Here is a 72,089-nt window from a genome sequence, read left to right as displayed (position 1 = left end):
TCATTTAGAATTGGGAGATTATCCATCCTGTGGTATAAGTTATAGTGGATTCGCTTAATTAAGAATAGTGTGATTAGAGTTGTAATAGGCTCTATTCTTGTGGGATAAATTGATTAAGTCAAGTTTCTTCTTTGTTTTGTTTTAGATTGTTTAGACGGGACTGTTTGGATTGATCAATGTTTCTTTGTTTTATTTTCCTACGAGTGGGTCTAGTTATATTTTTTAGAGGAGTTGACTTGATTTTCTACTTTATTTATGTATGCCGGGTTCGTTTCTGTTAGTGAGGGGAGTTTGTTTCACTAATATGCTTTGTTAGGGGGTATTGATTTGATTGATGTTTGATTGGTTTGCCACAGCTTGGTTAGTTATGGATAATCTATTGTTGTTTCTGCCTAGGTTTGGTTAGACTCAGTTTCTCAGGGTTTGGAAGAATGGGTTTGATTAATCTCAGCTATATTCAATCTCTACCAGATGATTTTCCCTATGTTGAGTTTGATTCATTTGCATCGGGGTTGGTTGGTTAGAAAGGGAATAATCTCAAATTGTACTCATTTTGTTTAGTGTGGATTAACTCTTGTTTAGTTTTTGAATTGATAGATTAGGACAGTTTTGATAGTTTTGGATGGTTTGGATTGATTTTAGCGACGATCTTTTTTGATGGCATTGTTTTGGGAAGCTAATCTGTAGTTCTGGTTGGATTTTTTAAATAAAGTGGATAATTTCTTCCTATGCTTCTGTTTTATCGATTATGGAATGATGGTTTACATGAAATGGTTGTGTTGATTCCAATTTGGGTTGGCCATGTTGGCTTTCGTTAGTGCTCTGTTGTAACAGATTAAATTGGGTGGATTGTTGTAAGATGCTGAGAGTGATCGCTGTTTCTAGTTTGGCACTAATAGTTTAATGTGTTTTTCCTTAGGAGTTTTGATGACTTTTCTCATTATGAAATTGCCAGTACTTTAAAATATTTTGATAAGAAATATGGAAACTTCTTTTTTCATCATTAAAAGTTTAGGTTAGTTGGTTTGGCACATACACGTTTACATCGCCGGAAATGGATTAGTTGGAATCGGTTCCTATAGGTTCTGTTTGGCACTTACAAGTCTGAGTGAGTGGATTTATCTTATTTTGAGAGATTTAAAAGGTTCGTCTAAGTGAAAGTGGTGATTTTAGTGGGGTAATATACTCGGTATTTGTTGGTTGATGTGATTTATATCAAGTCATGTCTCAATTATTCTGTATATTGTTTAAATGGGATTGTTTGGATTGGTCATTTTTTATTTGCTTTGTTTTGATTTGAGTAGGAAAGTTTTCACTTTTTGATAGAGTTGAGTTCATTTCCCAAATTCTCAAAATATGTTGGTTTTGTTAAACTTAGATTTGGGAGAATATCCGGCCCGTGGTTTAAGTTATAGTGGGTTTGTTTAATTAACAATAGTGTGATTAGAATTTTAATAAGCTTTATTCTTGTGGGTTAAATTGATTTAGTCAAGTTTTTTCTTTTGTTTATTTTAGATTTTGTAGACGGGACGGTTTGGATCGATGAACGTTTATATGTTTTATTTTCCTACGAGTTGGTCTATTTTTTTTTGTTGAGGAGTTGATTTGATTTCCTACTTTATTTAGGTATGCCGGGTTCTTTTTTGTTAGTAAGGGGATTTTGTTTTGCTAATATGCTTTGTTATTGGGCATTCATTTGATTGATGTTTGAACGGTTTGCCACGGCTTGGTTAGTTTTGGAATATTTGTATTTGCTCCTACCTAGGTTTGGCCCAGGATTAGGAAAAATGGGTTTGATTAAGTTTAACTATATTCGATATCTACCAGATGGTTTTCTCTATGTTGAGTTTGATTCATTTGCATCAAGGTTGGTTGGTTAGTAAGGGAATAATCTAAAATTGTCCGCATCTTGTTTTGTGTGGGTTGACTCTAGTTTAGTATTTCAATTGATAGATTAGGACGGTTTGGATAGTCTTGGATTGTTTGGATTGATTTCAGCTACGGTTTTCTTTGATGACATCATTATGGGAATCTATCGATTAGCTTTGGTTCGACTTTTTAAATAAAGTGCATTATTCCTTCCTATGCTTTTGTTTTATCGGTTCAGGAATGATAGTTTCGGCCGACATGTAATGGTTGTTTTTGTTCCAATTTGGGATGGCCATGTTGGCTTTTGTTAGTGCTCTGTTGTAACAGAATATATTGGGTGGATTATTTAAAGATGTTGGGAGTGATCGTTATTTTTAGTTTGACACTAATAGCTTAACGTGTTATTCATTTGGGTGTTTGAAGACTTTTCTGATTATCAAATTGTTAGTGCTTTGAAATATTTCTCTATGAAATACAATAACATCTTTTTTGATCCTTAAAATTTTAGGTTAGTTAGTTTGGCACATGCACGTTTGCATCGCCATAGTGGATTAGCTTGAATCAGTTCCTATTGGTTCTGTTTGGCACCTATAAGTCTGAGTGAGTGGATTTAGCATATTTTGAGAGATTTAAATGGTTCATCTAAATGTAAATGGAGACTTTAGGGGGGTGATGTGATTTATGTCCAGTTTGGTCTCTATGATTTTCTACATTGTTTAAATGGGTTTGTTTGGATTGGTCGTTGTTTATTTGCAATGTTTGGATTTTAGTAGGAAATGTTTCACTTTTTCATGGAGTTGAGTTGATTTCCCAACTTCTCTAAATATGTTTGTTTTGTTTAAGTTAGAATTGGGAGATTATTCGTCCTGTGGTATAAGTTATAGTGGGTTTGTTTAACTAAGAATAGTGTGATTAGAGTTGTAATAGGCTCTATTCTTGTGGGATAAATTGATTAAGTCATGTTTCTTCTTTATTTTGTTTTACATTGTTTAGACGGGACTGTTGGGATTGATCAATGTTTATTTGTTTTATTTTCCTACGAGTGGGTCTAGTTATATTTTCTAAAGGAGTTGACTTGATTTTCTATTTTATTTACGTATGCCGGGTTCGTTTCTCTTAGTGAGGGGATTTTGTTTTGCTAATATGCATTGTTAATGGGTATTGATTTGATTGATGTTTGAATGGTTTGCCATAGCTTGGTTAGTTTTGGAAAATCTGTATTTGCTCCTACCTAGGTTTGGCCCAGGATTAGGAAGAATGGGTTTGATTATGTTTGGCTAGATTCGATATCTACTAGATGATTTTCTCTATGTTGAGTTTGATTCATTTGCATCAGGGTTTGTTGGTTAGTAAGGGAATAATCTAAAATTGTCCGCATCTTGTTACGTGTGGGTTGACTCTAGTTTAGTTTTTCAATTGATAGTTAGGACGGTTTGATAGTCTTGGATTGATTTCAGCTATGGTTTTTTTTAATAGCATCATTTTGGGAATCTATCGATTAGATTTGGTTGGACTTTTTAAATAAAGTGAATTATTCCTTCCTATGCTTCTGTTTTATCGGTTACGGAATGATAGTTTTGGCCGACATGAAAATGTTGCTTTTGTTCCAATTTTGGATGGCCATGTTGGCTTTTGTTACTGCTCTGTTCTAACAGAATATATTGGGTGGATTGTTTAAAGATGCTGGGAGTGATCGTTGTTTGTAGTTTGGCACTAATAATAGCTTAACATGTTATTCGTTTGGGTTTTTGAAGAGTTTTCGGATTATCAAATTGTTAGTGCTTTGAAATATTTCTCTATGAAGTACAAAAACATCTTTGTTGATCCTTAAAAGTTTAGGTTAGTTGGTTTGGCACATGCACGTTTGCATCGCCAGAGTGTATTATCTTGAATCGGTTGTTGATTCTACCTAGGTTTTGTTAGACTCAGTTTCTCAGGATTTGGAAGAATGGGTTTGATTAATCTCAGCTATATTCAATCTCTACCAGATCATTTTCTCTATGTTGAGTTTAATTCATTTGCATCAGGGTTGGTTGGTTAGAAATGGAATAATCTCAAATTGTACTCATCTTGTTTTGTGTGGATTGACTCTTTTTTAGTTTTTGAATAGATAGATTAGGACGGTTTGGATAGTTTTGGATTGTTTGGATTGATTTCAGCTAAGGTCTTCTTTGGTGGCATCGCTATGGGAAGCTAGTCTGTAGTTCTGGTTGGATTTTTAAATAAAGTGGATAATTTCTTCCTATGCTTCTGTTTTATCGGTTAGGGAATGATGGTTTGGGCCGACATGAAATGGTTGTGTTGATTCCAATTTGGTTTGGCCATGTTGGCTTTTGTTAGTGCTCTGTTGTCACTGACTATATTGGATGGATTGTTTTAAAATGTTGAGAGTGATCGCTGTTTGTAGTTTGGCACTAATAGTTTAATGTGTTTTTCATTAGGATTTTTGATGACTTTTCTCATTATGAATTTGCCAGTGCTTTGAAATATTTCGATATGAAATACGAAAACTTCTTTTTTGATCATTAAAAGTTTAGGTTAGTTGGTTTGGCACATGTACGTTTACATCGCCAGAAATGGATTAGTTGGAATCGATTCCTATAGGTTCTATTTGGCACTTACAAGTCTGAGTGAGTGCATTTAGCTTATTTAGAGTGATTTAAAAGGTTCGTCTAAGTGAAAGTTGTGATTTTAAGGGGTAATATGCTCAGTATTTGTTGGTTGATGTGATTTATATCAAGTCATATCTCAATTATTCTGTATGTTGTTTAAATGGGATTGTTTGGATTGGTCGTTTTTTATTTGCTTTGTTTTGATTTGAGTAGGAAAGATTTCTCTTTTTTATGGAGTTGAGTTGATTTCCTAAATTCTCTAAATATGTTGGTTTTGTTAAACTTAGATTTGGGAGAATATCCGGCCCGTGGTATAAGTTATAGTGGGTTTGTTTAATTAACAATAGTGTGATTAGAATTTTAATAAGCTCTATTCTTGTGGGTTAAATTGATTAAGTCAAGTTTATTCTTTTGTTTATTTTAAATTGTGTTGACGGGACGGTTTGGATCGATGAACGTTTATTTGTTTTATTTTCTTATGAGTTGGTCTTTTTTTTTTTGTTGAGGAGTTGATTTGATTTCCTACTTTATTTAGGTATGCCGGGTTCTTTTCTGTTAGTAAGGGGATTTTGTTTTGCTAATATGCTTTGTTATTGGGTACTGATTTGATTGATGTTTGAACGGTTCGCCACGGCTTGGTTAGTTTTGGAATATCTGTATTTGCTCCTACCTAGGTTTGGCCCAGGATTAGGAAAAATGGGTTTGATTAAGTTTAACTATATTCGATATCTACCAGATGGTTTTCTCTATGTTGAGTTTGATTCATTTGCATTAGGGTTGGTTGGTTAGTAAGGGAATAATCTAAAATTGTCCGCATCTTGTTTTGTGTGGGTTGACTCTAGTTTAGTATTTCAATTGATAGATTAGGACGGTTTGGATAGTCTTGGATTGTTTGGATTGATTTCAGCTACGGTTTTCTTTGATGACATCATTATGGGAATCTATCGATTAGCTTTGGTTCGACTTTTTAAATAAAGTGCATTATTCCTTCCTATGCTTTTGTTTTATCGGTTCAGGAATGATAGTTTCGGCCAACATCTAATGGTTGTTTTTGTTCCAATTTGGGATGGCCATGTTGGCTTTTGTTAGTGCTCTGTTGTAACAGAATATATTGGGTGGATTATTTAAAGATGCTGGGAGTGATCGTTGTTTTTAGTTTGACACTAATTGCTTAACTTGTTATTCATTTGGGTGTTTGAAGACTTTTCTGATTATCAAATTGTTAGTGCTTTGAAATATTTCTCTAGGAAATACAATAACATCTTTTTTGATCCTTAAAATTTTAGGTTAGTTAGTTTGGCACATGCGCGTTTGCATCGCCAGAGTGGATTAGCTTGAATCGGTTCCTGTTGGTTCTGTTTGGCACCTATAAGTCTGAGTGAGTGGATTTAGCATATTTTGAGAGATTTAAATGGTTCGTCTAAATGTAAATGGAGACTTTAGGGGGGTGATGTGATTTATGTCCAGTTTGGTCTCTATGATTTTCTACATTGTTTAAATGGGTTTGTTTGGATTGGTCGTTGTTTATTTGCAATGTTTGGATTTTAGTAGGAAATGTTTCACTTTTTCATGGAGTTGAGTTGATTTCCCAACTTCTCTAAATATGTTTGTTTTGTTTAAGTTAGAATTGGGAGATTATTCGTCCAAAGAAATCTACCACTCTCCCATTCACTAGCACTGAAAAATGACAATTCCGGACACAGCCCATGATCCACTTACACCATCTAGCCCCAAACCCAAATTTAGTTAAAACTTTCCTCAAGAAATCCCCGTCCACCAAGTCATAAGCCTTTTCCAAGTCCAGCTTACAGACCACTCCCTTCTTCTTATCCCTCTTAAAGTTTTCCACACTCTCATTAGCAATTAAAATCTGATCTGTAATTTGTCTTCCACTCACAAAAGCTCCTTGATAGTGTGCAATGATATCTGGTAGTACCTTCTTCAGCCTCAAAGATAACACTTTTGCAATGATCTTATACAAGCTATTAACCAAGCTAATTGGCCTAAAATCCTTCAGGTGGGATGCATCTTTCTTTTTTGGAATTAAGGCTATAAATTTAGAGTTCACACCTAGATTGACAATTCCTCTCCTGAAAAACTCCTCAAACACCCGAAGAGATCATCTTTCAAGATATCCCAACAATCCTGATAAAAAGTCATTGTGAACCCATCCGGCCCTGGAGCTTTTGTTCTATCCACAGAAAACACAGCCTCCTTGATCTCTTCTAGATTAAAGCTTTTTTCCAACCTTCTCTTGTTCTCCACCCCTACATCTGGCCAATCCAAACCTTCTACCCACACCCTTCTACTCACAGGCCTTCTTAGAATAGATTTGAAGTGCTCCATACAGGCCTTGGTAATCTCCTCTTGTTGTATTAACTCAACTCCATCTACTACTAATTTGGAAATAAAGTTCTTCCTTCTCCTACCATCTGCTAGAGAGTGGAAATACCTAGTGTTTTTGTCTCCCTCTTGCAACCATTTACACCGAGATTTTTGCCTCCAGCTAATTTCCTCCTTGTGTAGGCAGTCCTCTAACTATCTTCTCAAGTCTTTCCTGAGATCATTGTCTTCCTCTCCAAATTCTCCCATTTCCTCTTTAGAGTCAAGCTTTCAATCTTATCCATCAGGTCTCCCTTTCTTTCTTCTATCCTCCCGAACTCCATCAAATTCCACTCCTTGATTCTTGCTTTCAAGAATTATAGTTTCTTATGGAATCCCATCCCCTCCCACTCCACAAGCGGGTTACACTCATGCCACTACTCCCTCACTTTGTTAGGAAACCCTGGATGAGGTAACCACATATTTTCAAATCTAAAGGGGGTAGGACCTCCACACCTTCTTTCCTCCTTACATAACACTATGGGCCAGTGATCCAAGGTCACCCTTGGGAGAGCTCTAGAAGCCAAGGTTCCCCAATGTTCTTCCCAATCCAAAGAGAATAGGAATCTATCCAGCTTAGAGCAAATGGGTCTAGATTGGAGATTTGACCATGTAAATGCCTTATGTGCTAGGGGAATCTCTTTAAGCTCAAAGGCATCCACAAAACTGTTAAACGTCCTCATGCTTTTTGTCACCCTCTTGTTAACCTTATTGGAATCCTCCAAGAATCTGATCACATTGAAATCCCCACCCAGGCACCAAAGCCCATCCCACAACCCTCTAACATCAATCAGTTCCTCCCACAGCCCATTTCTCTCTCTGTAGTCATTCGGTCTGTAAACATTTGTGAGTACCCACATATAATCATCCTCTTGCTGCTTAAACTTCATGGAAACCGAGTACTTTCCGATCAACTCCTCCAGACCTTCAACCACATCCCTCTTCCACATTGTTACAATCCCCCCAAAAGCACCCCAAGATGGAGCCGCGACCCAGCTAATCCCCCCTGGCTTTCCATACACTCCTTGCCCACTTGTCATTAAACTCCATTATCTTAAACTCTTGCAATAGCACAATGTCTGGGTCATACTGTCTTATTACCTCTTTTATTGTTTCTCTCTTCTTTGCACTCTCAATTCCCCTCACATTCCATCTAAGAATTTTCATTCTGCTTCTTTTTTAAAATCCCTTGCCACCTACCCACTACTTTCCCCCTTTCCTTCTATCTCCTTTTACCCCGAGCTTCTTGTCTCCTTCTACATCTCTCTTTAATCTCTCTACTTCACTCAATCTCCTCTTCTTTGTTATGATCTACTTCTTCCTCTTCTGTAAACTTTCTTTCAACTCATTCAAATCTTCCAGCCTACAACCCAACTTCCCTACAAATTCTGCTATCGTGTCTTCTCTCACCGATTCCTCCACCCCTACCCTTCCTACAGAATCTCCTTCATCTCTGTCCACCTGCCCTTCCTTCCTCTCCTTTGGTCCCACCTCTGTTCTTTCCTCTCCATCCTTCCTCCCTTTCATGTTACCTCCCTCCTTACCTGCTCTCTCCCCGTAATCCTCTCCATCTCTACCCTCATTCCTTTCCCTCCTCTCCACTAACCCCTCATCTCTTCCTTCCTCCCCTTCCCTCCTCCAAATCAGCTTCCCTTCCACTTCCTTAAACACTCTTTCAATGTTTTCCCACACTTTTCCACTCCTATACCTTTCTTCCCACACCTTCCCACATTCCTTCCTTCCCCTCTCCCCCTCCTCAGAGAGCCCGCCTACTAGCTCGGCTGCATATTCATGGGCTACAAGACATGGAACAGAAATGGAATCTGGAACCAAAGATACAGGAGACACATTAGTAGCACAAACCGAAATCACATGGTTACCTGGGACTAATGGACAAGCTAGAAAAGGATTGCTCCCGGCCTCCCTCTCTTGTTCTGGAGGTTGGTAAACATTTATCTCCCTGAGTTGGTTAGGAAGTACTTCTGTCCTTTGGTCAACTTAGTGATCCCCTAGATGGCGTATTCCTGCTCTGCTTCCGGTTCTCCCGATTTTCCCCTTCTGATAAACCTTGCACACTCTGTGGTCTTGGGAATGAGATAAGCTGATTGTAATCTTCACCTTGAAAAAAGCTTACAATATTCCACCCATCCATGTCACCTCCAGCACAACTACCTTCATCGTTTACATTGCCCACGCTAGTGCCATCAACAAAAAGGTCCTCCGATTCATCATCGCCTTCACTGCACTGCACCCATCCTTTAAGCTCCTTCAGACTTCATCGGGAAACCCACTATAAAGCCTACTTCTTCTCTGGTTTCTGGCGCTGCGCTCATTCCCCCCTGTCACGCGACTGGGGACGATGATAGACCGTTAACATTGTCTATCTTAGTCGAAACCCCAGTCACATGTTTCATTAAAGGCTCACACGCCTTTTTAACAAATTGGGTCAAGCCTGCTGACCTATTTGGGTCTTTAATAACACCACTAACAACCACATGGGCTTTTTCTTTGGCCCATTCTTAAACACCCGCGAGCTCACGTGACTTTTAAGAAGGTCACGCACGTCCAACCCCGGGCTTGGTTTGGTTTTATCAAGTCTAGGTTCGGTTCTTCCTTGGACCAACCCCTTTTCCTTGTTCAAAAAAGTCAGATTGGCATCAGTTACAACCTGTGCAAAGGACCTGCCACCCTCCAGACAGTTCACTACTTCCACACGCGAAAATCCCACCCCCTGAATGCTACGCTTTTGTTTCTCCAGCATTTGTTTTTCCATTTTAGTGAAAGTGCTTTTCTTGTTTGAATCCTCCAACCCTTTCTTGCCACGCAGTTCTTCTTCAACCTTCTCATCTCCCTCCCTACGAGCCTCTTTCCAGAGCACCGATTCAATGGATGAAGCCAGCCACACTGAGTAGCATTGTCCTTCAACTAGCACCTCTATCTTCTGAGGAATCTCCTCAGGTTTTACTCCATTCAATAAAATGGAAGCTGAACGAAGGTCTCCCCAAAAGGCACCTCCTAGTGATCCTCCACACATCAAAGCAATGGCTTCAACAGTTTCTTGCTTCCACAAGTGAAGGGGAAGACCTAAGAAATGCACCAGCACTCCATCTTCAAAAAAGAAATCTTTGGAGTTTGATCCCAGACACCATCTTGATATTGTGAAGTTTCCAAGTTTAGCTTGGATATTTAAAGCCTCAACTTCTACTCTATTCTCAAGCAGACCCAGCAAAGCCTTGTCCTTCTCAAAAGGTGTTAAAATAAATGTGATCTTCAACTTTAAACTTGTTGTTAACAGATCTGCAACTTTCCTCCAGTCTAGAATGTGAGTTGAAGCTTTAACTATCAATTTACTTTCCCAATCACCTCTTTGTATGTTTACTCCCATTCTGTATTTACCTACCCCAGCTGTCACTAAAAGAGTCTCTTGCTTATTATTGCTCACCATACTATTAGAACTGCTTATCTTCCTTTTTACTATTACTTCTCTTTTAGCACCCTTGCGTTGCAGCAATTCACATAAGGTGCCATGAACTGCCCTTCCAGCCCTGACTCTTCCTTCCTTCTGGGAAGCAAACCATCTGCCTTCTACCCTTGCCAAAAAATTCCGTCAAAGAAATAAAATAACCTTTAAGGTTTCTCTTACACTCTACAACAAACCTTCTTCCAGTTTCTGAGAGAAGCTCTTTCCAACTATTTTGTTTGCCTTTGTTACTTGCACCTTCCACAAACTCCTTGAACCCTTCAATTACCCCCAAACCTTCTAACAGCACCATCCCTCTCTTTGCTTCCCTGATTTTCAAGCTCAGCTGACCATTTAATCTCAGCTCCTCAAATAAGAGCTCCTTAGATTCAATCTTCAAAGCTTTTTTCCAACGGCCTACCTCCACAAATTCTCCCATCTTCACAGACTTGCTAAGTTCATCAATTTATGATGAAACCTAAAATTTTCTCCATTTCTGCCCCGGTGGTGGAGTCCATCTTGTAAATGCCTTGGTCTTCCTAGATGAGCACCTTGCTATTGCTGACCAATTTCTCCAAAAATCTCCGTATAACACCTATAATCATGGTTTTTAAAAATGAACTGGTGACTGAACCGGTCAGGGGTCCGATTACCGGCTCGAACGGTCTGACCGTTTGACCCAAATGGCCGGCCCATTCTAACAAAAAATATAAAAAAAAATTTAAAAAATTGGAAAACGGTCAAAACCGTTTGAACGCTTATTCAGCGGTTTGCTGACCAAAATCAACGATTTTGGGGAAAAAAGCGGTTTTGGAGAAAAACGAAACTGGTCAGGTGACCGGTTCCCAATTTTTTCGGTCCGATCCGGTTTTGAAAACAGTGCCTATAATAGAATCCTAGTTGCTTGTTTACTCTTAACTGGAACACTTTCAAGGATAATGTCACACCCGTCAAGGATGTTGAGAAAGAAAATGCTTTGTTTCTGGATAAGAAAATCTGAAAACTGTAGTCAACCAGTGATGCGAAAGAGACGGGTGGGAAGTGTGTTTGCATCCATCTTGAAGTAGACATTTCTTTCCCATTGCCAACATTCTTTGGACCTCTATGCAAGGATTGCTTATTCCTGCCTCCACCTTGAGAATGAAGGGCTTATGATATATTTTTCCTTTAATACATTTTGACGATGGTTTTAAAAACCGTAACAGGCATGGAACTGTTTTGGCCACCAGTTCATTTCAGCTCAAACGAACAGCCCATTTTGATTTAAAAAATAAAATAAATAAGTCAAAAACTGTTGCCCGGGTTGACAGGTCAATAGTTCGGGATCACTGACCAAATCAACGGTTTGTGGCCCAGGAACATTTTTGAGTGAAACAGTTCCAGTTACCTGACCGGTTCCTAGGTCAAATAGTCCGGTCAGGCTTTCAATATTTTGACGGTTGAGAAATAAAAATTCCACAGCTTATGATATATTTATCCTCTAATCACAGATATAGCCTAAGCAGCCAAAAGGGAAAAGAGAGGGAGAACCAAAGAAGCTTTTAAAAATTCAACAGATTACCCCCCAAGTTCGTTATCCAATAGCAAATTATCTCATTAGAATTTTTTTTTTTTTTTTGTATTCGTTGCTATGCATCATTAATAACTTCCCCCGCCCACGTCAATGCTGGAATAAACCACCTAATACACCAACGAGCCAGCCCTCGGTTCATTAGTATATCTTCATGGCATGCATTTTCGTTCTTTTTTCTTTAGCTCAGTTTGGAAGGAGCACAAATACAAATATATAGAGTCCAAATACATTAAAAAAAATACAAAATACAAGGTTTTCACTCTACATATTTGTTTTCGTACTCCTTCCAAATTGAGCCTTATCTCAGGAACTTTTCATAATATTACTTTTTCACTCAATAGGAAGTTTGATTGCACCCTCCTAATACATTAGAAGTGCTTTTCACAATATCCCTCTGCCTCTATCAATTATCATGAACACTCTAGAACCTCATGACATTCTCTCACTACGATATCCATTTTCATCTTCATTTGTCAGAATGTTGTCAGACAGGAAAAAAATCAAGAATCCAACATTAATCAGATGGCATTGAATACAATAAAATTCATAAAAGACCTAAAACTTTTCAACCACATAAGCTGACATCTGGTTCTAATACAAATGCTCTGCAGGTGTATGACAAAAAAAATACTTCGATAGCACCATAGTTGCAAGAATCACCGTAACTTGAATATTCATCTCTCCCTAATAAACAAAGAATTTTTATTTAAAGAAAAAGGATAGCAACTGTAGGCTAAGATAACATCTTATCCATGTTTAGAAGTAATAATGTAATAGCCAAAGATAAGTTATTACATGGTCAATAAAACAAACTTCATTCTTCAATTAGGGGCTAATTTATGTCAGCAATAGGAAATGTTTGCTTGTGTTCGACTGCTCTCGGACTGATGCACTAACAGAAATTAGCATGGAAATTGATAGAACTTTCCCCAGAACTGTATAATGGATTGTATGGTGTTTCCTAAGACTTCTCTGCCAATTTTGGGATCTTTCATTGCCTAATAATTGACCTTTTTTTTTATATCGCTAGATTAAACCTCTGATAGAACATCAGGACATCTGCCTTTAAGAGTGAAGTTTCTTCATCATATGGGACATTCTTGTTTAGTCTCTCCTTGGCAAAACCAATGACCAACTTAGAGAGAATTATGGTTATTGGAAATTTGATGCTCACACTTGTAATGTCTGTAATCTTAAATGCTTATACTTTTGTTCCCTGTTAAAGCATCTAGCACTCTCCGTCAAACCTTTGGATATAAGGAGTTTCAGTGCTTCACTCCCTTCTTGTAAAGCAGAATCTATCTGACCAAAAAAAAAAACAGCACATCAAATAATGAAAGGAGAAATATATGACTTCCTTTGCCTACACAAAAATACACACCATGCTAAACTCAGTAAACAACTTTCTTCGAAGAGCCTGATTATTTTGGCTTGCTGGCCACCATTTTGTAGACGGTTCCTTTGTTTCCAATAAAACATATGTTATTGTTGCACACATCAACATGGTTCAAGTTTCAAGTGATTTATATTGTGGGCTCTGCTACACCATGCACATAGACCAATTTAACAAGTGACAAAATTCTGTATTATGATTTTCAAGTTTTGCAAGTAGTGCTATCAATTTTCAAAGTCTACCAACTTGAAAAATCAGCATCTTCATAAACATAAAAAATGAGAAAATGTCAATTAAAATAAACATAAAAATTAAAACATATATACTTTGATTTCATGTAGAAGTACAGAGTGAACACTTGATCTTTAATGGAGCCTCAAGAATAATAACAATCAGTGAAAGAGGCCATTGGATATAGGTCCAATGCAAAAAGAACCATTTGTTAACTTCGGAAATAGGGAGTTTTTGAATCTTCCCACAATCTTCTGCTTGGACCAACATAGGTATTCCAACATCTTCAACGATGCAACATTACACAGGTGCAAGGGTAACACAAACAAGTTGATCATCTCCTCCTTGCTCCTCCATTTTACCTTGTTCACTTCTGGATTCCACTTCCTCACTCAATGTTTGCCTTGTGTGGAAAAACCCCAGTTGTCCAAAAAATCTCTTGATTTTTCTTGTAGTTCTTTTGAAACCGGAACAGCTTCATGATCGTTAAATGACAAAACCAAGAGCCTCTGGACAGCCCAAAAATTGGCATTAGGTTTTGCTTGAAGATAACCCAATTCAATTTGCTTTCCACTTCACACACCAAGGTCTCCTTCCACTGTCAGTAGCATCCAAGATTGAAAGTTTTTGCTAGCAGAAGGTTTTGGAGCCACTTGGAGTTTGTCTTTACAAGAGACCGAGTCATTTGGAGTACAAGCTTCCCATTTTCAAGGGCTTCACAGGACATTTTAGGGATCATCAGTGTTCCATTCTCAAAGTCAAGATCCATTTCGATTCTAGAACCAAAAACCCTCCACTCTTCACCCTAGTTGCCCGCAGGAATGAGAACACATTTACTTTGGCCTCTGCCAAAGAATTCTAGCAACACCAAAAAGGCATGTTTGCCTTCCTTGTCTCTGCAAAGTATGATCTTCTATTCTCCCCATGTTTGCTCCATTTGTCTATTCTCGTCTTTAGCTACCGAATCCAGGAAAAGGATGAACCATTCAAGACTATCTTTTGCACCTTGCTCAGTTCCAATATCTTGAACTCAAGCCCAGATAGAATTACTTTCTGAAAGAAGAATCTCTTTGATTCAATCTGAATAGGCATAATCATCATCGTCCATGCCTTGTCTCAAATAAATGGGGTCGGCTACACAAATCCTGCTTCTCCAATTCATTCTACTATTAAAATATTAGTGCTAAAATCATTTCTTACTACTTCTACCCAAGTCCTTTTTGGTCTACCACTCTACCCTTAGGCCTTCTTACCCCTTCAACTTGTAATAAATTTCTTCTAACTGGAGCTTTTGATGGTCTTCTATGCATGTGATAAAACCATTTTAGTCTACTTCTCTCATTTCATCACCTATTGGGGCTACTCAGGTTCCTACAAATGACTTTATTCCTGATCCCATCCTTCCTAGTTCTGCCGCCCATCCATCTTAGCATTCACATTTTTTCCAGACTTATTTTCTGGACATGTTCCTTGACTGCCCAACATTCTGCCCCATAAAACATTACAATTGTTTTGTACAATTTTCCTTTTGGTCCAAGTAGAATCACCTATCACACAAAAGTCCAAATGCACCCCCAATATTTTGCACATCCTGTAGGGATAATGGGCCGAATGGGCCTTAGTTTATTTGTTTTTCTTCAAGTTATGTTTATGACTTGTGTTAGTAGGTAGTGGGCCTTAGTTATGGACCTGTTTTCTCCTTTTTATTATTGTTTATTATTGCTGTCTTTAATGATGGACACCCTACTAAGGGCACTTATGTAATTGTCCTTATTTTTTACAACAAAATAATAAAAAAGATCATTGGAGGCTGAAGAGAGGTTTAGAACTACTCTCTCTTCTTCCTTTTCTTCCATCTTCTTCCTCCATCATTTCTCTCTTCAATCTCCTTCTTTTCTCCTGTTTCTTTTCATTTAATTCAGATTATTGCAGGTGTGATTTACAACTTGGGATTAAAGCACGTTCTCACATTCTTTTCTTTCTTCTCTCTTTGCCCATACACAATGCGTACGGAGAATTGATTGGCTGATTAGGGAGAAGCTTCGGCAGCCCAGTTGGGAGGGTTATTGGAGAGGTTTTGTGAAGTTTTTCATCCCCAGTTGAAGCCCAGGGCAGGTTCTTGGAGTTTTTTTTCCCAAAAACCCTAGATGACTAGAGAGTACTAGTTATAGGTCCTAGAGACACTTTGAAGCTAGCGCTTGGGGATCAAAGTGTAGCCTTTTGATTTTCATTAAGGGCAACTTAAGTTGGATAGAGTTCTGGAACCTCTGATAGGATCAGTTGAACTTTCTCCTCTTCTCCCATTCAGGCAGGTCTTATGAAACTCTATATTTGGTAGTTTGAAGAGTAGCTTTTTGCTTGGGATAGCAATTCTAGCTTAATTGAGACTTATTTTGATCTCCGTTTCACTAAATAGAGCAAACTGGAGGAGAAACCAAATATCCCACAGATTCCAGGTTTTGACATGGAGGGTCAATGGAGAATCTTTTTGGGGCAGTGACACTATGAAGCTAGATGGGACCAATTATTTAACCTGGTCTAAGTCTATTAAGATACGTGTGTGTAGTAGAGGGAAATGGGGTTACATCACCGAGAGCAAGAAGAAGCCAAGGGAGGATAACCCTACTGATGAGAGGTGGAGAAGCCCTTAGCCATTTGCTTCTCCATGCTAAAATCGCTTTGGCAGGAGATTGATTTGATGGAAATTGTGGTTTGGGAGTGTACAAAGGATGCTAAAACACATAGGAAGCTGGTGGAAAGAAATTGATCTTTGAGTTCCTTATCGGACTTAACCTGAAGTATGATATTGTGAGACAAATTGTTTTGGTGAAAGATGAGGTGACTTTATCTAAAGCTTACGCTATAGTGAGTAGTGAGGAGAGAAAGAGAATGGGAAAGATGCTTGTGAATACTGCAAGAAGCCTAAATATACTAAAGACACTTGTTGGAAGCTGCATCTAGAGCTTATACCTACTAGACTCAAGAATGCAAACAATGAAAAAAGGAATGAGAATGCGAAAGATGCAAATGCAAATGTAGCCACCTCCTCACAGAGTGAACAGGGGCATGAGAGAAACTAGCACCTGCCAAGGTTGAGTATGAGAAGTATGATCGAATAATTAGTCACATAGAGTCTATTGCTACAGCACCTACTTCATCAAAGACAGTTCTCTCTTTATCTGCATATGCCCATTCAAGTATTTGTACTACTGCGAATCATTCTTTTATCTCAAGCAATCATAGGATCCCTTAGATAATTGATTCAAGTGCCTTTAACCATATATGACTAGTGTGTCCTACTTATTTTCTACTTACCAACTTTTATCTGGCCAAGATAAGGTCAAACTTGCTAATGGCTCTCTTGCTCCTATCTCTAACAAGGGAAACATTAGAGCTTCAGACACCCTCACCATCATGTTTCTAAATTAAACAATAATTTGCTTTTGGTTAGTAATTTGACAAAATCTTTGAATTGCAATGTGACATTTTTCCCTTCTTATGGTGTTTTCTAGGACATTGACTCTCATAGGTGATTGGGAGTGCCCATAAGGCAAATGGGATATACCTATCGGATGCCTAGACAAAGTCAAGTATTACCTTCGAGAGAAACTTTTGGTTCAAATGTGTCAAAGTCGGTCAATCCTATTATGTTATATCATTATTGTTTGGATCATATTTCTTTCTCTCTTTTTTTTTGACAAATGGATCATATTTCTTTTTCTTTGTTGAGACTTTTGCTTCCAACTTTGTTTAGAGAAACTAAGTTGTCAAGTCTACATTGTGAGTCATCCAAGTTGTCAATGCATTGTAGAAACTCTAATTTTGCAAGTAATAAAAGATCTACAATTCCTTTTCACATTGTTCACTCTGATGTGTGGAGGCCATACCATTTACCTTGCATGGATGGTTATAAATATTTTATTCAGATTATTGATGACTTTTCTTGATACACCTGGCTTTACCGTATGCGTTTTTGTGCTGAAGTACCCAAACTTGCAAAACAGTTTCATGAATTGTGCTTACCCAATTTGATACCCACATCAAGATATTCCGATCGGATAATGCTAAAGAATATTTTGAGAATGATCTTGTTTCAAACTTTGAGAAGTTTGGGGTTATACATCAAATCTCTTGTCCCCGTACTACAGAACAAAATGAGGTAGCAGAGAGAAAGAATTGGCATGTTGTTGAAGTAGCCAGGAGCATCCTTTTTGCCACCATTGTTCTAGTGAGATTTTTGGGTGATGTAGTGACAGCGACTACTTACCTTATTAAATGCATGCCTTCTCGAGTCTTGGGGTTCAAATCTCCCTTTGATGTCCTATTTCCTGAGAGTGAATTGTTTTTTTTACCAGTGAATAGTAAGATTTACTAAATCATAGCCAAAGAGAGTACAATTTAGGGAGAGGCACAAGATGCTACCTCCCGTTTAAGGAGGGGAGATGGAGGATACTATCAACCCTTTAGTTAATAAACAGAAGAAACCTAAGTAGCCCCTTGTTTAGTAAGATAATCAGCCAAGGCATTAGTCGGTCTAGCCACCCACTGAAACCTATTATCATATTCCTCGAAAGCCATTTCCTGAGAGTTAATTGTTTCCTATTACTTTCCGTGTCTTTGGGTGCACATGGTATTTTCATGTCCCTAGCTCTCAGAGACATAAGTTTGAACCCAAGGTCCAGAAGTGCATTTTCTTAGGGTATGCCTTGCCTCCACACAAAAGGACTTTTGTTGCTTTGGTCCATCTAGTGGAACTCGTTTTGTCTCCATGGATGTTACCTTTGCAGAATCACTTCCATTTTATGGCCATTCTTCTAAGGGGAGCATTCCGTTGAACTGCTTTCTTCACCACTTCCTCTGTCTTCTCCTAATGATCCTGAGGTTAAGTCTCCTTTAGTAAGATAATCAGCCAAGGCATTAGCCGGTCTAGCCACCCACTGAAACCTACTATCATATTCCTCGAAAGCCATTTCCTGAGAGTTAATTGTTTCCTATTACTTTCTGTGTCTTTGGGTGCACATGGTATTTTCATGTCCCTAGCTCTCAGAGACATAAGTTTGAACCCAAGGCCCAGAAGTGCATTTTCTTAGGGTATGCCTTGCCTCCACACAAAAGGGCTTTTGTTGCTTTGGTCCATCTAGTGGAACTCGTTTTGTCTCCATGGGTGTTACCTTTGCAGAATCACTTCCATTTTATGGTCATTCTTCTAAGGGGAACATTCCGTTGAACTGTTTTCTTCACCACTTCCTCTATCTTCTCCTAATGATCCTAAGGTTAAGTCTCCTGTGGTTCCTTCTGTTCCAATGGCAAAGCCCTGGTCTTCTAGCTCTACCTTTCCTGCTCCTCCTCCTACTAGTCCTCCAATTTTCATTATACATCCCATTATTCAAAGGTGGCACCAAAGACAAAGGCTACAGCATGATCAGGTTGCTCCCTCATCTACAGTTGAGCCTCAAACACTCTCAACCCCTAAAGAGAGGATAAGTCCTTCACTGCCTGCTCCAGAACCTTCCTTACCAGACTTGGACCTACCTATTGTTGTGAGAAAAGGTAAAAGGAAATGTATAGCACATTGTATTTCCAAAACCTACCTTATAGCTTGTTATCCCCATCTTATTATTCTTTCTTAGCCTCCATTTCTTCTCAGCCTATACCCAAGTCAGTTACAAAGGCCTTCTCTAAGCTAGAATGGAAGGAGGCTATGAGAACTGAAATAGAAGCACTTCGTAAAAATCATACCCGGGATATTGTGGATTGGCCTCATGGGAAGGAACCAGCAGGATGTAAATGGGTGCTCAGTATCAAGTATCATGCTAATGGCACCAATGAGAGGTATAAGGCTTGGCTAGTAGCCAAGGGTTCTACTCAGGTATATGGAGTTGATTATATGGAGACTTTCTCCCTAGTTGCAAAAATGACTACAGTGAGAGCTCTGCTATCCTTGGCAATGAGTTAGACTGGCCCTTATATCAATTTGATGCGAAGAATGCTTTCTTAAATGGAGACTTGACTGAAGAGGTTTATATGTCACTTCTACTAGGTATGTATAGTAAGGAAATGCAGAGCAAGGTATGCAAGTTGAAGAAATCTCTTTATGGCCTCAAGAAATCCCTACGAGATTGATTTAATAGATTCAAAACTGCACTGGTGAGTTTGGCTATACACAGACACAATCCAACCATACCTTGTTTGTGAATAGGAGAGGCACTCAAGATACCTTCCTCATTGTTTATGTTGATGATATTGTCATTACAACTTACAAGGAGTGATACAAAGGAAGTTCAGGCACTCAAGGTATTCCTTAACTCGGAATTTGAAATTAAGGATTTAGGGGAATTGGGATATTTCCTAAGAATTGGAGTTTGCTAGGTCTAAAGATAGCACCGTCATCTCCCAATGAAAGTATGTGTTAGATCTTCTCACAGAGACTAGGAAACTTGGTGCCAAACCTGTTTCTACACCAATTGATGCTAACCATAAACTCAACTAATGATGGTGAGTTTTTGGCAGACAGGGGAGTGTTCCAGAGACTTTTGAGGAAGTTGCTATACCTTTGCATGACACAACAAAATATCTCATATGTTGTTAGTGCGATCAGCCAATTTATGCATGCCCCTAGAGACACACATATGGCTGCTACAAAACAGGTTTTGTGTTACTTGAAGGGAACTCCAAGAAAGGGTATCATCTTCTCTAGGCATGGACACATGAAGCTAGAGACTTATACAAATGCAATTGGGATGGTACTATTGATGATAGGAGATCTATATCTGGTTATTGTGCCTTGGTTGCAGGGAACATTGTCTCCCGGAGGAGTAAGAAACAATCAGTAGTAGCCAGGTCTTCAACTAAGGCATAGTACAGGGCAACGACACATGGAGTTTCAGAGTTGTTATGGCTCAGGTCACTTCTAGAGAAGATGGATATTACACATGATAAGCCCTTAATGCTTTACTATAATAATCAGGCTACGACCAACATAGCTCACAACTTAGCTCAGCATGATAGGACAAAACATATTGAAGTTTACCAGCATTTTACAAGAGAAAAGGTAGCTTCTGGAGAAGTTTTCCTTCCTTTTATTGCCTCAGAGCAACAATTAGCAAATGTTCTGACGAAGGGTGTCTCCCAAGGCAAAGTTACAACATTGTGTAATGGGCCGAATGGGCCTTAGTTTCTTTGCTTTTCTTTAAGTAATGTTTATGACTTGTGCTAGTAGGTAGTGGGCCTTAGTTATGGGCCTGTTTTCTCTTTCTTTATTTGTTTTTTATTGTTGTCTTTAGTGATGGACGCCCTACTAAGGGCACTCACGTAATTATCCTTATTTTTTATAATAAAAGAATAAAAGAGACCATTGGGGGCTAAAGAGAGGTTTAGAACTACTCTCTCTTCTTCTTCCTTTTCTTCCATCTTCTTCTTCCTTCACTTCTCTCTCTTCAATATCCTTCGTTTCTACTATTTCTTTTCTTTAAATTCAGATTATTGCAGGTGTGATTTACAACTCATCCTACTCTAATTCTTTGGGTGGCATCCTCCTCAATCTCCCCCTTATTATGAATTATTGAACCAAGGTACTAGAAACGGTCACATTGAGTTATATCTTGGTTTCCAATCCCAAATGTATCCCGATTTACACTCCTATTAGTACACATGTCATATACTTTTTGTTTTAGTCCTACTTATTTAAAACCCATTGTTTCTAAGGAAACAACTACTTTTTGTTTTGCATTTAATCCTTCATTAAATAAGGGCTAAGTGCTGAGTGTTGGTAAAGACCCATCATATCTATAAAATCTAAAGTCTCAAGGAACTCTATAATATGCCTTCTCTAGGTCAATTAACACCATATGGAGATCTTTCTTTTTCTCTTTGAACTTTTCTTTAAATTGTCTCAAAAGAAATATAGCTTCCATGGTTTATCTCCCTTGCATAAAGCCAAATTGGTTCTTTGAACACTTGTTTCAAATCATAATCTTTGTTCAACTATTATCTCCCAATGTTTCATAGTGTGGCTCATGAGTTTAATCCCTTGATAGTTATTACAACTTTTTATATCACCTTTATTCTTAAATATAAGCACCATATAGTTGTTTCTCCAATCATCAGGCATCTTCTTCTTTCCTGAAGATAAAAGAAAAATTTTGTTGAAACAAAAAAAAGATACAAGGAAGGTGATCACCTGAGAGAAAAAAAAAAAGGAATTAGCCATAAAAAGGAAAATCTTTTCTTTCACAATCTTATTGAATAGCCTAGTTATCCATAAAAAGACTACCTCTCCCATACCTTTCCGCACTTCCATCGAAATCCCATCTAGTCTTAACATGGTAACACCTTTCCTTCATCTTATTTAGTGCAGATTTTATTTCAATAGGCCTAACTCTACAAAGGTACATGTTATTTGTAACACTACTAGTACTGCTAGATTTTCCTCCATTAGCATCCTCTCCATGTTGTTCATTTAATAAATTTTCAAATAGTCTTCTATCTCTGTTTGATTTCCTCAGCTTCTACTAAGACTACTTGATCTTCATCTTTAATGCACCTAACATGGTTTAAATCTCTTTCTTTTCCCTCAACTTTGCAAGTTTATACATTCCTTTTCCTCCCTCTTTAATTCCTAATTTGTGGTAAATCTCATCAAACATCAATCACTTTCTTTTTAACTTCCTTTCTTATGGTTTTATACTTTTCCAATTTCCTACATTTCTAGCTTTTTTCCATTCTTTCTAACATGCTAGTTTTAATCTAATTATATTTTGGACCTCTTCGTTTCACCACTGAGTTTCTTTAGTACTTTTCCATTTCTCTTTATCTTCTCTTAAGACATCCTTTGTTACTTTCTTTATGTTGTTTTCCATTTCAATCCAAATATCACTAATCTTTCCATCTAAATTTCAATTACCTTCTATTATAAACTTGTTTCTAAATTGAGCTATCTTTTCACCTTTTAGGTTTTCCCACTTAATTCTTGGACACTTATTTTCTTCCTTATTTCTCTTCCGTTTCCTAATGTTTATATCTACCAACACTAAGCTATGTTGTGTTGTTAAGTTTTCTCTTGCGATAACTTTGCAATCTTTACACATCATTCATTTTGTTCTCCTAGTAAGGAAACACTAAATTTGGCTTATATTTGATTCACTTTTAAATGTTATTAAGTGTCCATCCTTTCTTGGAAAATGTTGTTTAAAATTTCCATGTCATAAACTATTACAAAATCTAATATTGTATCTCTTGGTTCATTCCTTTCCCCAAACCCAAATCCCCTATGCACCATATTATATCCTACACTTGACCCGGTGATCCTTTTAGCTCACTGGACACCATTTTGTAGATAGTTTCTTTGTTTCCAATAAAGCATATGCTGTTGTTGCAGACATCAACAATGTTGAAATTTAACAGAATTTGTAGGCTATGCTACATCAAGCACCATAGACCAATTTATCAAGTGGCAAAATGTTGTTATATGATTTTCAGGTTTTGTAAGTTGTGCTATCAATTCTCAAAGGCTACCAACCAACTAGGCAAATTGGCATCTTCATAAGATTTTTTATACTAGATCTATAGAAAGGAACTTGAAAATGGCAAGGCCTGAGTGCATCAGAAACTAAAATCTTCACATGTCTGCTATAAGTAGAAGTGAGATGCACTTACTCGTTCACGGGCCCCTACATTGAACTTTTGAAGCAAGAAGGCTTTGGGATCCATTTGACCTGGAGGCTTTCCAATCCCTGAATACAATAATCTCAAATAAATTTTGGCAACCAACAATAAATTACTATGCAGCTAAAGTGAAACACAGTAAGAACAAACCAATTCTTAGTCGAGCAAATTCCCTATTGCCTCGAAAATGATAGATTACACTCTTCATCCTGTCAAGATGAAAGAACAGTTAAATACTGCAGCATCAAGTAATCACAAAAGAAAGAAACAAGTATTTATTAAATATCAAAGAGAATAAGCATTACAAGCATCCCACAGAGAGGCACAAGGTGTTACCTCTCTCTATAGTTTCCAAGGTGACAAGGCAAGGCTGGGCGATAAGGGGGTGCCTTGTCGCTTAGTCACCTAGGCAATAGATTTTAAGTAAAAAATCATATATCCTAGGGTAGTTCCCTAGGTTCCATAACCCTCTTACAATGGAGGTTAGTGTGACTTCGAACAGGAGTGTTTTTGGATGGCTAAGTTAGCTGAAAAGGAGTTTAGTGGGTCACTTTGTTAATTCAGACACGAAGAGGCTGTGAAGGAGTAGGCAATCGCAATATGGAGACCAACTAACTCCTTTCAAGGAAAGAAAATGAATGCCGGTTTCTTCCTATTCATTTTCGATAATGAGGAGGCATATGAAACCATGGTTCGTGAACAATCTCAGGTCTGTTCTCCTGAACTGAGGATTAGGAGATGGAATCCATTAGTTGGAGCTCTCAGAGATGTGGGCCCGATGAGTCTGGTATGGATAAACATTTACGGCATTCCTCTACACACGTGGTGTTTCCAGACGTTTGAAACAATGGGAGAAGGTTGCAGGAGATTCAGGTTTGTCAATCCTAGAACTAGTGTGTGGAAGTATTCTAGTCGAAGTGGAAGAAGTTCATTGTGCTCCCTCATCGTTGTCGTTGTGATTCGCCAGAGAGATTTTCAATCTAAGACTCGTTGTTGAGGGATCTTATTAGTTAAGGTGGGTGGAGAACATGGGAGTTTGGGGAAAAACGAGGGATGAAGTTTCTTTGGTTCCTACCGAAAAGAAGAGGAAGCCGAACGGTCAGTTTAACAGGTTCAGTCTAGAGGTTGAAGACGAGGGTATGTTGGGAATTTTGAAAAAGGTCCTCCCTAATAGAGGTGGTAAGTTGGGCCTCGAGCTTCGGAGTGGCAATTGGAAATCAAAGAATCAAGAAGGGATTATTAAGAGGGTGGACCCCATGATAGGACCACGGCCCTTAGATCTTATTGAGGCTGGTTTGGAAGTTGGAAGGGAGAGACACGTGGAGGGACAGAAGTTTAATTGTGTGGACCTGGGGAAGGATTTCAAGTCAGTGGCATTTAAAGGATTGGGAGAGTTCAGATGCTAATTCTGGGTCGAAGAAGAAACACTGAGGAGGCACCTTTGAGGTGACTGTCAAAAAACCACGTAGTTTAAGAAATCAGAATGTCGTGCATGTGACGAAAATCTTTTCCAGGTTGAGGCTTGGTCTGGTTAGAACAGGTCCAACAAAGAATTATATATGGGTCTATAGGAGAAAAGGTGTGAAAGGTATTGGGTCTTCTGGATATGATCTTTAGGGGTCAATGATGCAGGCTAAATCTTTGGGTTCTCAAATAGAGAAAGGAACAAGAAGAAGACAAGGTGAGTGTGGACAGTCCTGTTGCTGAAGAAAATTTGTTGTCACAATCCAGCAATGATGAGGGTGTTTCTGGCTGTGTGCCTCTCCAGAAATTAGTGGAAAGAGAGGTCACAATTGGTAAGAGGATGATTCAGAAAGGATGAGAAATTGAAAAGAAAAGTTCGATCAGGAGGCAAAGATTGGGACGAGGATGATTCAGGCAGGAAGATGCTTTTGTGGATGAAGATTGAGACTTTGTCTGATTTGTAAGCTGAGGGTCGAGTATCGTCGGATTAGGTGTCTAGCTGGTGGTCACCTCAGTTTCAAGGGGTTTCTTTCTAATTTCTTGGTTGTTTTTGTTGCTTTCTGGCTGAGTTTCGGTTTGTTGAGTTTGTAGGCTGTTCATTTGTGTGTTTCTGTATTTCTGGGCTTTGTTATGGTTTGTTGTCGGACCTGTTGGGGTCCTCAGCCTATGAGTTTTTCTCGGGTGATTCCTTATCACCTTTCTTTGTATTTCTTCTTTTTAATGAATTTTCTCTTTATCCTTCAAAAAAAAATAATTAACCATAATTTTCATAAGAAAAGTATAAACTTAGAAGAAGAGTTAAGGTATTACCCCTATACAGCCGACACTAACAGTACTCAAAAAACTGAGAAGAGTTATGGTATTTAGAGTTCCGGTTTAGGGTTGGGTGGCTTGCTGAAATATTGTGGGCGTTGGGCTGGCTAGGATGTTCTTGGTGTCATTTGTCATTTTTTGTCTTGTCTTCTATTGTTGTTTTTTTAGGGGTTTTCTCTAGTTGGGTTTTAATTTAGTTTGGTTTTGGTTCTGTTTGTTTGGGTTTGTTTATGCCTCTCTAGGATTTCTCTCTGGGATGGTCTCTCTCTCAGGCGATTGCTTATCAACTTCCTTGTATCTTCTTTTTTATTTCAATAAAATTTTTTACTTTATCTTCAAAAAAAATAAAGTACAAGGGTAGGTGATAAGGAATCACCTGCGAGAAGAACAAAAGACCAAGAAACCCCCAAAACAAGGAACCAAAAAACACATGCAGAAAAACACCCACTACCATCCCGAACGAAGCATCATCCCTATAGACCAGCAAGCCTAAAGCAAACAAAAAACAAACCTTTAACTGAAAAAATTCCAGAGACCCCCTAAATAGCACACCCTAATCCTCCCCTTCAAACCTTTCCCACTGCCCTAAATCATCTTCATTCTAGCTTTCCCTACCTTCTCCTACTAAGCCATTCCTTGCCCTCTCTTCTTTCCTTTTTCAGGTTCCTCAAAGGCTTTTCTGGTAAACTCTTCTCCTCCCAGAAACCAGACTGAGCCCTTTACCCACCTCAACATCTCTGTTAATGAGGTCTTCTATGGGCATACATCCTTGTCTTAGTGTCTTGTCAAATAGGAACAGAGCCTGTACCTCCTCCTTAGCATTTAACCAATCTTCCTTTCTTTCCTCAAACTTGACATCCCCCTTCGTAGTTTTTGATTCCAAAGACACTTGACCCACCCCTCAGCTCTCCTCAGACACCAGCACCTTTGGCTTTCTTCCTCTTCTCTTGAATATTCTTTTGTACCTATTTGTAGGCCCTACCCCCACAATACCATCTTTCAGCCACAAAAACACCTTAGTCACAGGCACAATATGAGAAAAACTTGACCCTCAGGGATTCTTAGCATCCGTGTTGACAGTGGATCAACAGTCTTCTCGATCCCAACCACCTTCCCTTCTGTGGCCCAAGTCAACTCTTATCCTACCAACCAACACTTCCCCAACTTCCGCTTGAGACAGACCTAACTCAAAAGCCTAAGTCTTATGGTCAGTCTCCAACTTCTCTGCATGTTCCTTTAAAGCCACTTCACTAATACCTTCACTAGGAACTTCACCTTTTTCCACATAACCTTCTGATCTACCCTCTCTTTTCTCCAAACCAGAACCAGCCACCGCCTCATCTTGAAGAGTCTCTGCGCCATTAGTCGAAGACACATCCAAGTCGCAAACCCCCACCTGATCCAACTCAACACCAGCTGTCCAATGTTTAGAAGTAGCCACAAGCAAAGCCAAGACCTGATCCTCACAATGCCGCAAGCCAGAACAAGAACCCGCAAAACCATTGCATCATAAACTCTTGTCCCAAAGTCAGCACCAGTCTTCTTATCTCCTTGGCTCTCGTACTAAGTATCTCCCAAACCCAATCAGCTCATCTCCAACTCTTCTCTTCCCCGCATCAAACTATGATAGAAGCTTCACCCTTTTGAGGAAATTTGAGCTCCTATGTTTAAAGCCTCTTCTCTTAAAAACCTTTAGCCTACTAAAATAATGGCTGGATAAAGCCCAGCACCTTTCAGTTTCAAGAGATTAGCCCCAGTTAAGCCATTGCCCAATCTACGAACGTGACCCGCCTCTTCAGCTTCTTTAATAAAAAAAAAAACTCCATCTTTTTTTATATTCCAAGATCCTAACATCCTGGCTATCCACTTGTCCACCACTTAATAAATTCAAATTACTTTTACTAACTTCATACCCTTTCACTTTTTCATCACCTCAGAAATCTAACAAAGCCATCAAATCGCCACCGCTATCAAGATTAAACTCTTTATTTCCAAAAAAGCCTTTGTCTTCAACCTCCGCCCCTCCCATTACAAAGAGTCCTTTCGTTTTTTGAATGCTTATATATATTGTATCATTTTATTGGTTGGTTTTATTTTATTAGAATACATCCTGTTGTATGTTACAATTTTTTTATAAAGATAATTCTTTTCCTTTTACTAAGGCTACAAAAGTTTCTTTGGGTTTGAATTCTGAACCGAGACTGAGAAGAGAAACCAGTGACTCGGTCCAAGTCATCCAAGACCTCCAGGTAAGTTTCTTCTTCTTAAACAGTCCAATCGTTCTGTCATCTGTGGACTTTCTTTTCTTACTTATTTAAGAAATAGTTGTGGGATGAAACAGGGGCTCCACCTCTTCAGCCTCTTCCTCCTCAAATCACCCTGGTACTCCTGTATTTTATTTTCTTAGCTTTTTAAAAATACTTTTGGAAACGAAACAGGGACTCCGCTCCTGTTTCTTCTTCTTAAACAGTCCAATCATTCTGTCATCTGTGGTCCTTCTTTTCTTACTTATTTAAGAAATAGTTGTGGGATGAAACAGGGGCTCCACCTCTTCAGCCTCCTCCTCCTCAAATCACCCTGGTACTCCTGTATTTTATTTTCTTAGCTTTTTAAAAATACTTTTGGAAACGAAACAGGGGCTCCGCCCCCTTCTTCTTAAACAGGGGCTGTACCCCAACTCTCTAAAACTTTCCTGTATTTTTTGCACTATTTTTTAATAACGCTTTTTTTGGAACAAAACAGGGGCTCTCTCCCTTTATTTTCTCTCCTTTTTTGTAGCATTTTCCCTTTTTATTAGCCTGAAACAGGGTCTCCGCCACCTTAAACACAGTCCAAGTTGTCCTCTTACTCTGACATACACACACACACACACACACACATTTGCTCCATGTCCTCTAACCCCTATATTTTTTTCTTTTTTAACAAATATTTTTTTGGGAACAAAACAGGGGCTCCACCCCCTTATTTTTCTCTCTTTTTTTTCGCTACATTCCCCCTTTTTCGTTGGCCTGAAACAAGTATGATGTATATATAATGGCATTTTATGTTTTATTTGAATGAATTTATTGCTAATAGCCAGTATACAGGTATGTTGGTTAGTATAAAAAAACTAATAAAGTAGTTTAAGAAGGTGTAGGGATCTTTATTTTATACTATCAAATTCCATCGCCTAGGCTCACCTAGGCGCCTTGACACTATGCTTTCGACTTCTAATGATTCGAAACAGGTGGACAACATCTACTTCTCTCCTCCTCCCACAAACCCAAACTTTCCATCCACCTAACTGGATAAGTTCCTTCAACCACTAATTTCAAGTCATGCAATTCTCGACCAAAATTAAGTGCCAGCGATGTTGGCACCAAGTGAACCTCATTCACCTCAACCAGGACACATGCAGCGACCAGGTTCTTCCACAAGAAAGTCATTGAATCAACAAACCTGAATTTTCCACTGCATCCCCAACAGCTAAAAATGTTTGGAAGCACCAGGCATGTAAGGGGATGCCATAGACATTTATCCTCACCAAGCTTGGAGTACCCAAATCCAAGTTCCTTAATGCCCCAACTAAAGGACTCCATCTGCCTAGCCTGAGTTTTGGGCAACAGAACTGATCTTATTCACAATTGAGGATGCCAAGAGCTTCTTCTTCGTTTCCGAAAAAAATAAGGAAGAAACCCACATCGGGTTTCCACACCTGAAATGCCAAATTTGATCACCATTCAATTGTAGCCCAAGACCTCACCTCATCAACGTCTAGATCTAAGTTCACAATCCGTCCAACCAAGCACCTTTCGAGAAACCTTATATGACCATGCATGCCATCAGTCGAACTTATTCTCACTTCTTTCATTGCATACCATAAAATCTCATGAAACTGTTGGACAAAAGCTCAATATGCAAAACATGTAACGAGGGGGGATGTCATTTACCAATGAGGGAGGATATGGTCACTTGACCAAGCCCCCTAATTCTCTGCGTCTAACTCAATGTCAGAAGATAAATGAGATGTAAAGATCAACCAAAGCACTCATTTGGGATGGAAGGTAAAATGGTTTCACTAACTCAACCTCACCTAAAACTTGGAGTCTGTTGGAGATGCATCAATGCAATTGATGAAGAGCAGGTGTTCCCAGGCCCAATATCGAAAGATATAGGGTGCAAAGATGAAGAAGAGAGAGGGGAATTGAGCGATGCAAAGCTGAACGAAGAGAGGGACTCGCTCAAGCTTGGTGTAAGTTTGACAATGGCAGTTGTTTCTATCTTCCAAAAACTACTCCCCTCCTTTTGCAGCCAATCCACTACTAGCATTGAATCACCTTCTATAATTAGCTTTTTCACTCCACATTGACAAGTTCCTCCTACACCAAAACAAAGTAAAAATCCAATTCCAAATAGCTACAGCAACTGGACAAGAAATTTAATAAGTGGTAGCAGTCCTCACTATTAGCTTTGCAAAGAAGACACCGGCTTTTGAAACTCAGCCTTTTGCTTTGAAACTGGTCCAAAGCAATTGCTAGCATATTTTCACCCGGGTATATTAGGGATTCCCAATTCAATCAGGACACTATAGGAAATGCTCTAGAAAATTCCTATGAGTTCCAATGCCACTAGGACTCTTCCAATATTAATCCCAGACTTCTCTGGTACCATATTATCAAAGCCTTAGTGCAACTAGGATTCCTCCCTAAAAGTCCCAATTCAACAGGATTCTTCGCACACTCATCTCAGTGTTACCCAGGGACTTATGTAGAAGTCCTAGCCTCAATAGGATTCCTCTTCCAAAGCCCTATCCAACTAGGACTCCTAGTCAAAGCCCTAATTCAACTCAACTTCTTGGTTATGAAATTCTACTCTTGTTTGAAGATGCAGATTCCTTGTTGGACATTCACAAAATCATAGAATCACTCACACGCACCCAGCATACAGAGTCTCATAGTCATATATCTTTAGTAGTCTCATAGTCGTATATTAGGGATTCCCAATTCAATCAGGACACTATAGGAAATGCTCTAGAAAATAACTATGAGTTCCAATGCCACTAGGACTCTTCCAATATTAATCCCAGACTTCTCTGGTACCATATTATCAAAGCCTTAGTGCAACTAGGATTCCTCCCTAAAAGTCCCAATTCAACAGGATTCTTCGCACACTCATCTCAGTGTTACCCAGGGACTTATGTAGAAGTCCTAGCCTCAATAGGATTCCTCTTCCAAAGCCCTATCCAACTAGGACTCCTAGTCAAAGCCCTAATTCAACTCAACTTCTTGGTAATGATATTCTACTCTTGTTTGAAGATGCAGATTCCTTGTTGGACATTCACAAAATCATAGAATCACTCACAGGCACCCAGCATACAGAGTCTCATAGTCGTATATCTTTAGTAGTCGTCATCATGATATATCAAAGTGACTGATTACAACCCTACAATATTGGAAGTCCTCAGGTCTAAGGACTAAAGAGACTTTGCATATGAGAGATTCAAGCAATTGACAATGACAGGGGACTCCTTTTGATGAACCAATCTCTGGATATTATTAATGTGTATCCCAATGCACATCTACATTGTAGTCTAAAGTCTCACCCAAATGGCTGAGATCAAACCATATAACCATACATGTGCTAACCATTACCTAAACATGCCCTTAGTTAGGATCAAGTTTATAAAGATGAATCCCATGATGAATCTCACTCACCACTTGGATACTCTACAATATTCCCTAGGGGAAAAAGTCATAAAGATAAACAATTGTAGAACAAATGCCTCAAAAAAAAAAGTTTCAACTTTATTAGAAGAAAGAATGTAAACAAAATACATTTGGCTTTAATTGAATACATAGAAATCTCATTTCCAACACTTTGTACATCACTTTTGTTTCTAAATATAGGCAACATAGTGCTCTTTCTCCATTCATCCAGTATCCTCTTAGGTTACATCATTTTATTAAATAGGTTTACCTCCCCCACAACTTCTAACACTTCATTTGGGATACCATTAAGTCCTAATGTTTTCCCTTCTTCATTTTATTAAATGCTCTTTCACTTCAGAAATTCAAGCTTTACAAAGGTATATATTATTTTTTGTACTATTTGAGTTACTAACCATTCTTCCATTAGCACCCTCTATTTGTTCTTCGTTTCTTTTTTTTTTTTTTTGATCAGCAAGACTTCATTAATAATTTTTCAAAATAGTTTTTCCAACTTTCCAAGTTGAATTGACTTGAATCACTGTAACTGGTCAAAGTTCCATGTCTAATTGTGAAGGTTAGACCAAATCAACTAGTTTTGTAATCTGATTAGAACTAAAAAAATAAGAATAGATAATTTTGAGGTAAAACCAATAAGTGCCCTGGAGTAATACCCATTATGACCTTCATGCCCCCCTTTGTGCTGTAGACGAAGTACCCCACAAGGTAAGTTCATATCATCAAAAAACTACAAAAATCAAACATAAATTAGTTAATCAACATCTTTTTCCAGTTTAACAAGAGAATCAGGAGAAAAATAAAAACAGGAAAGATGAGTGAAAAGAATAGTACCACCACAACACGATTGAGTGGCATCTTATAGTATGCTGCAAGTGGTCCAGTCTGCAATAAATTAAACCAATACCAAAAATAACATATTAACATATATTGAATTTTCATATAAATTGGAAAGACCATGTAAAACTGATTCGGTTTATAACAGAAAGGTTTATTGGAGTTTTCAGAAGTGCTGAAAAGAATAAGGGTTAGCTGATTCCAAAGGTGTTCATGGATTTCTCTCTTTAGGGAAGGTTTATTGGAGTTATCAGAAGTGCTGAAGAGAAATGAAGGATTGGGGCTGGGCCCTTGCTTTTACCTTGAAGAATTGTAGATATATGAGGATCCAATCAGATCAAGAGGGGCTGAAGATCAATCCATAAGACAGCTGAGTTGAACTTGACCTTGAAGCTATTGACAATTCTTGATTCAAACTTGATTGCATCAAGTTTTTTTTCTTTGAGGAAATCCTAACTTGAAGATGAGAATGTTTCAGAGAATCAAAGTAAAGAGTTTTTTCTTTGAGGAAACCAGTCTTAATGAAAAGGTTGCCATGAAGATCAGGGAGAATAAGAGGGCTGCAGTTTTTTGGTTGGAGAAGCTATTTGCTGGTTTAAGGATTTAGTTGAGGATTTGATTTTCTTCAGAGACAGGGAAGGGTGGAGATCAGTGAAAAAAATGGGAGGGAGGAGATATGTTGCAGACAGAAGAAGTAACTCGAAAGGAAGCTTCATTGCCCTTTGGGAGTTCTGTGGGAGGGGAAAGAAATAGTTAGTCTGCTTTTCTGAATAGTGGAGGAGCAATGGTTGGAGGGAGACACTTAGGCTCATGGAGGAATTCGAAAGAAATATAGAGAAAAAGGTTTCAGACACCAAAACAGAACAAGATCTATTGAAGGTGACAGTGACAGGTAATATGGGAGATGTCAAATTGGTTATCAACAGAAGGAAAGAACGTCTGGAAAGCAGATTTGTGGTTGCAACAAAAGAGAAGGTTGAAGATTGGCGTGAATTGGAGCTGTGGTCAGTGACTTTTTGAAACTAAAAGGTTCGCTAATGCTAACAACTTTTGACAAGAACAAAGCATTACTGGACTTTTTGTATGAGGAGATTGATCTTGCTGCTTCTTCATTCCAAACTGAGCTTGTTCAGGTTTTAATTTCATATTGGTGTCCAAGCTCTAACACAAAGATTGTGCAGTGCAATGATGGCATCATTTTGAGCATTTTGGGTCTGCCTTTTCACCTGTGGTAGCAATCAGCCTTTGAGTTGATTGCTAAAGCTTGTGGAGGTGGTTTGAGAACTTTTTTTTTTTTTGCTAGACTTGATTTCAGCAGCAGTTCTGTTGATGGGTGTGAAGCCTGAAAAGATTCCAAGGAAAATAGAAGTGTTCTCCAATGGTAGATTCTACTGTATCTGGCTTACAACTTCCATTGAAGCTGCTATGTGGAATGCAGGCCACAAGATGGAATACAAACAGTTCAAGAGGATGGAGCTTCACAAGGAGTTTCCCTTGGTGCTTCAGGTTCCTTGAACGGTGTTAAAGTCTAGCCAGTGGGGGTATTTTAGTCTTTTTTTCTCTCTTGTTATATGTTTGGTTTGTCTCATGTTATTTATAAGGGCAGAATTAATTTTACAATTATTAGAGCTTAATGAAACAAACGGTCGATAGAGAGAGGATGAAACTCCTGAGTTCTCTAACTAAGAAAACCCTTCTTTTCTTCCTCCTTTCTTCTTCACCATTTCTAACTCCTTTCTCTTCTGACCACACACTTTTCTTGACTTCCTTCTCTTCTTTTCTCATTTTTATTTCCTTCAAGTAGAGAACATCTTCTATTCAGCAAGGGGAGAGAAAGAGACCATAAAGAACTGATCACCCTGTAGGAAAGAAGGCCTCTATGCCTCCAACCGTGACAGCTGGTGAGTTTTCCATGGTTTTGTAGAGGTCCCCTATTCGGCAATTCGAAGGACCAGTGGTTAGTGCTTCATTTGGTGCGGCAGTTGAAGGCTTGTTTGTGGTGATTGAATGGACTGTGGTGGTGTGGAAGAAGATCAGTTTTGAGTATGTAAAGTCCAGAAGTGGTTCAGGTTAGAATGTGGTAGATTGTGGGTGTTCTTCCTTGTGTTCGAAGATAGTACAGTAAGTGTCCAGAAGCAACTGTATTTAGGTCAAGATAATGTGACGAGGATATATCAGTTGTATTATGACTAATTCACTCTCCAGCAGAGTGATAAGAGTGTGGAGGAATATTAGGCTGCATTGAAGAATCTGAGAAATGAGTTAAATTTTTTCAACAAGAACAATGGGAACATCTGGATATTGCAAGGTTCTTATCCAGCTTGAGGAGTGAATTTGAACCAGTGAGGGCTCAGATTTTAGGCAGTAGCGACCTCCCATCTCTCTCTGAAGTGTTTTCTCACATCCGGAGAGCCTCAAACCCACATAATGACAACATTTCCATGCCAGAGAGGTCTACCTTGGCAACTATTAGAGGAGGTGATGGAGGTAGGAATACGCATGGTAGAGGAGTTATTAGAGGAGTGAGTCATGGGCTTAAAGGTGGCCGAAGTGGTGGAAGGGTGTCAACTGGTATGAAGGTGGTGGTAGAAGTAATGGTCCAGGCCTAGTCTGAGAGTGCTCTCGTTGTGGTCGTGAGGGACATACTGTTAACTTTCGCCATGACTTACTGGCCCACTATCTTCTTGAGCTAATCATGCCATTGCGGGATGTGATAGTGGTAACAAAATTTCTACTGAGAAGGTACCTCTTTCAAGAGTGGGTAAGGACAAGGATTTGGTCTCTATCACCCGTGAAGAGTATGAAAGACTTCACCTGTCTTCTTCCGGCACAACTGCCACCCTTGCACAATCAGGTACAGCCTGTCTTGTCTCCAATTCTAAATGTAATTCTTAGATAATTGACTTTAGAGCTTCAGATCATATGAATGAATCTCCAGACATGTTTATGTCCTTGTCTTCTCCCTCCATATCTCAAACCGTAACCTTAGCTAATGGAACTTCTTCCCCTGTTTTTGGTACTGGTAATGCATCTCTTAGTTCTGACATCAATTTGAATTCTGTTTTCTATGTGCCAATTTCCTCTTAGTCTTTTGTCTATAAGTAAGCTTACTCAGTCACTCCATTGCTCAATAACCTGTTATCCCTCATATTATGTGTTTCAAGATCTCCAGACAGGAAAGACAATTAGTGGCAGTTGTGAAGCTAGAGGATTGTACTACCTGAATGGCAATGGTCCACAAAAGGCTCTCCACTCATCATTTACTCATCAATGGCATTGTCGCTTGAGTCATCCCTCTCTCTGTATTTTACAGAAATTAGTTCCTACTTTAGAGTCAATATCTCAGTTGGAGTGTGAGTCATGTCAATTGAATAAACATCATAGAGTTTATTGTGTTCAAAGGGAAGATAAAAGAGTCCTGCATCCTTTTGTGCTTGTTTACTTAGATGTTTGGGGTCCTAGTCGAATGTCATCTTATAATGGATTTAAATATTTTCCTTCATTGATGATTATTCAAGAATGACATGGATTTATTTAATGAAAAATCATTTTGACCCGTCTTCTATATTTCATTGCTTTCATGATAAAATGCAAAATCAATCTGGTGTGTGTATCAAAGTATTTTGTTCAAATAATGCTAAAGAATATTTTCTTGGGGATTTTTAAACCTATTTTGACACTCATGGTATTATACACCAATCCTCCTGTTCTCACACACCTCAACAAAATGGTGTGGCTGAACGGAAAAATTGTCATGTAATTGAAACAACTCATGCTTTGTTGATTCAAATGTCTATACCTAAGACATACTAGAGTGATGTTGTTCTCACCTCATGTTTTCTAATCAACCGCATGCCTTCATCTGTTCTTGATGGAAAGTCTCCTTTTTCTATTTTATTTCCCTGGGTTTCTCCTTTCTCTCTTCCTCTTTGTGTTTTTGGTTGTCTGTTTTGTCCACAAGTTGGGTCCTAACCATGATAAACTTGACTCTTGTGCCATCAAATGTGTTTTTCTTGGTTATTCTCATGCACAAAAGGGGTATAAGTGTTATGATCCAAATCTCCCAAGGCCTTTGTTGTTCCCAATGTTACATTCTTTGAGAGTTTGCCTTACTTTTCCAAACAAGAACCCTCTCCCTCTGTTCCTCTTCCTTCTACTTTAGGTAATGTATTTATCCCTCTTCCTACTTCACAGGAGCCTCTATGACCATGATTCACAGAGCGTACTCTAGACAAGAATGAGAGCCAATATATCCACCTCTAGTTTATGATACACCTCCAACGGCTTTACCGTCAACAAATCCTCCATAGTCAGATCTTGATCTTCCCATTGACCTTCGTAAGGGTAAGCGTGCTTGTATTAATCATCCTATTTTTCGTTATGTTTCCTTCGCTCACTAACTCACTTATCTCCTTTCCATCAGAAGTTTGTTTCTCTCCTTTCTTTTGTTTCGATTCCTTGTTCAATCCAGGATACCCTTACTTCTCCTAACTAGAAGAAGGCAATGGATGAAGAATTCCATGCTTTCCAATCTAACTATACTTGGGATCTCACCTCCTTTCCTCCGGGGAAGCAAGCAGTTTGTTGTCGATGGGTATATACAATTAAACATCGACAAGATGGTAACATTAAATGATTTAAAGCACGACTGGTGGAAAAAAGGTTACACACAAACCTATGGTGTTGACTACTCAAGAACCTTCTCTCCAATTGCCAAGATGAGCTTTGTACAAGTGATTATCTCCTTACTACTCACTTTAACTGACCCTTATTTCAGCTTGACATCAAGAATGCCTTCCTTCATAGTGATCTTCAGGAGGAGGTGTATATGGATCAACCCCCTTGGCCTTGGGTTCAATTGTGTTCTCATCATTTTCTTTCAATATATTTTCCTCTTTATTTACCTTCCAAAAAAACAAGGCATCACCCGCAAATACAAAGGAACATATAACAAAACAAAAAGGGAAGATAAACAAACAAAAACAAGTGCTCTTGCTTCAACTAATCAAAGACTCGATGAAATCCAAAAATCAGAACCAAAGTCTTCTCTCTTAGAATCTTTAAACTGTGGATGAAAAAGCATCCAATCCACCAGCCTTGAACCAATAGCAGCACATAATCAATCCTTCTTCCTCTCTTTGTTATTAAGGATTCTTCAATTACTTTCTTCCCACACCTCCAACAGACTGCAAAAGGCACACAACTCCACATAATTTTTGCTTTCTTTCCCCCCATTAATCCCTAGCCACTTTTTAAAGGTTTCCTTAGGCAACTCAGTGTCCCACCCTTCTATGTTGAAGTGACAAAAGAAGAATAACCATATGCAATTAATATAAACACAGTCCTTTCCATAAGATCAACGAGAAAATTGACAATAAGCCTTTTGCAAATTTGGGAAAGGCTGCAACCTTCTATTTGTGGTAAAAATACTCAGTTTACCATCAATGAGAATTTCACATTCCACACTTTTGCTTTCCAACGCAGGAAGAACTGTCAGTACCCAAAAAAACTTCCCAAGACACTGAAATATACAGAAAGATTCCTTTTTTTTTTGATAAGTAGCAAGATTTCTTGTTGGAAAGATTTCCTGTTGGACAAGAACGTTTTACTAAAAACATCCATAAACTTAGGAATTAAAACCCTTGTAGGCATAATGATAGAAACTAACAGCCAACCTCATAAGGATAACAAGAACTTCATGCTCTTGGCATTATTTTGTTCTTTGGAATCACGGGAGACGAACCCATAAGTCAAATAATTAAAATTTCGGCAACCATTTTTAGCAACTTGTCTGTGGAAACGAATAGCCAAACGCAGGTCTCGGTTGGCCAAGCAAGCAGTTTGTGGGCAAGTGGGTCATGGCAATTGAAAAACGAATAATGTAGAAAAGTAATATAAACAAATGACTGCTCACAGATTCACCGCTCAAATTCATGTATGTCTGCGGCTTTGCAAGGAAAATTGGAATATCGCCGACGTAACCTGAACGAATAAAAGCTCCAGATTAACAATACAGACTGAACAATATAGTGAAACTGAAATTTCTTAATGTAAACATCAACTAATGAAAAAAAAAAAAAGGTATTAAACAAACCTTGTCCAAAGAGAGCTTTGCAGTGAACAGTGTCCACTGAAATCCCTAGTGATTTTGCACACGCATCGATCATCTCGAACCCTACCTGTGTTTGGCCATTGTTGATTCAGACAGAGATAGGGAAATTATGGGTTTAAATGGCGGAATTAGGATTTCAAGATAAACAACCATAAAAAACCCACATTATGTCTTGTTCCTTGGTATTTCTCGCCGGGGTTGCCTAAGCCCACGAAGAGCCATGGATGAGATGAAGCAGTGGAGAACCAATGCCTGGACACCCTGCTAAGCATTTCCTGTGTATTTTAGAAGGCCTCCCAAGCTCAACGCCGGATTTAGTATGATTTTTTTATTTTGTACTCAGATTGCATTCACCAGAAATGAAAGTTTTCTTTGAAAATATTATTCAAAAAGATATGTCTTTTTCTTGATTTTTCATTCTTGAATGGAGGGCTGAGGAAGGCAAAGCGTGCTTTAAAGTTTAGAGAGAGAAGTGCAGAAGAGGGGAAAACGATATATCTTTTAAATCGGGGGCAATTTGGTCTTAACAAAAACATTTTCTTCCCTCTCACCATTTTTGCAATTAATTTTCTTTAAACATGCCTGAATATGTAAACTGAACAAACTTGGTTATTTTTTATGCAAAAAGTCCTTTATTTTTTTATTTATTTATTCTAACAAATTTTGTTTTACACCCATTTTTCATGTTTTTAAATTGAGGCTATTATTTTAGTTGATTTTTTTGTATGGATTTGTTATTTAATTTAGGGAAAATTCTACATTAGTACCTATATTTTAGAGGTAGCATCAAGTTAGTACCTGAACTTCAAATTGTATTATTGCAACACTTAAACTTTCAAAAACTGTCAAGTTGGTCCAAAACTATTAACGGATGTTAAGTATCATATAAAAGGACCAAAGTAGCCTTCATCTATCATCTAATTTTCTTCTTATTCATATCGGATCTCTAACCACCCCCTCCATTTCAACGACTCTAGTTGCAATTATTAGGTCCTACATCGTTGTTGCCGGTGGCACCTCTGAATTTGAAGATGCCCCACTCACCATGAAGATGTACAACCTTAATTCACGCAAGTGGAAGATGTACCAACCCATGCATGCCATCCTCATGGGCTCTACTGCCACCACCTAGCTCTTGATCATTGTCTCCAAGGGCAAATTCTTCGTATTGGAGAAGACCTTTGGTGTCATTTGCACATTTAACCCGGAAAAGAAGATGTTGGATTTTAATCTCATAAGAGATTAAATCCAATGGGTTTGATTGGTCAATTAGATCAACGGTCACGATTTGGTCGGGTGTGATCAAGAAGCACAATTCAAACTTAATAGTCATTAATTGTTAACTACATTTTAAACAGTCACAATGTTTGCTGGTTGCAGATTCTTGCCCAAGGCTCTGTTGTATTCTGAGAACGAATTTTCCTGTAACCCAACAACAAACTCAGTAAAACTGAGTGGGAGCAAATAGCGTTCTAAAGACAGTGTTTTCAAACGCGCCTCAAAGCTTCTCCTCCAAAGTTTTCAGTGACCCCATTTTTTCCAACAGAAGATGTGGGGAGGTATGTTCAATTTACACTTTTGACGTAGAGAAGAAGTGGAAGGTTTGGTCCTGCCATATGAAAGAGTAGTCGTTGGGCTTATTATTAGAGATTGTAATGAAGAAAATTTTCCTCCATTTTTTCTATCTCAGAGCTTCGAAGTTGAGAGCGATTATAGGGGAAACTAGTAAGAAAGACAACGAACAAGTGTTGAAAGTGTTAGAAGCCCATGAAACAAGCTTCAAACGATCTTAAAAAGAGGCCAAGTTTGGGAAAAGATGCATCCACCATTAAAGCTCTACTAGAGCTTGAAACCGAGGACGACAACATCCTATCTAGCGATCCAAATTTGTCAAGGCTCTCCTGTCATCTCTCCAACCTCAAAACCCTCGTCAATAATCTCCAACGACCACAAGGCTACAGTCTCCAGTATTTTCCTCCGCCACAATGGTCTCCAACCATGAGATCTCTCGGATTGTTGGCTCCATCGAGAATGAGATCTAGGACCTCTCCAACCTCAAAACCCTCGTTGACAATCTCCAACAACCACAAGGCTATAGTCTCCAGTCTTTCTTCCATCACTGATTCTCCACGTATGATATCTCTTGGATTGCTGGCTCCATCGAGAACGAGATCCAAGTTTGGATAGAGAATCTCGGGAATTTCCCTACATGGGCCCGTCATCGAGGAAAATAAGATTAAGTTCTTGATTCAGTTTGACAGTTGGGTGTCTCAGGGCTTCAATGGAGATTTACAAGACTCGCTTCTTAAATCGAAGGTCTTCTCGAAGCTTGAATGTGTTCTCTGTGACTCCAAGTGTTCCAAGCGGATCCGAGAGCAATTAACTCTCGCTATGGCTACTTTGGTTCGCTTCAACAAAGACATGTTTGTGGGTCAAGTGTTGATGGGTACAACTGTACGCGCACTAGTGTTCAAGGGTTCAAATTCATTAGTTCACGTTCTTTGTTCTCTTATCAAGACAATCCAATTGTGGCTCAGTGTCTATTATGGTTCAGTCTTAAGGTAAAAGATAATGAATAGTGTTTTATTTTCAAGGGTAATTTTGATCTTTTCAAAAATTTTAAGTTGCACATGTCGTCACGTGGTAAGATAATTGATGGATTGTTAACAATAGGGACTAAATTGACAATTTTTGGAAGTTTAGATACTACAATGGCATGATTTGAAGTTCGGGTACCAACTTGACACTACCCCTAAAGTACAAGGTACTAATATGGAATTTTAAATTTAAATTAATAGATTAAATCAAGTTTTATTTTTAAATAATACTTTACCTTTTTAAGGAAAAAACACCTTACTTTATAAATCCTATATTTGAAATGAATTTTTGCTTTTATTTTTCTTTTCAACTAGTAATTAAGCACTATGAATTTTTTTCATATTAATTACTTTAATTTTAGATATATCATAGTTAGTATAGAAATTGAAAATTAATAAAAATAACAATATGTTTAAAATAAACCTAAATACTTGTACTAAATGTGCACTTGTAGAAATTTTAAATTACAATAACAATTATTATTATTATTATTACTACTACTACTACTACTACTACTAAAGTTTGTATTCCATTTCTATCTTAAATAAAAATAATTTATATTTAATGTGATGATTATATAACATTAGAAATGTTTTGAAATGTCTTTGACAAAACTCTGTACTTTTTTATGTTTTGTGTTTTATCTTTTTTTAATATTTATTATTCAATTATGACATCATGAATTTCTTTGAAAAGTTGGGCCAATGACCCACTATTTAAATAAGAAAATAGTTTTGCTTTCAGATCAGTTTTCAATTATACATTTCATCTATATTACATACATAATTTTTACTTATCACACAATTTTTGTTTGACATAATTAATATATATTTTTATATATTCTTTTGATTACTTGTACTTTTTTATTATTTTTAAGTATTTATTATTTTACTATTATATCACCGATTAATCCATTTGACCTAAACGACTAACCCACAACCCAAAAAGAAAAATAGTTTGATTTCTAGGTTGACATTAAATTTTGTATTACATTTCCATTATTGATAAAATTATATCTTATGTATAATATTTATTTTTGTGATTCTTTGTATTTTCTATTTTTTAAAATTTTATTATTTGACAATGACATCATTTCATTTCTACGTCGATTTTAATTTTGGCATTCTATTTTCATCATTTACAAAAACACTTCTTACATTTCATACTTATTTTTGTTCAGTATAATGAATATATAAATATTAAGGACATGCCAATTCTTTTTTTGTATTATATATTTTATTTACTTTAATATTTTATTATTTATTTATGGCATTATTTATTAACGAATTTAACCCCAAATGGTTGAATTGCTTACCCATCACCGAGAGGGAAGAAAATGGTTTTGTTTCCAAATTATTTTTCAAAATATTTATGTTTATATTATTAAAATTAATGTTCTGGATTTAGTTAGTAGAATTTAATGATGAGAAAAATATATCTAAAACATTTCTTATTTATAATCAATGTTTTCAACTTATTGTTGACTTGCTCGATTGAACCATTCGAACCATCACTCGGCCTTGATTCTAGGTTTTGTTTTGTTGAAACTCTCCACTTTTGATTAAAAACTATCTAACTTGGGCGGTTCAACCACTGACCTATTTGACCCAGTAACCAAGTCGTAGGTCGTGCACTTAATTATGTGCAAACTTTTGGAAGTCATAACTTTGCACTCCGATGTTCGATTGGGGTTTATCTTTTTTTTTTTAGGAACTTTTCAAGATCTATACATCCCAAGGGTATTATGAGCCTTGCCTTTCTATTTTCACGAAAAAAACCTATTTTTTGGCCCTAAATTGCAATTTTTAATATTTTTATAGATAAAAAAATTAAAACGGAATTAAAAAATATATAAATAAATGTAACATAATACATATATTGTATGTAATATATGTAAAACATAATTATAAAATATATGTAAAACATAACTATGCTATATGTAAAACATAATTATACTATTTATTGATAAAATATATATTTTTACACACACACACACACACATAGTTTTGACGCAGAGCAATTTGACTCATTTGAAATTCACAGTTGAACTGGTGACCTATGACCTGAAGGCAAAAGCGGGTTGGCTTTCAGGTCGGTTTTTAAAACATTGTTTATCATATTTATTATTGTTTAATATGTCAAATATATGATGTTAAAAACATTCCCATATTTTTAATTTCTATATTTTTTTCATTTTATTATTTAATTGTGGCAACATGGATTTACCCATTTGACCCAAATGGTTTAATTTCTTACCACCACGTAGATGAAAACACTATTTTTTCTAAGTAGATTTTAAAAGTATAAGTTTTTATGTTATTGAAATTGTTAATTTATTTATGTATCTATTAATTATAGAGTTTAATGATGAGAAGAAATAAAGAAAACCTTAAATATATGATTCAATGAAGGTGAATACAAATTAATACCTTAAATATTGAATTTAATGAGAAATAATTGAATGCATTGAATATCTTAAAATTAACTCTTTTCAACTCATTTAATATCAATAACTAATTACCCTATTTGGCCTCATTTTTTATCAATAAATTTAAATATAGAGGGGTAAGTATTGTCATCACAAAATTCCAGAAATATTCTTGAGGATTTTTGTACTTTTTAAAGTAGTATAGATGTAAGTAACTACCGCTTAGACACATCCAAAGAAGAAAATTTTTGTTGAATATATATATCTGTGTGTGTGCGTGCATTGCGCGTGGCAATTTCAAATGATGATGATGATAATAATATTTTAGTGTTTTATTGGAACTCAAGTAACAAAGAAAAGTCACCAAAGCATGATGTATTGGTAAGTATGTTGTCTTTCAATCTAAAGACCTTTAGCTTCAAATGTCACTACAAGAAATATTAATTTTATGACTGTTTTTTAGGTGGTAGAAAGGCGACTACTACTATATAAAAGGCATGAATTGAGTAGGGTTTTCCTCCCCCATGCATCTTCCTCTTCACATTTTGTCTTCTCCACTAGACAACACCAACCAGCGTTGGCAACCATAGGAAAATGAAAATCGGATTGACCAATTCATCATTGAAGAACATCCTTTCCATCTTCAATTGATATTATCTATCTCTTTTGATTCAATAAGTACTCAATGGTATTTACATTATCACAAGAATAATTTTACTATCATTTTTTGTATCTTATATAGTAGCATTGCTATCGATCATAGTAGCATTGCTTATAAGTTGTAATACACTAATTCAGTTAATTTTTAGCATGTCGCTCCTTTTGTTCATTTCTTGAATGGATCGGGGAGAAATATTTTTGGAATTATTTGGATAAAATGAAGAAGATACTTGCTGAAATCTATCAATGCAACTAATATGATTTTGAGTTGCAGCATATTTGAATGAGTTCTTCAAGTTGAGCTTTTATTGTCAATTAGGGCTTTGCTCCAAAAGAAAATACTAGCCACATCTCTTAGAGATGGAATTAGATTCTAATAGGGTTTGAGTTGCAAGATGTTGTATATAGTTTTTTTATTGTTGTTTTCTCTTGACTATATTAGACATGCACATAATTCAAGCCTAACTTTGCATTCAACAATCTTTTTGAATATTAAGAACTATTAATCTTGGAAACAATTAATAGATAAGAATGAAAATGTCTTTCTTTGATCTATAGTGTGTATGCTGCAATTTGAGCTAACTAGGCTTTGCCTTGAATCCAAGCTCAAGGAATTGCAAGACGATTAACTAGTGACGAGGACCCAATCCTTTATAACATAGATTTAACTATAAATTTGTTTGAATTGATCGATTTAGAGTAAGTAGAATTTGGAAAAAAAATGAACTACTTCATTAGTTTGTACATTTGCATAGACATCTCCATAAATCCTTTCTTTGCTTAATCATTAAATTTATTTGTTTTGTTAAGTTAATTTTCTGATCTAATACTTTGATTAGTTGGGAGTTTGGAATTCCTTAGTCCTTGTGGAACCACAAGGCATTAACAAAATCTGCCTTCCATGAAACCAATTAATAATACAAAGCAATTTGGTTTACCTTTGTTGTGGTACAAAATTCAAGTAAATTCCGTAGCATGCCAAATGTGTATACATGTTTGGCTAAGTATCCTTTCCGTCATTCATATTTTCTCAATAATCATCATCAAATGTTTTCAATACCCTTCATTTCGTTTTCTTAAATTCCCTCAAAAGTTTTCACCTTCAAAATTAAAAAATTACAAGAGGTTCTAGACCTGTGTTACGGAAAGTCAACTAGATCTAGATTGCTCTAAGTCTCGAAGTTAAGATTAGTAGTGTTGCCTGCTTTCCTCTTCACACTTGCAATGAACTCTTGACTCAGAACATGTTGCGATGAACTTTAGACTCGTGCGAATTTGTGATGAGCTTAACACCATCGCACAACCGCGATGAGTGCAAGCTCGTCATGGGATAGAATTAAATGAAAGAAGCACATGTATCATTAATAACGTGTGTGATAGGAAGTCCCATGGGCCTAAAGTGGACATGCGAGAGAAGTAGTGATGTCACCCACACCACGTCGGTTTAAGAGGATCATGAAAGAAAGTAGCACACGTGTATTATGAGCATCCTCAGATGAAAGGAAAGTTTATCCTTGAGATATCTCATAAGACACGTGGCGAAAACTTAACAGTGTTCCCTATAAACTAACACCAAATCCAAGATTCCCTTTCCTAATGGGAATCAAACACTTTTGGCTCATTCCTTTTGGGACCTCGGATCTCTCCCTATAAATAGAGGTCTAACTCATAGCGGGATAATAATTCTATCACTTCATTCGCCCTAGCCTTTAGCCTACCTCCTACATTCGGCTTTCCTTTGTCCTTCAAGGAGACCCCTGTACGTAGCCTAACCACCTCACTCACATTAGAATTTTTGGTTCTTCCTTGATCATAGAGGATGGCCACTCGTAGGATTAACCTTTCTCCCATCCTAGAAGAATCCATCAACGACCAAGAGAACGTCAACCTAGAGACTGGAGATCAAGTTGGTATGGAGTCGGCCAAACAAGTTGACATTAAGGTATTGTCAAATAAAGTCTATGAGTTTGAATCCCGTTTCGACCGATTAGAACAGATGAAGAAAGAGATGCGGATCACCCTACAACACCTTCTCCAGCAGTCGACCAGGACCGAATGATCACCTTTCACCCCAATCGCTCCCTCAGCATTCATCCCCGCTAGTCACCAGTTCGTCAATTAGAACTCTACTATCCCCGAGTGGCCTATTGGAGCCAGCCTTGTGCTGGTGCAAACCAACCAACCCACCGTTGAACTGCCTTGAACCAACCCAGTGATAGAAGCACTATTCAGCCGTGACGAACTAAAGGAATATGTTCAGGGGTTGATGGTTGAAAACCAAAATAGAGCCCAAACCTCTCTTGTCCTCCAAAAACCCTATTCTGACCGGATCCTGTATAAACCTTACCCCACTGGTTACGTCCCTCCTCAACAGTGGCCACAGTACAATGGGCAGAAAAAGAGCCTACAAGAGCACGTAAATAAGTTTGAGGATGTTCTAGGATCTTTTGCCCTTGATGGAGATTTGCAAGTCAAGGAGTTTTCTAAATCTTTGATCGGACTAGCTTACACCTGGTTTGTCAACCTAACTGTGGGCAACATAAACTCGTGGGCAGAGCTAGTGAAGAGATTCCTATTTAAATGGTTCACCCTAGAACAAAGACTAACAATGCCAGACCTGCGTAATGCATAGCAGTGCGCAAGGGAGGACCTCTTAGCCTATGTCATGAGGTTTTAGAAACTGACCCACTCGGTCTTCGATGAACATGTCATTGAGAAAAGCTTCGTTGAACAATGTGTACAAGGCATGCAACTTGCTTACAGGATAGGCATAGAGAATGTGGAGATTGAGACCTTCAGCCAACTATGGAAGTGCATAAAGAGGATGATGCATACTGTCAAGAGTACTACATCCCAGTCTACATCAATCATAGGCCAATACGAAAAGAATGAGGCCTATGTTGTTGATAGGAAGCCTCGCAAGACTGGAGGGCCTAGGCAGGGGCCCTACTATCGTAGTAGTAACCAAGGCAGAAGAAATGGTGTGCTGCCACTAGTTCCCCCTCCCTTCACCTGCACCGAAGAATTTATCATGATAGTGAACAATCTTATGGAAGATTGTGTCACCAACCTACCACCACCACCGGCAGGGGTCGACACGGAGAAGGAAAGGCACGAAGGGAGGTGGTGTAATTTTTAGCAATTACCGCATCATGACTTGATGGATTATTTCTCACTTCAGTGATTATTCGTGCAGAAGGTGAAGCTTGATGATTTTGTCAAGAGAAAATCAGCCTAGGTTGACATGAATCCCCTCCCCGCACACACCCAAGGAGGAAGCAACAACGTAGTCAGAATGCCAGGGCAAAATCACCCAGATATGATAATACAAATATTTGAGCAGAGCACTAAGTTGTAGCAATTCTTCACCAAACAGGGGGCCAGCGCCTCAACAAGGAGGCTTTCCATCAGGGTGCTGGCGAAGACATTCAAAAGACCGTTAGAACCCCATCGGTCTAACAAATCACACATGGAATTCACCCAGGATGATATTTTAGCTACAGACCCCCATCACAACTAACCCTTGTACATCACTGCAAAGATAAGGGGCTATGAGATGAGGCGATCCATGGTTGACCCATGTAGCTTTGTGAATCTGATCTCCATCCATACCTTAAAATTGATGAACATTCAGAAGGAGACAACAAAAGGATTGCCCATGGAAGTCATGGACTTTAACGACAATGCGTCTATCACAGAGGGGTCCATTGAGTTTCCAGTTGTGATAGTTCACCATCACTCAGGAGTTTTGGGTGATCTCAGGCTGAACAGCATACCACACCTTGTTAGGGCGTTCACTGATACATGGTCTGGCCTTGGTCCCATCAATGTACCATTAATGCATCAAGGCGAAACATAGAGGGAATCCCAGCGGCTCGCGTCCCTTTCAACAAGACATAGACTCACCTATAGGATGCGATTTATCATACTGAGCTGGCTAATGAAGGTGAAATGAGAGTGGCCAAGGTAGAAGGCATGTAGCTGTCGAACCTTGTGAATGAACCCCCTGTCACACTGGAGGGGAAGAAGAGAACGAGGTGTGTCCAAGTTATAGATGATGATGGAAGAAGCTACTACACTACCGTCGAGGAATACGAGGACAACTGTGTGCCAACTTCCAAGAAATCCATTCCCGAGGTATGACTTTGATATTTTCTCTATGAACATCATCAAATACTTACTTCAGGCTATATTGCTATCACCAAGTTCAAATCAACCACACTGTACATGCATCTTTTGCTGAAATAAAAAACTTCCATACACTTACCGCTTGAACCAAATTATCACTGTGCATATATAATACTCATATATCTCCATCACTGTACACATGCATCTTCTGCTAAAAATCAAATAGGTATTGTGTGTACATCTACCTCTTGAATGAGAATGATTATTGCACTCCCCAATATGTATATACCTCCATAAGTGTGCTCATTTTGAATGATGTTTCAACCAAAACTATTTCGTCGTACCATCTTCACAAATGGACATTGCGATGATCTCATCGCAGAAAGACAGTGAACAATCCAAATGGAATCCATTAGAATAAAAGGTACGACATACCAAACAAATATGTGCAATTAACAACAAAACCAAAGATACTAACAATCCACCCGAAATAACAAGGGCAAAAAGAAGAAACCATAGAATATTACGATGAGGTCCACATGCCTCCCAAACATATGCAAGATTCTGTTGATGCCGTAGAAGAGCCACTAGAAGAAATAAATATGGCTGCAGAAGGAGCAGAGAAGAGACCATTAAATATCTCAACCAAGTTTGGATCTGAAGAGAAACAAAAATTACTCGACCTAATAAAAGGTACAAAAACATTTCCTCATCGCAAACATTAGGCTTTCGTTAGAAACAAAACTAATCAATGTTTTCTTTCACAAAGTCCCAAGATGTCTTTGCTTGGTCATATGACTAGATGCCAGGATTGGATTTGGCTCTTGTCAAGCATTCTTTGTACATAGATCCAAAATTCAAACCAGTGAAACAACCATAGGGGATCTTTAAAATGAAAATAACTAAAAATAAAGGAGGAACTCAAACGACTTCTGAAAGTAGGTTTCATCTAGCCCGTCGCACATCCACAATGGTTAGCCAACATGGTTCCAGTTAAAAAGAAGAATGGACAACTCAAGTTAATATTCAAACTCTAGAACACTAGCTTTCGGTTATCAAAACAAAACAAGCACACTAACATTTCCCACCACTACCCTAGGTGTTGTGTCGATTTTAGAGACTTGAATAGATCCTGCCCCAAAGGTGCTCTACGAAACATGGATATCCTAATAAACTCAACGGCGGGAAACCAACTATTCTCCCTCTTAGATGCCTATAGTGGATACAATTAGATCTTTATGGACCTTGTAGATGCACCACATATAACATTCTGACCTCCAATAAGGAATTTCTATTACAAGATGATGTTGTTTGGCCTAAAGAATTTCGGAGCCACATACCAAAGGGCAATGGTGAGTGTATTTCATGACATGATGCACAAGGAGATAAAGTGCTACGTAGACGAAATAGTGGTCAAAGAAAAGAAAAGAGAAGAACACTCTGAAGTGCTTAGAAAAGTCTTTGATAGATATAGAGCATTCAACCTGAGGCTCAATCCTTTGAAATGCGCATTTGGAGTACAATCTGGAAAGTCCCTAGTCTACATAGTAGATCAGACTAGAATCCATCCAGATGAGGTCAAGGTGAAAGCAATTCTAGACCTTCCCCCTCCAAACACTAAGTCTCAACTGAAGACCTTCCTAGGAAAAGTCTCCTACCTTGGAAGGTTCATTCCCGGCCAAGCATCAAGACGCCTTCAACCAGTTGAAAAAGACCTTGGCCAATGCCCCAACCATGTCACCACGTAAGAGTGGCTGTGAGTTCAAGGTGTACATCGCATCAAACTCAAAGGCTATAGGGTGCCTATTAGCCTAGGACAATGATGAGGGCGTTGAGTGTCCAGTATACTATGCCAGTAGAACTCTGAAACCAGCTGAAAAGAATTACTTCCACATGGAACAATAGTGTTTGACGTTAGTATTCACGACATAGAATTTCAGACATTACATCCTAGGCCAAAAGGTGAAGTTGATCGCAAGGAGTGATCCCATTAAATACTTCATGGATAGACCTCCACTCTCAAGAAGATTGGTCAAGTGGATGATGATGTAGTTGAATGAATACAACATCGAGTAAACCCAACCGAAAGCCATTAAGTGTTAAGTGGTTGTAGACCTCCTAGCTGCCTTTCCCACCAACGACAATTTTTCCATTTTTGAAGAAGTGCCTAGAGAACTACCCATCATCGCAGTAGTGGAAGATGGGGAATGAACCTTGACCTTCGACGAAAGTAGTACTAGCACCTCAGCTGGAGCCAGAGTCACACTGACTTCGCCTGCTGGAGACACCTCAGCCTATTCCTTTAAATTGTAGTTCCCTTGTTCACATAACATAGATGAGTATGAGGCATTAGTATTGGACTTGACGGTTGAAAGGACTCTAGAGCAAAGAAAGTCAAAGTGGTAGGATACTCTAAATTGGTAATTGGGCAGATGGATAGCAGCACCATAGTTAAGGAACTGGCAATCTTAACGTATAGGACATTGATCCAAAGGTTAACCATGGACCTAGAGGTAACCTACGAGCATCAAAATAGAGCCAAAAATAGATACGCCAATGCTTTAGCCATGTTGGGATAAAAAATATAGCTGAGTGTAACCCCAATCAACATTACCATCCAGATGCATTGTGAACCATCAACAGAAAGATTGGGACACTAGGTAGAAAAGAAGGATGACATAACAATAGAGGATTGGAGATACGATGTCATACAGAAGCTGAACAACCCAACAGAGGCGATTCAAGACAGAAGGACACTACAAATTGATGCACAGGGTACTATACCATAGATTGGTAGATGGAGTTAGGACAAGATGCTTAGGGCCCAAAGAGGCAGAAGTGGTATTGAACGAAACCCACAAAACCTATTGTGGAGATATAACCAGCACACTATACAGAAGACTGCAAAGGTTTGGGTACTAATGGCCAGAGATGAAAACAGATGTGGCCAAGATTCAGAACGACTATGAGAAGTGCATTCCAAAAGCAGACAAAAATGAATGCCTTACAATTGGTGAAGCAGATTGGAGAACCATGTACATAGAATACATTGAGAACAACACCACACTTGCCGATCCAGTTGTAAAGAGAAAACTCTTAGCAAAGGCCAAAAGGTTCTACCTTCACGACGGAGTGTTATACATAAAGTCTTACACCGAGAAACCTCTGTGATGCCTAGCCAGTGAGGAAATAGAAGAAGCATTAAATGCAGTTCATAGCTTTGAACCAGCTCCACACTAGGGACAGCTAGCCTTAAACACCCATCTCCTGCACCTAGGTTTCTACTGGCCTACAATGATGGAAGATACCCAAAAGCATGTATGACGGTGGCACAAATGCCATGTACATGCTGAAAGGATACATTGACCAGCCAATAATCTCCACCCCATAACCACACCATGGCCTTTCCACACCTGGGGGGTAGATTTAATAGGAAAAATACACCCACCTTCCCAGGGATACTGTTTCATCATAGTGGCCACAGACTTTTTCCACCAATCCAGGATCCCCATGAGGATTTTAATAGATAGGCAAAATGGGGTAGATCTAATAGGCAAAATACACCCACCTTCCTTAGGCAACACATAGTCCACCAATCTAGGGTCCCCATGAGGATTTTGATAGATAATGGGTTATCCATAAAGAACCAGGAAGCTTAGGACTTGTTGGGATAGTATGGGGCAAGACTATGCATATCTACAACCTATACCCATAAGGGAATGGGCAAGTAGAGGTAAACAATAAGACCTTGCTGAAGATGCTGAGTAAAATGGTAGTAGAAAACCAAAAAGACTAGTCAGAAAAGTTGTCTAAAACACTTTGGGCTTATCACACAACAATTAGAAAAAGCACACAAGCAACACCCTACTCATTGGTATACAGCCAAGAAGCTGTTCTACCAGCATAGATATAAACAGTGTCCGTTTGAGTAGGCTACGTAATCGAAAAGCAGTTTTGAACAAAGGAGATTGACCGTTTGCTTAGTGACAAGTTAGAATGCATAGAAGAGGGAAGAGAGAAGTCATTACAGAAACAAATCAAATACAAACAAATCATGGCTGCTAACTTCAACAAGCTAGTGAAGCCCAGAAAATTCAAAGAGGGCAACAAGGTACTTAAAACAGCACTCCACGTCAGGTAGGGTAAATCTATAAGAAAATTTGCACCTAACTGGGTTGGACCATACATAACTCAAGAAGCTTACCCAACTGAATATTATGTATTGAAGACTATAGACACAAATGAGCAAGATGAGATTGTGAATGGTCTCTGGTTGAAACCATATAATGATTAGTGATGTAAATTATATCTGTGAAATCTTGAAAGAAAAGCTTGTCATATGTCTTTTGTATAAGAAAAGTATGTTGTACTCAAAACAGAGCATGCTATGAGTTTTTTGTACACATTCTTATTCTTGAATAAAAGCATGTTACATTTTGAACATATTATTGCTCTCAAATTGTATGAAATTCTTTTCTAACTATGCCAACTATACATACACACACACACCCCCCCCACACACTACATATCCTGGCAACCCTAGGAAGGCCCTGGCAACCCCGGGTGTGATCTTATAGACCCAAGCAACCCCAGGCGCAGTCTTACATACCCTGGCAATGTTAGACAGTTTGTATGCCCTTAGCTCCAATCAGTTTTGATGTACTTTAGACATTTAGTGTAAATAAATAAAGCGCATGTTTGATTCAAGTTGTATGGTATGTTTCTGTGTAAGACCCTTAAACTGGACACTTAATGAGACTCGTGTTAGTTTAAAATGTTCACAGCCAGTGGGTCGGTCTGGGGAGACCTATCCTGATAAGGCTGCCACTGATGTGCCGCCAAGTTGGTTGGGGAGGCTTGTCTCAGTCGCTAGGATGAGACCCGAGGTACATGCAGTGAGGGTTCAACTTGAAACCTTGAACCGGACTAGATTTCCAGTATTGCCCTGGACCTTGGTGATGAGTGGGCAAAACTAGAAAATTACACCTGACCCCTAGATTCGATTATGATACTGCACTAGGTGGCGGATTGGGCTGTCTTTGATATGCCAATTAGTGAGATCCTTAGAGGGGGTCAAAACCTAGGTATGTTGGGATGGTTCATGAACCCATCTGAGTGGGTGATCATAGTGACAGGATCAGCCCATTTGTCAAACAGAGGTAATGATCGAGGATGCACTCTCTCTGATGGAAACCAAGACTGTCGACAGCCGATTTCAACCATTGAAATTTTGTTTTGCAAAATATATTTATAATGATATAATATATATGTACGGTTTCAACTCGTTTGCAAAAGGGTTTTAATCCCCAGGGTCCATCTTAGAGGAGAGTACAACACTGTGCCTTGCAGTCGAGGGAGAGGTCCTCTCCTGTCGAGCAGTGTTTGGGTCATTATGGGTTGAGAGGTTAAGTGTAAGACCATTTAGGGTTATACCTGATGGGCTAATCATGCATCTGCCCACAGCCCCTGGGTTTTTATAAGATTACTTGGCCCAGGGACCACTTAGTGTAAGTGTTGGGCAATAGAGTCCATGTGATGGGCTCAAGGGGTTCATTGGGATTTCTAGTGAATTCGGGGCCTTGTAACAAAGGCTGGGCCGAACCCATGTGTCTGATGTGTAGATCAATGCTTGGGTCCCATGCCATACAAAGAAGCCCAACTAGGCAGCAGTTTGGAAGCCTATTGAGCACTTGATGCATATTGGGCCTAAAGCCCATTTTGAACTGGGCTGATTTCATCAGTCACTTAAAGGGGCGGATCTGAGGTTATGTCAAGCCAAAAGGATTGGTTCTTAACCCCATCCACTCATGGAGACCAAATTCAAATTAGGATTTGAATCTGGTAACCTCCTGATAGGATCAGGAGTGGGCTGATCTAATCTGCAGATAGGATTAAGAAGACTCCTTATCCAAATACAGATTTGGATTAGGATAACTCCTAATGAGATTAGGAGGTTTCTTAATCACTAGGGAACGTAGGAGAAAACCCCTAATTTCGAATTACAAGAATTCAAACCCTAAGGGATTCGCAAAACACACTGCAATCTGAGATAAGATCTCAGAGAAAACCCTAGAGAGAAGAAAGCTATTCACCACCTTCTTCTCTAGCTTTCTCCTCCAGTTTCAGCTGCCATCTACTGCTAGTTCATTTTTCTCTGTGAGGGAAAGATCAAGAAAGGTTCTTGATATCAATCTTTGTTGAAATATTGATCGTGTGTGGTGCTCATTGCTTCCATCGAGTTCTTTAGAAGGACCTGGTTCGTGGGAAGAACACTGCTGGTTCTGCTTCATTATCACTGTGTCATCTTCAGTGGGAGCAGTTCTTGGGAGTTTCTTTGGATGTGAACACCAAAGAAATGTAAGAAATTTGGGCATGAATACCTGAACTGTGTCATCTTCAGGTATATCCCTTCCCTTCTCTTTTGGTTCAGATTTGGTTCGGTTTTGGTTCAAGTCAGATCCTTGAATACTGTATTCTAAATTTAAGGAATATGATTCCCAGTTGGAAGAAAGGTAAGAAATTTTTGAAATTTGCCCACCCATTCCGCACCCTTTTGGCGTCCATATGATGGATCTTACCATTCTTTTCAGGCAACCCAAGGGGGAGCATAGGAGATACATGGTACGATGAAATAAACTGAATAAATTACCTCTTTGAATATGTATAATCACCATGGCAGCCCCAGGAAGGCTTTGACATAGAGCACGATAAAACATCTTGGCACTTAAACCCTTGAAGTGCAATGAATTATCCTGGCAGCACCAGGTGCAATCTAATCTAGCCTTTGCATACGTGATACCACTTAGCTCTCTTTGATGTTATGTTAATTAACTCGTGGTGGAGATGGCACCCATCTTTTGCATGTGCGAGGACATTTCATTTTCTCAAAACACGATGAGACCTCATATTTCTACAAAGTGTGATGATATTTTACTGCCTCAATGTGCGATGAAGCTTAACCTTCCCACACCTGAGGATATTCAAATTTCTAAAAATGCGATAATACTTTCACGTGTGTGATGTAATTTAAACTTTTTCACATGTGATGACACCTAATTTTCTCAAATGCGATAGGATTTAACTTTCACATGTGCAATGCAATTTAAACTTTTTCACATGCATGCCACCTAATTTTCTTAAATATGACAGGATTTAACTTTTGCGTGTGCGATGCAATTTAAAATTTTTCACATGCGATGACACCTAATTTTCTCAAATGCGATAGCATTCAACTTTCGCATATGTGATGAAATTCAACCTTTTTACATGTGAAAATACTTAGTTTATTCGAATACGATGGAACTCAATTGTACCAACTATGATGAAGTATCTTGGCTTGACTAGTAAGACTTTGATAACCTTAGCCACGATAACGGGCTTGTAGGTATATAGTGGTCGCTCAAACCATGAAAGCATAGAAGGTGTTGAATTAATACCACATGGATGCTTGCGATGAGTTCACAACTCATTGAACATCTATGATGCGTTCATCACATGATTGTGACAAACCCGTACCCAAAACAGGTTGCGATGAGGTTTGACCAGAGTAAACCTGCGATAAGCTTTGGACACCCGTGGATTTGCGATGAGTTTTAGACATGCGTGATCCTGTGATGAGCTTTCCACATGCACGGATCTGCAATGGGCTTCAAAGTTATTGCAGAATTGTGACAAGCGTAGGACTATTGCGGACCAGGGACAAATGCTAGAAGCATGAGCATTTTTAAATGCACGTGATGGGACGCTCTATGGGCCTAATAAGGGCGCGCCAACTAAATAATGATTGCATTCATGCCGCATCGGTTAAATGGGTCACGAAAGGAAATAACACATGCAGATTATGAGAATCCTCGGGCGAAAGGAAAGTTTGTCCCAAAGATATCTCGTAAGACACGTGGAAAAACCCTAGCAGTTTTCCCTAACAACTAACAACGAATCCAATATTCCCTTTCCTAATGGGAATCAAATGTTTTTGGATCCTTCCTTTTAGGATCTCAGGATCTCTCCCTATAAATAGGGGTCCAACTCATAACGAGATCATCTTGTCATTCACATTTTGCCCTAGCCTTTAGCATACCTCCTGCATCCAGTCTTCCTTTGTCCTTCAAGGAGATCTCCGTACATAGCCTCACCACCACACTTATATTAGAATCTCTAGTTGGATCCTTGATCATGAAGGATGGCCGTACATAGGATCATCCTCTCCCCTATTCCCGAAAAGCACGACAACACCCAACAAAACGTCAACCCAGAGGTTGGGGATCAGTTCATGGAATTGACAAACCAGGTCAATATTGAGATACTTTCAAACAAGGTTTTACAAGTTTGAGGCTTGTTTTGACCGTCTAGAGTAGATGCAAGTCGTGACGAGGGCCACCCTACAACTCCTCCTTCAGCAGTCAGCCAGAGTTGAACAATCCCCTTTTACCCCCACTGCTCCTCTTGCCTCTATCCCACCAGCCACTATTCCACCAATTCAAACCCCGTTGTACCTGAACAACCCGCCAGGGTCAATCCTATACCTGTGTAAACCAGTCAACCCACCATTGGACAGTCTTGGGTCGCTCCTCAGGAGAACCTAGTAATAGAGGCACCGCTCAACCATGACAAATTAAAGGAGTACGTCCAAGGGCAGATGTGGAAAGCCAAAGCTAAGCCCAAGCCTCACTTGTCCTACAAAAACCCTATTCCGGCCGGATCCTCTATAAACCTTATCCTATTGGCTATGTTCCTCCCCAACAGTGGCTGCAATATGATGGGCAGAAAGGGAGCTCACAGAAGCACGTGAACAAATTTGAGGATGTCCTAGGGTCCTTTGTTCTTGATAGAGACTTGAAAGTCAGAGAGTTCTCCAAATCCCTGATTGGGCCAGCGTATACCTAGTTTGTCAACCTGAGTGCGGGCAGTATTAACTCATGGGTGGAACTAAAGAAGTGGTTCCTGTTGAAATGGTTTACCTTAGAACGGAGATTGACGATGGCCGACCTGCGCAACACAGAGCAGCTCACAGGAGAAGATCTTTTGGCCTATGTAATGAGATTTCAGAAATTGACCCATTCCATTTTTGACAAACATGTCACTAAAAGAAGCTTCATCGAGCAATGCGTGTAAGGCATGCAACCCGCCTACAAGATAGGCATAGAGAACGTGGAGATTGAGACCTTTAGCCAGTTATGGAAGTGCACAGAGAGGATAACATGCACTGTTAGGAACACTATGGCCTAGTCTACACCGCCCCCGGGACAGTACGAAAGGAATGAGGCCTACGTCATTGACAAAAAGCCTTGCAACACTGGAGGGCCTAGACAGAGCCCTATTATCGCAACAATATCCAAGGAATAAGGAACCTACCGATCCCTCCTCCTTTTGCCTACACTAAGGAGGAAGTAGTAATGATAATGAATAAATTCGTGGAAGACTGAGTTATCAACCTGCCACCGCCACCACCAGGGGTTGACTCCAAAAGGGAACGACATGGGGGAAGGTTGTGTAACTTCCATTAGTCACCGCACCATGACCTCATGGGCTATTTTTCATTGAGATGATTATTTGTACAGAAAATAAAATTAGATGATTTTGTTAAAAGAGACTTGACACAGGTAGAAACAAACCCCCTCCCCCCCATACACAAGGGGGAATCATTAATTGGTCGGAGCACTGGGCCAAGACCACCCTGATATGTTGATACAAAGGTTTGAGCAAAGCCCTGAGCTCCAACAATTTTTGAGTAAACAAGGAGCCATTGCATCAACGAGGAGACTTGCCATTAGGGCACTGGTAGAGACATTCAAAAGGCTACTAGAACCCCACTGGTTTGACAGGATAAGCGTGGAATTTACACAGGGATGATATGCTAGCCACTGATCCCCACCATAACCAGCCCTTATAAGTCACAGCGAAGGTGGGGGGCTTCGAGATGAGAAGATCCATGGTTGACCCTGCGAGTTCCGTGAAGTTGATATCCATCCATACCTTGAAGTTAATGAATATCCAAAGAGAGATGGTCAAAGGGTTACCCATGGAGGTAACAGACTTCAATGGCAACGCATTCGTCATAGAGGGATCTATGGAGTTTCTGGTCACAATAGGGCTGTTTTCTGTCACACAGGAGTTTCAAGTGACCTCAAGAAGGACCACATACCACACCCTATTGGGATGACCTCTGATACACGGTTTAACTTTAGTCCCATCAACATATCACCAATGCGTCAAGGCCAAGTATAGGGGATGCATGATAAGGATTCCAACGACTCGTGTTCCTTTCGATAGATCAAAGGCTCACCTGCAGGATGCAATCTACTACACTGAACTGGCCGACGAAGGTGAGAGGAGGATAGCCAAGGTGGAGGGTGTGCAGTTGCCGAGCCTCACGAGTGAACCCCCGGCTATGCTAGAGAAGAAGAAAAGGACGAGATGTGTGCAGATGACCAATGACGACGAGAAAAGCTACTATACCATCATCGAGGAGTATGGGGATGGTGAGATATCTACGACTAAGAAAGCCATCCCAGAGCTATGATTTTATGTTTGGTCGCAAATCATGTTATAATTGCTAAAATTGTACTACATTCTCTGAAATCAATGCACTTGATATTTATTTCCATCAAAAGACTTTGCTATCAGGATAACTACTGTACATGCACCTTTTACTAAGATCGTAACTACCATGTACTCATCGCTTGGACTGCACATACAATACTTATATGTCTCCACGGTTATGTGCATGCACCTTGAATGAAATAACTATTGCACTTTCCGATGTGAACATATCCGTGCATAATGTTTCAACTAGAGCTATTTGACTGATCAATCTTCGCAAAAGGACATCGTGATGATTTCATCCCAGGAGGACATTCTATAACCCAAACAAATATCACCAATATCAAAGGGACAGAAAGAGGAGACAGAAACATATGCGAGATTCCATCGATGTGGTGGAAGAACCGTTGGAAGAAATCAACATTGCCATGGAAGGAATAGAGAAGAGGCCATTGTACATATCAACCAAGTTAGGACCTGAAGAAAGACATAAACTACTCAACCTATTGAAAGGTAAAAGAAACCTTTCTTCATCGTGAACATTGAGACTTGATTAGGAATAAAACTGATCTGTGTTTTCTTTCACAAAGTTCTAGTACATCTTCACTTGGTCGTACAACCAGATGCTAGGCTTGGACTTGGCCCTTGTTAAACACTCTTTGTGCATAGATGCAAAGGTCAAACCAGTGAAGCAACCTCTGAGAATTTTCAAGCCAGAAATAGCTTTGAAAATCAAGGAAGAGGTCAAATGGCTTCTAAAAGTAGGATTTATCAAACCTATAGCACACCTACAGTGGTTAGCTAATGTGGTTCCAGTCAAAAAGAAGAATGGGCAACTCAGGTTAGTATTCACACTCTAAGTACTTAGCTAGGTTGTCAAAACAATGCTGCAAACTAACTTCTTCCACCCCTGCCTTAGGTGCTGTGTCGATTTTAGAGATTTGAACAGGGCCTACTCTAAAGATGAATTTCCTCTACCAAACACGGATATTTTGATAGACTCGACAACGGGAAATTAACTATTCTCCTTCCTAGACACCTATAGTGGATACAATCAGATCTTCATGGACCCTGTAGATGCCCCATATATAGCCTTTCAGACACCAATTGGGAACTTTTACTATAAGATGATGCCCTTTGGCTTGAAGAATGCTAGGGCCACGTATCAGAGAGCGATGACAAACGTCTTCCACGACATGATATGTCAATTGAGTAGCTAAGTTGTACACAATTTTATTGACTAGTGTATGAAATCATTTAATGTAAATAAATGTAATGAAATACTTCTTTAGTTAATACTTGTGTTACTATGGATCTTTATGCCATATTGAAACTTGCAACTATGGCTTTGTTCTATTAATACTTGTGTTACGTATGATGCTATAGTCTCATAATATGACCATTGTTTATGTAGTTGCATTAGCATGTTGTAGTTATAATTGCGAAATGAGCAACATCAGAAATTTTCCTAAGTGTTAGAACATTGTTTTTCTGAATATTTTGGTCATTGGTTTCGTATATTTAGTAATAAACATTTCTACGCATTGTATATCTTGATTGTTCATTTCATTGATTGTGAAGAGATGGTATATTTGACTTAATTTGGAGCATAGCCCTTTTAGGGATTGATGGTTATTGTGTAAAGTCTTGACGTTTCTAGCATAGTTGTGGTAATAATGTTAATGAAATATGTGTAGATCATAAAGCATCATAGTAATGTGTTGGCACTATCATGCTACTTGGTATTGTCATTAAGAATCTTGTGCCCCTATATTGGGTATTTTGGGGTTGGTCACCCAGTTGTCTAGGTGTTTTTGTTAATTCGGTGGTGTCCACGGTGTCTCCATGATCCCTGTGTTGTGATGCGTTGTTGGGGACATACAACCACATAAGACTTAAAATATTGGATCTGCCCTCAGGGTGTCTCCCTAGTCTTTGCAAAATTTTACAGTATATGAGACCTATTGCCATGGGGGTCTCAAAGAATTGAATCTTCCTCTATGGTGTCTTCATGGTCTCTATAGGATTCTACACTATAGGAGACCAATGGCTGCATAAGACTTGTATGAAATGGATTTTCCTTTATGGTGTCCATGGTCTCTACATAATTCTATGATGTGTGAGACCAATGACCGCATAGGGCTCGCTTGACATGGATCTACTTCTATGGTGTCTCTGTGGTCTCTATAGAATTCTGCGTTGTGTGAGAGACCAATTTCTGCATAGGACTTAAAAAATGTATTTTCTAGTCCCCTTGATCCCTACACTGTGGCGTGTTGTGGAGAATCTACAACCACATAAGGCTTAAAGAAAATGGATTTGCCATTATGGTGTCTCCATAGTCTTTGTAGAATTCTATGTTGTGTGAAACCTATGGGCATATAGAGCTTGTATGAAATGGATATGCCTCTATGGTGCCTTTGTGGTCTCTACAGGATTTTATATTGTGTGATACCTATAGCCACATAGGGCTCTAAAAAATAGATTTGCCTCTTTGGTGTCTCTATGGTCTTTATAGAATTCTATGTTGTGTGACATGTATGACTACATAAGGCTCATACAACCGAGGTGGTGCTTGATTAAAAAAAGAAATACATTTCATTGATGTGAAACAATTGTTACAAACAAATTGCCTAATTCAATATTCATTCATAGTATGGTTTTATCCAATGGCCATTAATGGTCTCATCTTTCGTATTAGTTTTGAAGTTCCATAATACATAATAACTAGATGAATGTGCTTTCTTTATTACAAAGGGGCCGACCCAATTTGGGGTGAATTTCCTGGTAGATTTACGTTGTCGGACATGTAGCACCATATTGAATACCTTTTCCCTTTCTTTGAAGATCCACGGCTTTACCATTTTGCTAAACTTGGAGGCCATGATCTGCGTGTACTCCACTTGGTAGTAAATTCTTTTCTCTCTAACTTTATCTAGGTTTTCTAACTTGATACAAGCCATTTGTTCCATCTCCTCTATAGTGAAGTTCTTACCCATTGCATATGCTACCGGCACTAAAATTGCTTGTATTTCAATGGACATTAATGCCTTTTGTCCATATGAGAGTATGGGGTTGCTTTTGTCCTTTTCCTTATTGAGGTATGCCCACAGTGTGCTAGAAAGTATGTCTATCCAATCTCTTTGATGCTCGTCCATTGTCTTGGAATTTTTAGAAGAATTTTGTTTGTGGTTTCGACTTGCCCATTACCTTGGGTGAACTAAATTATTCATGTGCTTAAGCGTGTTCCATATTATCCCAAGAGGTCTCTAACTTCTTGGTTTTTGATGGATAGACCATTATTTTTTGGGAGTCTCATGGGGTACTCCAAATCTATGGATAATGTGTTGGTGTAGAAAGTTGGCAACATTCAAGGCCCATATTCTTTTCAAGGGGATGGCTTTAGCCCATTTCGTGAAGTAGTCAACAACAATGATGAAGCAATAACCTCTAGAAGGTGGTTTTATTTTTCCAAATATATCTAACCCACAAGTGTGGAAAGGCCATGGTGTGATTATTTGGTGGATTTTGTTAGATGGTTGATGGATTCTTCATCCATGGATTTGGCATATGTGACACTTTTTCACTTGTTTGGCCATATGATTAAGCATCGTCAACCAATAGAACACTAGATGTAGTATATGGTCGCATAAGGCATTCTGGCCCTAGTGTGTTACTGGCTCTTTGCTATGGGTAGATTTTAGGATTTGTGGTATTTCATCACCCACTATGTATCTTAATGGTTTATCTTTAAGGGATCTACGACAAAGCAACCCATCCTGCATGTAAAACCTCTTGATCATGAATAAGAGTCTTTTCTTGGTTATCTTGTATGTCGGCAAGGATCCTATTGAAAGGTACACAATGTAAGAATCCCTCTAGTCAATTTCCCTAATCTCCAAGCATTCAAATTTATTCATTTCTAGTATGCATCTCTCACAATCATTCTGCACTTTCATTGCATCAACCTTCATGTTTCATCAATAGTGATCCATGCAATGTAATCTTCTATATAATTTGGTGGTCACATTTCCACAACATGCTTTGTGAATTCCTCTCAAAACAATCCTACTTTAATCAGTGCCCAAGCAGTGAATGCACATTCCATTAGCCATCTTATAGTATAGGACCTCATTCACTAACTGATATTGCAAGAGAATTTTATTGTCTTGTGGCGAGGAAGTGGGGTTTTTATGCTTATAAATTATGGGATATCTCCAATCTTCTTCACCGACTCTATCTATGTTTTTACCCATTGCAATAGTTTGTTAATGGATGGTTTTGCTTGCATCTGGATGCATATCAAAGTCTTCTGGTCTTTTCATGGTTGTATCTTAGATCCTAAAGTGGATAAGGTGTTTGCATTATGGTTCTTGGTGCTGTTGTAGTGTTGGTAGGTGATGATTAGGTCTTGGGTTAGTTTTTGGATTGTAATCCTATAAGGTAGGAGGGAAATTTCTTTCACTATGATTGTCCCATCCATCTACCCAATAACCAATTGTAAATCTCATACTATCATAATTTTCTTCTCACCCAGTTCTCTTGCTACAATCAACCCTATGACAAGTGCATCATATTCTACGATGTTATATGAACGGAGGAACTAAAGTTTGAAAGAATAAGTTGTGGTTTCTCCAAAGGGTTAAGTTAGGGTTACTCCTACTCCTATGCTTGAGTTAGTGCATCTCTCATCATAAACTAACTCCCACTCTCTATCTTCAACAACTGCGATTAAGGGTAGGTCTCCCAATATTTCTTTTGAAATTTCTAAGGGGTATTCAGTGGGAAAGGCAGCTAGAAGGTCCACCACTGCCTGGAATTTAATGGATTTGGGTTGAGTATATTCAATGGTATACTCATTAGTTGCATCAACCACTTTGCCAATCTTCTTGATAAAGAATGTCTATCTACAAAGTACTTAATGGAATCATTCTTTGCAATTAGGATTGCTCTTTGGCCTAGGATATAGTATTTAAACTTATATGTTGTGAACACTAAGGCTTAGCAATGTTGTTCCATAATTCTTTTCTGCTTGCTTCAAGGTTTTGCTAGCGTAGTAAATACACTACAAGAAAATTGATTTTTAGCAGCAGTTGCCACTAAAAGTCCTAAAAGTTCCGCTAAAAACTTTACCAGTAGTCATAAACCAAGTGTCGCTAAAGGTTCTAGTGGCAATTTTAGCGACTGCTGGTAAAATGCAGAAAACTACTGCTATAATGCTAAAGGGTAAGACCGACTGTTGCTATAAGTTTATAGTGATAGCCACAATTTTTTCTAGTGGCAAGTCCCTAATTGCTACTAAATCTCTATTATTTTTTTGCACCTACTAAAACAACATGGAATTCATTATAAATAACCTATAATTACCGGTTATCAGAGACCTACTATTGACTTCATGATAAAGTCCATCACATGATCCCTACATGTGATGAACTTTTTCATGATCTAATCGTTTCCTTATCATGATAGACTCTATTCGATAGAGTTTATGTGTAACTTAAACTAATCTCTTAATCTTGAGTGTTGTACACAAACTCAAACTCAAACTCTAATAGTTGTATTGTACTCAATCTTTATTTGGTCATCTATAAATAGATCAAGGTTCGACCAAGTTATCATCGAACCATTCACATCTATCCAATTCTCTTTTATTTCTTCAACTTGGTATCGGAGCCATGGCATCTCCAACTCCAACGCCCAAACTCAAAATTCAGTTCAATAATCCACCACTATTGTGGATTCTAGTCCAATCGGCCATCTTCCCAACATCACTCACTTCTTGCCGGTGAAGCTGAATAGCAAAAACTTCTTGTTGTGGAAAGCATAGTTCCTACCTATTTTGCATACCCATAAACTCATGGAACTTGTAGATGGCTCGCGAGCGGCTCCACCCAAAGAAATTATGGATCCCATCAATGGCTAACTTGTCTCCAATTCAGCATATGAATCATGGTTCTAACTTGACCAGCTCGTCCTTAGTTGACTAATTTCTTCATTAATTGAAAGGTTAATGGCTCGAATTGTAAGGTTACGATCCTCCTCCTAGGTATGGAATGCTTTACATAAGTCATATTCTACACATGCTAATTCTTGGGTTTTCGAATTACAGAAACAATTGTAAAGTTTGAAGAAGGGAAATCTTAGTATATCTGATTATGTTCATTAAGCTCAGACAATTGTTGATAATCTTGCTACTATAGCTGACCCAATTTCAAATATGGATTTGATTATTTATGTTCTTATCGGTCTTGGTTTAGAATTTGAATCTGTGGTGACAACGATCACCAACAAACCCAATATTGATGATGTTCTTGGAATTCTTTTAAGTCATGAGGCATGGCTAGAGGAACACGCCCCTCCCTCCAATGATCCCTCTCTAACTGCTAATATTTCCAATGTCAAAGGAAAGAATTTATCTCCTACTCAAGGACACCAACAATACCCCTCTCAGTCCAACACCCGTAGATGAGGAAGGGGTCGTGGACATAACAATGACGATCGACCTAATAATTCCGGTGGTCGAGGACGTGGTGGTTTCAACATTGTGTGTCAATTGTGTAATAAACTCGATAATGGAGCACAAAAATGGAGCAGATGCTATGATCTCAATTTTCACAATGACGAGTACGATCCGGTTGCCTACAACACCAACACTTCGTCTTCTTTTGATCCCATATGGTATCTAGACTTCGGCACTACTCATCATATGATGCCAGACATTGAAAATCTATAGTCACATTCTGACTATCAAGGCAGTGATCAAGTGAAAGTGGGTAATGGCTTAGGTTTGCAGATTTCAAATATTGGTTCCTCTACTTTATCCTCCTCTAATGGTGCCTTTAAGCTAAATGACTTGTTTCATGTTCCTTATGCATAAACTTACTGTCAGTTAGCAAATTCACGAAGGACAATGAATTATTTTTTGAGTTTCACCGAGATTGATTTCTCTTGAAGGACTATATAGTGAGAACAATTCTGTGAGGACCCAATAGAGATGGATTATATCTTTTTCCGAGTATTGTTCACAACAACAATAAGTGTCCTCAAGCAATGGTTGGAGTTCGAGCTTCTATTCAGGAATGGCATCAATGGTTTGGACACCCTGCTTTGCGAGTTGTGAGGCAAGTTTTGTCTAAATATGGTTTACCATATTCTAATTAGTCGCTTAGTAGAGTTTGTTCAGCATGCCAGATGGGTAAGAGTCATAGGTTGCATTTGTCTTCTAGTTCTTCAATCAGTAAGCATCCCTTGGAGTTGGTGTACTCAAATGTTTGAGGACCAGCCCCAGTTACTTCAAATAAAGGATTTAAATACTATGTCATCTTTCTTGATGATTTTAGTCATTTTACTTGGATTTTTCCTATAAAAATAAGTTTCATGTATTTGATCTTTTTCTTACTTTTAAACTTCATGTTGAGTTGTTGTTGATGCCAAAATAAAATGTTTCCAATCTAATTGGGGTGGAGAATATAGGAAACTTTTTGTCTTATTGGACCATCATGGCATTACCCATCATCGACCTTGCCTTCACACTCATGAGAAAAATGGCATAGTTGAAAGAAAACACCGCCACATCATCGAATCTACCTTGTCTCTACTAGAAACTTCATCTCTCCCCTTCACTTATTAGTATGATGTGGCTGAGACAATCGTCTACCTGTTGAATCGTATACCAAGTCCATCTCTTGGTCATGCCAGCCCGTTTGAGAAGCTATTCAATACTGCTCCAAATTACAACATGTTGAAAACTTTTGGATGCACGTGTTATCCTTTTTTGCATCCGTATAATAAGCATAAGTTTGACTTCAGATCTCTTTGATGTATTTCCATAGGGTACAACGCCATCCACAAAGGCTATCATTGCTTGCATCCCGAATCTGGACAAGAATACATATGCCGCCATGTCATTTTTTTATGAGAGCCTCTTTCCCGGGATATCCGCTAACTCATCTCAATCACTTACTCCTTCACATGGGGTTTATATTCATACTCCCTCCCTACTGACACATACAATCAGATCTGATCATCATACAATGGTTCCCACCACCAGTGAGACATCTCCCCCGCCGCCGGTTGAGCTCATACTATAGCTAAATATCCCTTACCCATTGCACTACTATCCCAATTACATGATGCCACTCCTACTTCTTACTCCAAGGCTTCTACTGGTGTCCGGTGGCAAGAAGCGATGACTAAGGAATTCAATGCTCTCCTACAAAACTGCACCTAGTCTCTCGTTCCTTATAAAGATGGTATGAATGTCATCAACACAAAGTGGGTTTACAAAGTGAAGAGGCATGATGACGGGTCTGTAGAACGGTTCAAGGCTCGACTTGTTGCTTAGGGTTTCTCTCAGATTCCAGGAGTAGATTTTACTGATACATTCAGCTCGGTTGTTAAACCAACAATCATCCGAACTGTTATTGCCATTGTCGTGTCCCATAAATGGCCAATTCATCAGCTCGACTTTGACAATGCCTTTCTTAATGGAACCATTCAAGAGGACATCTGCGTCCGTCAACCCAAAGGGTTTGAAGACCCACTCTTTCCTACACATGTGTGTAAGCTACAAAATTCTCTATTTGGGCTTTGATAGACTCCTAGGGCTTGGTACTCTCGGCTGACCTCTCACCTTTTGAGTATGGGTTTTCATATTTCTAAATCGGATCTATCACTTGCTATCTTTTACAAAGGTACTACTTCCATCTATATGCTGATTTATGTTGATGACATTCTCCTAATTGGGTCCACTTTTGCTACTATCTCATGGGTTATCTCTTCTCTAGCTGTCACGTTCTCTCTCATGGATCTAGGTCCGACACGGTACTTCTTAGGCATGTAATTCACTCCACATTCCTCTGGCCTAGTTCTCTCTCAACAACAGTACACTACAAATCTTCTCAAGTAGTCATATAGATCTAGCTAAACCACTATCCACACTTATGGTCAGATCTTGCAAATTGACCAAGTTCTATGGATCTTCTTTGTCCGACCCCAGTGAGTACCACAGTATCGTTGGAGCCTTATAGTGCTTGACAATCACAAGACCAGATATTACTTATAGCATAAACAAGGTTTGCCAATTTCTCCACTCTCCAACCTCAAATCATTGGGTAGCTATATACTACGGTACCTCAAAAGTATGATTGATCATGGGCTATTATTCTACTCCTCCCTTGCTCCCTTGTCTCTTCAAGCCTTCTCTAACACCGGTTGGGCGGGATGTCCGGATGATAGACGCTCCACCAGAGGTTTTGCTATCTATTTGGGAAACAATTTAGTGGCATGGAGTTCCAAGAAACAGAATACAATCACCTGTTCCAGTATAGAGCCTGAACTCAGATCTTGTGCGAACATTGCCACAGAAGTTCTATGATTACAATCTCTGCTAAGAGATCTCTATCTTCCACTCCGTCACTATTCAATTATTTGGTGTGATAATATTGGAACAACACATCTTGCACCCAATCCAGTTTTTCGTGCTCGAACTCGACATGTTGAAATTGACTATTACTTTCTTCGAGACATGGTACTAAATAAGTCTCTAGAGGTGTGTTTTATCTCTAAATAGGATCAGACGGCAGATATCTTCACCAAACTTGTTAGTGGCACTCAGATCCAAGCTTCATGTCCATGCTACACATTTCACTTGAGGGGGCGTGATAGAGTTCTATTACTGTTTATCAAAGACCAGCAGTAGACTTCATGATAAAGTCCATCGCATGACCCCTACATGTGATGAACTTCATCATGATCTAATCGTTTTCTTATCCTGATAGACTCTATTCGATAGAGTTCAGGTGTAAGTTAAACTAATCTCTTAATATTGAGTGTTGTGCACAAAATCAAATTCTAATAGTTGTATTGTACTCAATCTTTATCTGGTCATCTATAAATAGATCAAGTTATCATCAAACCATTCACATTAGTCCAGTTCTCTTTTATTTCTTCGACTAACATTTCTTCCAAGGGGAACTAGGGGGACAAAACCTGTAGAGGTGGTCCAAGGGTCAATGTTTCATCCCTGCAATTCCTAGAGGCTGAATGGTGATGTCCAAACCTTGAGGGTAACTTGCTATCAGCCCATCCATTGATTTCCAAACCTATAACCATCACCTAGCTTGGTTTTTCCAAAGCCTGGGTCCTAAGATAGACAGAGGCAGCTGAAAGTTTGCTTAACAAGCCTAGTGATAAGAACAAAACTAAGGTGACCTACCCTATGGTTTGAATCTGAACCCAAAACCTGGGCAACCCCAACCCGCAACCATTCAAGATTAAAACTAGTCTTAAGATTGCAAGACTTTTTTCTTTATTAAGCATCCAAATTGGGTTCAACACAAGATTGTTTAGCCTGTGTAACAACTCTGAGATCTAGCAATCAGGAAAATGATTTTAGAAAGGTATTGGTCTAAACATGTATTAGAATGGAAAAGATATTAACACACTTCTTGAAATACCAATGCCGAACATACTTATGTAAACCCAAGGGTGCTGATATATATGAAAGATGAATCTGTCAAATTCTGTTGCCTATCAAAAAAAAAAAAAAAGAAAACGAAACAAAAAGATGAATCTGTCAAATTTTGGCGCAAATCCAGTTAGAGGATTTGAATGGACCACATAGGGCCTGTTTTTTGGTCAGTTGATCTAGCCATCTTCCATTTATTTCTGTTTTCAGATATTTGCTCTAGTCTTTATCACCCCTCTATATCATTTGAACAATATATGAGCAATAAGATGGTAATAGAAAATATAGAAAAAAAATTCATTCTTTTGGAGATAGAATATAGTAGCAATTCCTTCAGAGCAAGAAGCTTTGCAGTCTCAATAGCTTCATCACTTGATACCTAGAAATTACACAAACATCATAATATAATAAATAGTAAATCGAATATTATGTAGAAGTAGAACTACATTGACGAGTTATAGGAAAAGGAAATCAAAATTAAACTGTAGTTCAAGAGCCTTCATGGAAGCCAAGGGACCATGACCAAGTTGTTTTGTCCATGGATCCATGGGTCCTAGTATAGTACAAGATTATAAGATGAGTGCTTTAACCCTATCCAACCTGAAGCTTACAATCTACTGATTACAAGCTCATGAGGACCTTGTAACCCCCCACCAACTCATTAACACAGGATTAATATCTCATGGGGGTTATTTAGCAATCAATCAACTTTACGTCAATGTCTTTTGCTTAATTAGTGATGCTTCAGAAAAATGTCTAATATGAAGATAAATTCACATGTTCACCGAAAAAGATCACTTAATCAAAGGTTTTAAAGGTTTACATGAAGAATATCAATACATTTTTCTAAAGTTTTCAAATTTCAAAGTAACCTTGGTTTTAATAATGGAATATGTTAATTTTTTATAATTTACTGATGAATTCTGGTAATTTTCTATAATTTATGCGGATTTCCTATAATTTATAAGAATTTTCAATAATTACTTTTAAGTTATGAGAAATTTGAATAGTTTCAATAATATTTGAAAAATTTTTATAATCCGACTTGGGGATAACTCATTGCGGGAAAGTGGAGACTAATCACTCATATTGGGATTAGATATGCATACATGGGCATGAAGAGCTGCTAGTGTTGAAACCTCCTAGCTACAATAACAGCTGAAGCCTAACAAGAAAAGGTGAGTTCACAATCCTTCAAGGTGTTTGGAAACGTGGGCGCTTTTTGAGACCGATTTTCAAGAAAAAAATCCATGCTTCCAAGACCTGTTTTTCACAAAAAACGCTTCTGCCACATAGGCAGTGAGCAACAGTATGCTGTTTGGTAAGGTGATTTTTATCACCGTTTTTCATGTATGTATTGACAGGTAAGCACCACATAGGATACACATCAGTCAACCGTTGGGGGAACCGGTTCACTGATGCATGAAACACCAAATTTTTTAATAATTGGCTGAACCAAACAATAAGATACATGGCATTTGTTGAAACGCCTATGTGGATCCGACGTGGCACCGTTTTTTTTTGAAAAACAAGCACAATTCCAAACATCCCCTTTAATTGTTGGCAGTAGCTAGAATAGCTAGAAGAAAAAACTTAAAAAATAGTGTGGATGACACTAGGAAAGTGAAATATTAACAATAAATAGGACAAATGACGAATGGTTGCATTCTTGTTGATAAAACCTAAAAATAGAAAGCTAGGATCTGGTTTGTTGTCCTTTGTGTCTATCACTATCATCAATTGATTAGTCACCACTTCACTAAATGAAAAAAGAATACAGACGACCTTTGAACTTCGAGGATCCCCTACTACTCGCAACTACTGGACAAAAGGAATTAAAAGGAAAGGTTGAACAATTGTTTCTTTCTTATTTTGTCAAACTCGGATAATCAAATCTGCAATCCATTAACAAATTATAAATTTCTTATTCTTCAATAAATATTATCAGATCATAATCAGTTTCAACTATAATAATCTGGAGAGAGAGAGAGGTTACCTAATGCCAGCGTCATTGTTGGGTGAGATTTCATATGTGAGAGAGAGAAATAGGGCGGGAAGAGAGTGAGAAAGGGAAGAGGAAGAGGAAGAGGAAGAGGGGGAAGTAGCACCCTAATTCGTGCTCTGCTTGTAGCGCCAGTCGATCCTGTCTTACGGTGGCAGTTTTAAATGACTGTCGCTATAGAATATTAATTTTAGCGGCAATTGCCAATTAACCCCTTTTAAAACTGTCGCTATTTATCAATTTTCTTGTAGTGATAAGACATTCCTGACCTTCTTAGTTGGATGTGATGTATAAATTGAACTCTTTGCCGATCGATCTAGGGAGGGGCTTCAAAGGCTCAATTATGTTTGTTTGACCATTGGAAACTGTTAGCCTTATTTGTTAATTTAAGGAGGGGAGACGTGATAAATCTACATAGATTGGAAACATTACCTAATAAGGTTTTCAATTGTGACTCGTTCTTTCGTGGAGGGAGTTCTAAGACTGCCTTCACCTTTGCATCACTAGGATGAATGCTTACTTGATCAACTTTGTACCCAAAGAATTTTTCTAATTCTACTCTACAGGCACACTTGTGGGTTCAGCCTAGCTCATATTATACTATTTTCACCTTGTGAAGACTCTCTTAAGAACCTCATTGTGATCATCATTTTTCTTTGCTTTCACCGTATACTACAAGAAAAACGAGCAAAGCGGCGGTCCAAGTGACTGCCACTGTAGTAATGTCTGACGTGGCGGTCATTGCAAGGCCGCCGCCTAAATCCGATTTGGCATTTGGCACTGCGGCGGTCTAGGGAAGGCATGCGGGGAAGTCAAAAATACTCTTCCTGCGTGAATATTGAGATTCCTCTTCAACGGAACAAAGTGTTCGCGGAGAGCCTTTTGCAGCATAACCTTTTGACGAAGAAGAGACCACTTTGATGAAGAGAAGGACGACTTCTTTGGGGAAAACAAGCATGGCGCGACTCCAAACTAGCATCGAACTTGTTCGTTGTTTGCTTGTGAAGGAGGATGACTTCTTTCCTTTTTTCTTTGATTGAACGGGATTAACAAAGAAATATTCGACCCTTGTTCGTTCGAGTAGGAGAAGAGAAGGTTTTCTATTGTTCTGCATTAATAAAAAATCTACTGAGAACTACATCAAAGGTATGATGC

At 38.6% G+C, this 72,089-nt stretch overlaps 2 protein-coding genes across 18 annotated transcripts in view; one reads left to right on the top strand and one right to left on the bottom strand.

Moving 5' to 3' along the window:
* Nucleotides 1-12,380: 12,380 nt before the first annotated feature.
* Nucleotides 12,381-38,579, bottom strand: LOC104588619 (Peptidyl-tRNA hydrolase family protein). Of its 4 annotated transcripts, none has more exons than XM_010246626.3 (9): nucleotides 38,276-38,579; nucleotides 38,094-38,178; nucleotides 37,914-37,981; nucleotides 31,997-32,047; nucleotides 31,819-31,892; nucleotides 23,334-23,392; nucleotides 23,175-23,251; nucleotides 13,278-13,355; nucleotides 12,381-13,198 (listed from the first exon to the last, which is right to left on the bottom strand). In XM_010246626.3, exons 1-9 carry the CDS (start codon nucleotides 38,381-38,383, stop codon nucleotides 13,067-13,069), a joined length of 732 nt encoding a protein of 243 aa, XP_010244928.1. In that variant the 5' UTR covers nucleotides 38,384-38,579; the 3' UTR covers nucleotides 12,381-13,066. The 4 variants fall into 4 exon arrangements, with proteins under 4 accessions (XP_010244928.1, XP_010244930.1, XP_010244931.1 ...); XM_010246628.3 differs by having other exon boundaries at nucleotides 12,381-13,194; XM_010246629.3 differs by lacking the exon at nucleotides 13,278-13,355 and having other exon boundaries at nucleotides 12,381-12,580.
* A 32,797-nt stretch (nucleotides 38,580-71,376) lies between these two features.
* Nucleotides 71,377-72,089, top strand: part of LOC104588620 (serine/threonine-protein kinase haspin homolog) — a 7,342-nt gene continuing 6,629 nt past the window's right edge. For 10 of the 14 annotated variants that reach the window (XM_088887086.1, XM_088887085.1, XM_088887084.1 and 7 more), the window contains exon 1: nucleotides 71,409-72,080. The gene's annotated coding sequence lies outside the window, so the exon portion shown is untranslated. Of the gene's footprint in view, nucleotides 72,081-72,089 lie in introns of all 14 variants that reach the window. The other 4 variants (XM_088887088.1, XM_088887087.1, XM_088887078.1 and 1 more) reach the window with 3 other exon arrangements.

Source organism: Nelumbo nucifera, chromosome 5 (assembly GCF_055504915.1).
Source record: "Nelumbo nucifera cultivar China Antique chromosome 5, China Antique-T2T, whole genome shotgun sequence".
Lineage (NCBI taxonomy): Eukaryota > Viridiplantae > Streptophyta > Magnoliopsida > Proteales > Nelumbonaceae > Nelumbo > Nelumbo nucifera.
Note: the sequence above shows the minus strand (reverse complement) of the source record. Positions and strands in the feature narration are given on the sequence as shown.

Coding starts and splice junctions, on each gene's coding strand:
- LOC104588619 (XM_010246626.3), bottom strand. CDS start 38,383: ATGCTTAGCAGGGTGTCCAGGCATTGGTTCTCCACTGCTTCATCTCAT. Junction 32,048..37,913: donor TGAATTTGAGCGGTGAATCT/GTGAGCAGTCAT, acceptor AATTTATTGCAG/ACTGGACCACTTGCAGCATA. Junction 13,199..13,277: donor TGTTTACTGAGTTTAGCATG/GTGTGTATTTTT, acceptor TTTTTTGGTCAG/ATAGATTCTGCTTTACAAGA.